This window comes from Mercenaria mercenaria, chromosome 9 (genome assembly GCF_021730395.1).
Source record: "Mercenaria mercenaria strain notata chromosome 9, MADL_Memer_1, whole genome shotgun sequence".
Taxonomy (NCBI): Eukaryota; Metazoa; Mollusca; class Bivalvia; order Venerida; family Veneridae; genus Mercenaria; species Mercenaria mercenaria.
The window spans coordinates 85,396,551-85,461,871 of NC_069369.1; the positions used below are offsets into that span (position 1 = coordinate 85,396,551).

At 35.4% G+C, this 65,321-nt stretch overlaps 2 protein-coding genes across 2 annotated transcripts in view; both read left to right on the forward strand.

The window, feature by feature from the left end:
- Positions 1 to 8,014: 8,014 nt before the first annotated feature.
- LOC123548160 (homeobox protein mls-2-like) lies at positions 8,015 to 26,522 on the forward strand. The gene is made up of 3 exons (XM_045335390.2): positions 8,015 to 9,123; positions 13,865 to 14,079; positions 25,688 to 26,522. Exons 1-3 carry the CDS (start codon positions 8,721 to 8,723, stop codon positions 26,285 to 26,287), a joined length of 1,218 nt encoding a protein of 405 aa, XP_045191325.2. The 5' UTR covers positions 8,015 to 8,720; the 3' UTR covers positions 26,288 to 26,522.
- Positions 26,523 to 53,930: 27,408 nt separating this feature from the next.
- Positions 53,931 to 65,321, forward strand: part of LOC128559623 (RING finger protein 37-like) — a 16,686-nt gene continuing 5,295 nt past the window's right edge. Inside the window, 2 exon segments of the mRNA XM_053551932.1 lie at positions 53,931 to 53,997; positions 65,171 to 65,203. The gene's annotated coding sequence lies outside the window, so the exon portion shown is untranslated.

Below are 65,321 nucleotides of genomic sequence, written 5' to 3' on the forward strand. Positions count from 1 at the left end.
ATCTTTGCACACAATGGGAAAACCTATATTAATACTGATACTTTCTAAAACACTATTCTTGGAAAAATGGAATAATAAACAACACGAGGTTTTCTGACATGCTCTTTATGCTCCTTTCTCTATAGTCAATACTTGAGGTATAAAATAACTCTTATCACATATCGTAATCCAACAAGGTTCTAAAAATAAAAAATAAACGTTCTTTTCGGATAACAATATACAAAGGGCAGTGAAGTTAAACATGTGTTTCATCCTCAACAACGAATAACAGTTACAACAATATCTAAACATTACATCTACATATACCTGCTCCATGTCTAACTGATCCTTTACACGAAACTTCTGCAACGAAAAGGGATTTTTTTTCTCCATGAGAATGGCTATTTTTTATTCTAACACGACCAGCAAATAACCTACATACATGTAGAGCAAAATCTATTTCGGGTTATTCTGCAATAAACCACTCGCGTGCAATGACGTCATCCGATCCAGGTGCGTAGCACGGTCGTAAAAAGTAGTTACCATTTTTTCTTACACGGTTGATACTAGTATGTCGTGTTAGAATCGAAATAACAAGTTCCCAAGTGTGATTGATTGCATAGAATAACCCGAGTTTTTCGTTCTTATGCGAAACAATATATCACTCAGGCTTACGGCCTTCGTGATATATTCTTACGCATAAGAACTCAAAACACGGGTTATTCTACGATAAACCACGTTTGGGAACTTATTATTTCTTAAATAATCTGCGATTATAATTGATCATAAAGATGGACACATACAGATGTTGAAAAAAAAAACAGCACAGACATGACAGATAACAAGACTAAGATAATCATTAATCTAGTTATCGTAGCAACTTGAAACTGTGTCTCTTATATATATGTCGCAAGGAGTTTATACCTTTTTAAGGTTTGAAACTAATCAAAACCCCTATTAGCAGTAACGTGTAGCAATGCTCCTAAACTTGCCTGTCAACAATTTCTGACGAAATGTGTCTGATAAAAGAGAAATTTAATGTTGACTCTGTTTTTACAGATCCAAACTATTCAAAGATATGTAGCCGTATCAGAAAACAAGTTATAACTATGAAAGGAGATAATTTAATGGTATATTAGAACCAAATTTCATATTTAAGGAAAATGAACAATTACTTCATATAGTTTATGTAAACATGATGAACTTAACAAGTTTATGTGTATTGACAATACTGTGCATTAGGTTTAAAATAGTACACGGTGCCCCATGTGGTTCTGGGACGATCTGTGTATGAAAAGAATTGGAACCACTGCCTTACCCTTGCATGATCGTAATAGGCGACTAATAGGGTCTTAACACTTGGTTTTGCTGTAACTCTGTGATTCCAGCAGCTATACAAATTTTGATTCCATACCTCATGTTTTTATTTCGATGTAAATGAGATGTGAAATCAAAATTTGTAGTCTTGTTTGGCGCCATATAACCTATACTGTGTTGGTGCGCAGTAAAACCCAAATAAATAAATAACTAAATAAGTACACACTGTATAGATAAACAAAGTATAAATGTGTACTACCATTAAAAACTGGCTGGTTTTTTATCAATCAATTGTTACTGCATATGAATATAGCTCTATAATATTCAAACTTAATATATATTTAGTAAAGTTAAATACATTATATCAGGATTTTATACATTTGAAGTAAACATCTTAAGATAAGATATTTAAGTGGAAGATGCCACTGGATAGTATGAAAAACGACTGTCTGGCATATGTGAAGGAGTGTGACCAGTCTAGAGTTACTTAACAGCAAAACAATTAAAGATGGTGCTTTCAAATTGATACAGTATCGAATTTTAAACCTAATTGAAATGTATGCAAGCAAACAAGCTTTCAAAAATGCAATAGTGTGACAAAGCAGACATTTTGCCAAGAAACTTACACTTAACGTATGATGGACAAAAACATTGACGTCATTGGGCCATTTGGCTGTCCTTGGCAAATATTTAAACCAAAACTCTTTCTTGCCGACATTTCTATAATATTAGCAGGTAAAGTTTAAAATATAAAAAATCATTAAACTCGTAAATAAGAGTTGAATTAGTTTTAGGCTACAAGTGCAAAAACATAAGTTATACATTTTTAATAAGTTATACCTTCACTTGATGGTGAAGGGGTATGTAAAAAGCAGATATATGTTGAACAAAGTACACCAACGATTTTGATTCAGACAATTTTTATTTCATAATTCATTTGCAATTTGAATGATACCTTACTTAATATAGATTTATCCCTGCCCTTAAATGGAAGAGGAGTTTCAGTAACATAGTCGATTCCGTGGGAGTACTTATACCAATACCTGTTTTTCGCATGTTAACTGAAAACTTCCGACATTCATCAGTGTTGCAGACGAAGTGTTATCTTCTGTCTAATCATCTAGAGAATCGGGGATCGAACTCGCGACCTCGATATTTCCTTTCTACTGAGTTTTCAGTTACTATACAATTTGCTTCCATTCCGTAATTTATTCTATGCAGCTCCAACACGGTGGCGATCTCCACAGGAACATCGTAATTAGCATATCACGTGGTCACCAATGGCACGCGGGAAACGAGAAGATGTTCTAGCGTTTATCTCCGCAATTAGTGGCAATAATTAATTTGCCAACGTAATTGGTGGCAATTTACAGCTATCATTAGACGATAATTCTTGAAGTAAATGATACGAGGCAACACGGAATCACAACGGTAGCAGCTGGAGAGATATCAAGGGAGATGTTAATATTTTACTCCAAGATACTTTAATCGTTGAATTGCAGAAGTTTTCTGTTAATATCACTGCAATACAGCCATCATAAACTTGCAATCGTTTGTTTAAATGTGTATACTTAATCGAAGTCTTAATTCTCTGATTGTAAGGGCACTTAAAACACTCATTTTACAACAGCAAATAATAAACATGTGATCTATTATAATACCAGCTATGTATTAGCAATTTGTTCTCTTTTATCATTATCGTTTCTATGTTTTTTATGCATGATGATTTTGATTGCTGGAACTTAATGGAGCAATTATGGAATATGTAAAATAATCTGATTTGAGTGGGTTGTTGCATTTCTTAATCAAATCTTGGATTTTTCATATATGATTTTGTATTACGTTAAATCGCAATTTATAAAGCTAATAGTAGGAAATAATTTTTCCTCACGTATATCAGAAAGATCGTCACATGCGCAAATTTATTTCTGGCATCCCCAAGGAACCAAAAATTTGTGTTTTTCTTTGTCATGTTCGCAATGTTATATTCTGTCTGGCGATTTGGCTGGCAGAAAGACTCGCCCTCCTTGTGAAATAATTTACTGATACAAATTTAATTATTGAGATAAGGCTCTACACTGACGATTAACGTGACACGAGTCCCTGTGGAGATAATAGCACGGTTTGGAAAGATGAAAATTTATTTTGGATTAATTTTCCCAGTTGATGATTGACTAAACTCGAGCTCTCTGGCTAGAGATTAATTCCAGAGGTAAAAAGTTTGTAAAACACCGTGATTAGAACAACAGGGTCTAGGATAAATGCCAGGAGTGAAACATCAGCATTAATCATTAATTAATGACAATTGAACTGAATCCCAAATCTCTTCCTTCTCAAAGATTTTAACAAATGGATTACAGGAACAAACTGCGTATCCATCATTTAATTCTGATAGTTTCTTTTGTTTTAAATTCGTGACATTTGATTAACAGAAGAACGCACCCCAGACTTGTGTAAAAATTGAAATTTTGACAAATTGTTAGTTAAAAGAAAACAATAAGATATAGGGAGAACGTATTCATGGAAACATACAGCTTGTAAAATATTCTCTGCGTCAGTGACGCAGTAAGCATGTAAGTGTAAATATTTCAGTAATACTCTATCTCATACTCATTAAATATAAAATTTTGACTTTATTAATCATTATGATTTTAGATATTTTAGGGGGAGTAAACGTTTTGATTTTTGGGATGTTCATCTGAAGGCATGTCGGATGTTCCCCCAGAGTTCTCATTGTGTTTTGTGCGTTTCGCCTACTTCCATGTCAACTCTAGTAATATGTAATTCAAAGTCTGTCATTTATATGCACATGGTTCTATTCTAACTGTTTATTATAAGTATTATTTATTAGTGTTAATTTTTATGCTTTCGTGAAATATTTTGTTCATTATATAACTTTCTTATTTAATTTAACCTTGTGATAGATACTTGTAGTTTAATCTAAGTCTCTCAATATTTCATATGACCTACATATTTTAAATATGATAAGATAAGATATGATAGGTTTATTAAAGTATCACTTTGTATGATATACAAACATATAAACATTAAAATAACATCACATATAAAACCATGCAAACCTTTCTAGCCAGAAATATGAGAGACTAAAATCTATTCACAAATATCTTAAGAATTTCCTTCTATTTACAGACTAAATTTAGTAAGCAAAAAAACATTTAAGTAAATTCTATTAAAACTGTAGGACCAAGGTAGTACTTCTACATAAGTATTTACACATTTGTAATTATTCAATGATATAAAAAATTTCTCCTTACTAAAATAGGGTTTGACAAATAATAAAGCGACTTCTGGACTTTTCAGCAAAAAAAAAGCTGCTTTCTCCGAATCAATTAAACTTGTGTAATTTATATTGATTCTACAAGTTTCTAACAGTAAATCTGTTCTAATAGTATTGTACCATGAACAATATAATAAAACATGAAGTTCACCCTCAACTTTAGTGGAACACTTAAAACAATATGACTATGATTAACACATGATTTTGTCTTCCCTTTTAGCTGCTTTATCTTTGTAGATCTCTATTCTAAAATAAAGCTTTTTGCATCTAAAGTAAAGCTTTTTTCTCTCAAATTACGGCTGAAAAAGAGTGTCCCTCTTTCCAGACACGTTAAATTGGGAGTTGTCTACAGAACCGTTTGATTAATTTCAGATACATGTATGTAAATATGAAAAGTAAACTAAAATCTGTGAAATGGTCACATATTAATGATGAGTAATATAGAAATCGGGGAAACGAGCAATGAGAGAGATTAGGGATTGAAGAATTTGCCAAAACTGCCGCTATAATATAAATCATACTGACAACTGCTCTACAGGCTGGACAACTTTTTTTTCCATCTCTGTATTAACATGTCATCAACTGTACTAACTCTATTACTTGTATGACCTGAACATTTAGAAGGAAACTAGTGTTCTAATCAATTAAATTACGATCGAGCTGCTGCCATTTAAAGCACGTGCCTGGAAGATGTCTGCCTCACATCTCGTGTGAGATCGCGCGTGAAATCGCGATAAAAGAAGAGATAACATGATGTCAAGACTTTCTGTTTTGCGTGAAACTCGTGTTTTGAAATGGTGATATGGCTATTAAATAAATGTTTTAATCGTTTTAAGAATCAAAGACCACCATGACGTTTCAATAGAAAACCGTTTAAAATTCCAATGTGTTCTGGAACTCCCAGCTGGCTGGAATTCCACACAACACTGACTACGTCATTGACGCATTTTTCGCACGAAACTGGTATTGCTAGCTGGCAGTACAAAATGCGTTTTTCTTCAGAAAAAATTCTGTTCTAACGAAAGTCAAATTTAAATCATTATGAGCAGTTAGTTAATAAAAGCTGTGTCCACCATAAATACGCAAAAAGTATAGCATAACCTTTGATAGTAAATTCAATAGCAATTTATTTTCTTAAACTATGTAGAAAATATAATTATATTTGCGAAACATTGTAACCAAATACAAAACTTCATATTAAAAAGTAAAGACATTAAAACAAGTTGTGTATTATTGGTGTTGCATTCATGAATAATTCTGTAAGTTTGCACATCCTCAAGTTTTAATAGAAAACGGGTATCCATGTGCTAGAAAAAATCAAATCTGATGCTACTCTTGCCTCTTCAACTTTCACTCTTTTTTTTTAAAGGCCTTAAAGTGTTCAATTATCTCAGTGACATTTTAAACGGTTTAACAACGCGTGATAAATTACCTATCAACTTGCTTAAGATGTCATTTATTTATCTTAAAGGTGCCCAAATTGGCTGATAGGGATATAATGGGTCAATATTTTTCATAAGCGGTATAAATTTCAGATAAAGCCATAATCCATTAGAGGCAATATGTTCGTCTTGTTTGTTCATGGATGATATTCACGAATTATTCTAATAGCCCCCGAGTTTTAATAGCTGATAAGCATCGTTGAAAGACATTTTAAAACCCGGAGATATCGCTACGTGCGGAACACTTAATCCGTAAAATGTGTAACCAATTACTAACGTAGAAAATACTTAATGACTCTTTTGCTCATATCGAGAATTGTCTTGCTGTCAGTCTCGTTTGGAAATCATGCCAATTTTATTGAGAAATCAAGTGTTTTCCAAACACAAGGTGAGACCACCAAATTCCATAACGCGAAATCAATTACCCTTTAAAGCTCTATAAAAGTCATCTGACAGAAAGACAGCTTCTCCGCAACTCTGTATATCTGACGTACTACAACTTTTCATCATGGGGCTTATTTTCTTGGAATTGGTTCTTGTTTTTTTTCCTATCAACACATGCAGATGATGTCTTGTGAATTGACGGTCGTAATTAAAAACACAATATGATTAAATGCTTGCCACGCGCGGTATGTATGCATTAATTGATATGGAATGGCCAGTTATCTTGCTGATGATGAAATTGAACACACGTTTTGTATTAAATAGTAATTCTAGTCTAGTTAACCTATAAATAAGCACAGTCATGATTTGCAATTTGTTCCAAAAAAAAATAACGATACGTTTAGAACGATGCAGTCACATGATACATTTAGAAATGCTCGGTAAAACATTAAAGAGCACCGTTAGAGCATTTTTACCAAATTTTATGGTAGCGCTAAATACAAAAACAAAGAATGTCAAGTTAAAGTGAATTTTGATTTTATATATATCATATAAAAACAAGTCTTGTTGTCAATAAAATGCACGTGAAAAATGGTTGTCGCGAAACATGTTTCGATTTTCACCAGAGAGACATAATTATTGTTACTATATATTTCCAAATTTTCATTTTGCACGGATATTATTTAAAGACAACTATTTTGTATGCACTGGAAATTTACTTCGAATAAAATCTGAGGTTAATTCTCGAGAAAAAAATAAACATTCGAAACACCTTACTTTTCATAATTTCCCAACTATAAGAAGACCCTTACTGTTCATTTTTTTTTCTTTCCTTTTTTGAAGAACCGAATATTTACTTTCTAATGCCCTTATATGTGCCATCAGATTGTTTCAGCATAGTTTTATCACCGCCGTGGAATAATTCGCGTTATCTCTAATGTTCCAAAATTGACCAATTGATTTCGTTATTAACGCTATCCGTCATATACAAACTGACACATTGAATTGCAAATATTTGCTGCCTTTTTCCCTAGCGATTACGATAATAAAATCATTTGACACGATGTCTTCCTGATAATGAACAGTTAATTTTGATTTTACAAAGATGGACTGAAATTAAATTATGTTTTTTTTCTTTGTTTGTTTTAATATGTGAAATAAAGTTCGCGAACCGCTTTAACTCCGGAACCTCCGGAACCTCCGTTCTATACTCTATAACGCCTACAAGATTTCCGATATAAAATGAAAAAGAAAGGTCTTTTTCAGGTTTATTTAATGGACATCATTATTAACTGATGAGTAGACCTACGATTTAATTCGTGTGCTTTTTCTATCGATATTCCAAGGAATATTTGCTTCTATCATACGCACCATGTATTATAAAGATATTTAGATATGTAGTCATCAACTGTACACAGTCATACTATAGCGTGTAATATTATAAAGATATGTCTAATAATAAAACAAAAACAAAGTAAAACGAATCCGCATTGATTGTTGTGTACGAAGTATATTTACAGGAGTTACGTTTAATCATATTAATAGAGAGAGATAACAAATGATAGATCTGTTTGTGCGGCGTCGATCATACCTACACGTTTATAGCACCGCTCACACCTATCAGAATAAAAAGTGGGCGGAGCTCGTACACTTGATTGCCAGCAAACGGCGTGGAGAACATTTGAGAACTATCAATATACTGCTGGCAATTCTCGCTCATTTGTAAACTAATTGATTTATAGAAATTCCTCTGAGCTCCTTAATTTCACTTATTGCTTTGGCTATCATTAAATCGATCTTGATACAGGGGTGATATTGCGGTGGGGAATTGCCCCGGCTTTAGCAGTTTAACGCCAATAGAATTGTCGCAAACAAGTGTTCTAGTCTTTCACAGAAAACGAAATGAGAGAAAACTGCTACCAGCAATTTATTTTCATGTTAGACAGTAGGGAGAAATCTTCTTAATTGCATGCAAGGACACTGCCTTTCCTAAATGGATAAAGATGTTTGATTAGTAGGCAGATGTGCTTAATTGGTGATTTTCGGAGAGCGTGGACATCGAAAAGGACTTAAGAAACGATTGAATGGAGTGTGAGTTATTCTCGTGGACGAATTAATAACGAACTTTGATTTGTGAATGGCTTAGATAGATATTACAAAGACTTTTTTCTGCCTTTCATCAAAGCAACACTTTGAATTAAATATTTTATATAATTTTTTTGGGGAAAAAAACGCATTAAGCATTTTTTCTGATTGATTTGAGACTTATTTTAAAAAGTGACAGAAGTATAAACAAAATAATGGAAGGACTTATTCCGTATAGCAGAGGATTCTTTTATCCCCTGCCTGTGTCGCTGACCACTGTCCAGCTTAATACCTGGCATCATCATGTGTATGACAAACCCGTGAAGAACCCGACACCGTTTTTTATCTCTAACATTTTGAATCTTGAGCCTGAAAGACGGATGAAAACAGACTCTTCGGTACCAAGTGATAGATCAAACACGAGTTCCAATGAGAGAAGTTTTATGTTTTCAAACTCTGGATTTAATAGTCGTATGTTCAGTGCGCAGACTCGCTACCCGAATGTTGTAGTTCGTGCCGGAAGTCCGACTCGTCTCGGAGAGGACCATGAAGGAACAAGAGTTCGAACCCAATCACCTTGTACATTTCCAAGAGACGGTGTCGAGTCGCCGCAGGAAGGTAAATATTTCCTCATTTGTATACATCAGCCGACATTATTTTAATGCAAGTCTTTCACTTCACTGTCTCTGTTACGTACTAAGTATAGACGTTTTAAATGATACGTTAATGGATCATATGTTAGAGTGGCAACAGTCAGATATGTTATCCCATTTAAATAAAGTTATCATTATTTTTAACATGTGACTCTATATAATATTATGTCGCGGACATTTCTACCCGGACTTTAGGTAAGTTTGAGCTGACATTTATTATAGGTTTTGCATGACAAGTGGTGGGAAAATATTTTTGGTCAAAAATTATATCCGGTAAACATACTAAACATGGAATATACATTTTTTCTAACAGTTGCGCAAAATAGTTTAAGACGATCTAAATTCGACAGAGAGTTCGTCTATCTGAACTAAAACATAGATATTTGTTTCTTTATAGATATTTATTTTACATTGTAGAAAGTACAAGCATACATCTAAAATGCAGGAACGCCTCCATGAGAAATAATGCAGACAGCTTCATAAAAAAAAAGAATGTAAATTTCGACTTACATCATTATGGGAATATCAGTTTATTGTAATCACGGAAAGTAAAAATAACATTAATCCAAACATTTTCAGGCCAAATTATTTTAATATGAGAACAATAAGTTTTACATCAATCACCAAAGATTAATGTCAGTTAAATTCTTATCTACAGAAAATAAAATTGACGCCTGCAGAGCAAGTCACGAGCAAAAATGTATATTTTAAGCTATTTGCATAACTAATTTCTACTCATGTTTTTTTAATTAGACCCTCACTAATATAGATTTAAGATAAGAATTTTTTTTTATCTTTATTTTCGCAGAATTTTTATTTCAAGGTTTGTGTACCTGAGTTTAAATGTTATTTTGATACAGGCAGATCAGTAGAATAAAATACACTAACCGTGGTTAAATTGTTATGAAGCTAGTTACGTTTTGGGGCATAATTGGTTAAGACTGTGAGGTATCAAATTTTCAGCTCTTACGCTACTAAGATCAAACTCTCTATTCTCCTTCCTTCTTCTGTTTTTGATAGAACAAGCAGTGAAATTTGAGCGTGATGACTTATTTTGAATATTTAAACAGTAATGACAATGATGTCTCTATACGTCCGACGGACGTGACAGCTATTTACTAAAAATAGGCTGTACGCGCGATTTTGATTTAATAAACTATGAACAAATTAATTTCGATGGAGCAAAGATTTTACCTTATTATTAGAAATGACATGAAACTTTCTAAAGATGTAGTTGTATGTAGTATCTTTTAAATCAGAGAATTAATTTTTTAAAAATCGTGTTAGGGTGCTTGCGTCTCAATCTGTCCCAACAGACTACATGTAATTATACAAGTAATATAAAAGGTTTGATTTTAGAAACACATAAAAGTAGCACATAGGGTTCGATGCTATACATTATTGTTCTATCTATATTGTTTAAAAGAATGGATCGAGCCAATATTTGGTACCGTGTGTGTGTTATAAAGAATGATGATTGTCTCTTGAAAACAAAATATCATCTTTTGACTGAGTAAATAACATCACTTTAAGAATTGTTCTGAAAAATTGAGAGTGTTTGATCTTTCTAGAAAATTTCGCCGATATTTTTGTTGAAATGGAATTTGATTTATCAACATTTACATGAGTTTTCCTTCTTTTTTTTCTCACGTGAGATATCCCATGAAAGTTTTGGATACGATGAATGCCGGATATATGGCTAAAAAGAAGTGCTCGGCAGTAGGAAGGGTGTGCTAACTACCTTTAGATAAGGATATTATATTTAGCGAGATACATGTATAATGATGCAACTTACTTCCTGGCTTTATTTGACATGTACTTTCATATAACCTTTTTGTTGCTATCTTTGACAATCATATGCTTTGGCTAAAAAAACGAGAAAAAAAACAGTTCGGCAAAGATTTTAAGAAATTGATAATGTCACAAACTAAGCATAATCTAAGAATATTCAATGAAAATTATCTACCTTGTGTTAAAGTAATGCTATACTTAGAATATGTCACATGTGAATATACTGTATGCCTAATTCACATGGGTTTATATTTATGTCACTTTTAAGTATAAGTCTCAAATCTGAAAAAAAATGCTTAATGCACTTACTCAAAACTATTTTTAATTCAATGTGCTATGATGAGAGGCAGGAAAAAGTCTGTAATGTTTTTATCTAAACCATTCACAAATCAATGTTCTCTATTAATTTGGCCACAAGAATAATTCACAACTCATTCAATCGTTCCTTAAGTCCTTTCCGATGTCCACGCTCTCCGAAAATCACCAATTAAGCACATCTGCCTACTAATCAAACATCTTTATTAATTCAGGAAAGGCAGTGTCTTTAAGAAGTTTTCCGCTTCCAGACATACCCTTTAGATATTTTAAATTCCTCCTCTCGTAAAATTAAATTTTACTAGTAGCATAGCAGTAAAAGGCGATATGTATACCAGTATGTAAGAAGTTCATTTTTATAACAATGTATAATAAAAACACATTTATAAGTATCTGTTTGGTAAAAAAAGCATTTCTAGCGTTATTTTTCTTATGTCAACTTTACCCTCTATTTTGTTGTTTTTCCGTAAGTACATACATACACTATAAATAACCGCGTTACGGCCCAAATATACGTTACAGTACTGCATACAATATAAAACATACGCAGTCAAAGTGACGGTAACGTACTGATGTTTGTATGAAGAGAGACTGGACTTCTTCTATACAACTTTATATTTCTAAACAACTTTATACATTGTTCAGCAACACTGTGTCGGATAGTTTCCTTACGTTTATTAACAGCAGTTATCAGATTATACTTAAACGAAATTTTTAAACACGTTGAATACGTCAACTGCTGACATTCTATCTAACACTGCATGATATATCCAATGTTAAGAATAGAGTAAATAATCATTTGCAGTGTGCCTTCTAGCCACTGTAACCAGATAACACCTCAGCCGATTACTGACATTTTTATTAAATACACATTTTATGACGTCGACGTCAGAACGCCCAGACGTTCCACCAGCAATGTATTGGCACATTTGAACAGGTTGACTTTCAATTGCAAAATTGTTGATATTTATAGTAATATTACAATCTGATGATACTTAGTGCAGTCAATCTTTACACTTTAAACTACTTCATATCCTGCCATCCCCGAACACCCAGTTATCAAAATGCGACGGTAGGATAGTAGGATAATAGAATTGTAAGATTATATGATAACAAAATTAGGACTGTAGAAAAACGATGGTAGAATGACAGGGTGATATATTGCCATCCTACTGTTCTACTATCGCAGTCCTACCACCCTGCCATCCTACTATCCTACCATAGCCACCCTACCATCCTATCATTGCCCTCCCGTACTATCCTACCATCCACCCTACCATCCTATCATTGCCTTCCCGTACTATCCTAATATCGCCATACCACTATCTTCTCCAGCATCCTACCATTGCGCTTTCATAATTAGGCGATGGGCGATAGTAGGCTCTGAACAACAAAGTGTTCCGTTATGAACCCATTTCAACGAACATATATCTTTTCATGAACAGAGAGGTTGATATTTATTGCCCTTGTAATCCACACAGATACGACAACATCCCAGAAACCGACAACGTTTCCCATTGCACTGAATGTTTCTTAATACCTATTCAAATACAGCATATTGTAAATAGCCTTTGTCGTTTTATTATAAGTATTATCTTAGTATTAGATTTTATGAATTAAATTAATTAAACTCTTAATTTGCATTATGACATAAGTGGAAACAAAATGACTCTGTTGTGATTCTATTCAGACTTGCAGCAGGCTCTCAGATCCGGGTTTATCTACTTTTTTAATTACTTTCTTTTAACGTAATATCAGGTATTATTTCATAGCTGCTTTAGGATTAGTAACTGCTGTTGAAACTCAGTATCACGAATGGCATTCGTAACTATTCCCATCTGTTCAGCTCAAAATTTGCCCCCGCTATCTCGGGAAAATATTTGCCGTTCCTCACATACAAATAGTTAAATAGTTGTATTATAAGATTCTTTCATTGGTTGTAGGTGCAGTTGGGAATTTCCGGCCTCGAGGGTAACTGTTTAGGCGGTAACGAGGTTCCTACCGAGTTACCGCCTAAACAGTTACCCGAGAGCCGGATATTTCCTTCTGCACCTATCACCAGTGACAGAACCTTTTTCTTGCATACCAATATCAAGATATAATAATAAAAATAAAGTCAGTCGAACGGCTTTCTTTTTAGAACTATTTCTTATAGCAGCGTATTTAAACAAAGCGCGGGAAACCAACGTCCGTAAACAGGAAAGACGTCATGACGTTTCAAAGACAAATAACAATGTTTAGTTCCGGTTTTGTTTTATCAGTTGCAGCGTAACGTTATGAATTTTTGATAAAATAACGTTGTCGTTATGTGTTTTGAATCGAGGAATATACTATCAGGAACAAATCAAGGTACTGGATTTTTATTCCGTTTTTCTAAATAAAATATAAATAACTACATAAATCTTCTACATATATGTAGTTCGTAATACGTCATTTAAAGCACGAGAGTCATCTTACACCCCGGGGTGTAAGATGGATTTTTCCAGCACCGGTAAAAATACCGGAAATCCCCGTCTGGTATGCAAGAATATGATATCATCCAGTCACAGTTTTATTATATTGAATCGATCATATAAAAACATGATTTTTACATATTTTAGAGCCGGACAGAGGTATAAGGTCAACAGAGAAACATAAATTATCATCTGATGACGACACAAGTGACGTCAGTGCTCCTCAAAAGAAGAAAAAGGCGCGGACTACGTTTACAGGACGACAAATATTCGAGCTAGAGAAGCAGTTTGAACAGAAGAAATATTTATCGTCTGCTGAGAGAGCGGAAATGGCGTCTTTACTAAACGTTACCGAAACACAGGTAACTATTTTCTGTTTAGTTTTAAATTAAGATATTTCGGCCTAGACTATATTTGCTGATCGCAGAACTAAATTTTGCAAAGAAGCGGTCTGAAAATGATTTCAGTAAACTTCAAGGTTTGCACGCATAAAAACATTAATATAAATGGATGAGTTTGATACACTGTTCCTGTTTATATACATAGAGCTATAACATGAAATAATAATATTTATAAAGAATTATATTCTTATATGTAAAATTGTTTTGCAGAAATAGACTTTTATGTCGATATTCAATTCCCTGTTCAGCATTTATTAAGAAGGAAAAGTAATGAAAATTCAAAAACTAAAAGAATTACCCCGAGGAGTAGCTTATACAGACAATGAACAGAAATACTGATTTCTGAAACTGAATAGAAGTACAAAATTGTCTGGTGCAATATATGCTTTATAAGCAGAAGCCGTGACGTCTTGCACATAATTATTCTGATCTCCATTAGTAAATGTATCAGATACATGACGTTTTAACTGTACATTTCATCTAAGCTGAATTAAATAAAGTTGACTTAAAGGAGTTCATCACAATATTTTGTGCGCAGCTCAATCGCGCAGCAAGCGATATCTACTGTAAAGTTCAGAATGCGCCGCCGAAAGTGCATAATTGTCGAATATGCAGCGCACTCGCGCAAAATATATCGTATGTACTGACAATATAGGTCGTGCATCCATATTTTACCTTTAAAAGGGATGGTGTTTTATTGGAGGAGTAGTTGTAGGAAGTGCTCGAATCGAATACACTGTGGACAGCCAATTTGAAAGTAAACTATTTCGTCCAGTAATGATGCAGCCGACTCCAAATCAAATAAAATTCCAGAAAATCTTAACGTAGGTATATCTCCTTCAAGTTCAAATGTGACTTCCTAAAAATGTTGTTATACTTTTTGTGTCCCATCCCGCATTTCACGTAATAAGACCAGAGTTATGGCCCTTGATAGTCAAATTGTACATAAAGTGTCTAAACATTTGTGTCGCGTGTACCTCAAAATTATATGTGCCAAGAGTCATGAAACCACACAAGAATTAAATTCAACATGCGAAGTTGTGCACCAGTGCTTTTATTTGAGGTTTCACTCAATAAAAACAGATTTATGTCCCTTGACGTGGTCAAATATATACGTAAATGGGATGTGAAAGCTTATGTAGCACGTATCTCAAAAAGTATTTGACCTAGAGGCATGCAACCTTAAAGGAGCATTATTCCGCATGTGAGTAAGACTACTGGTTAAGGAACTGATAATAACATTGTGCAATTTGTTTTGTAAGAAAAAAAATGTTCATAATTTTTAGGTGGGTGGTGGTAATGAAAAAATACTTTTGTGGGTAGAGTGAATATTTTCTAATTTTTCTTGAAAACAAGCACGGGTCGATATTATTTTTTTGGTTTAGATTTTTTTGTCTTAGTTCTAGCTTACATAATATAAAATATGGAAAAATTCGTCGCTAGATTTTTCATATCATTAAGAAATACTTCGTGTTTTTCTCAGTTTCAGATACTTTCGACATCTGTCAAGAGTATTTTTTCTGAGTTAATATATCTATATGTTGACATTTTATGCATAGTTATAGTGGTGTTATAAATTCGGATGCATAAACAGTAACATCAGAGTGAAACTTCGAATAAATAATTGTTTGCAGTAGTTTTATTATGACATGTATGTACTGTTTCTTCGGACAAAAATACCGATTTGGTGTTCTTAATATACTTTGAGTATTGAAAAAAGAAGCACGGGTACCTATTATTTTTATTTTTTATTTTAACTTGTCATACATCAATCTATAAATATGCAGAGTTACAAAAAATTCTGTCCGCTAGAAATAATTGTGAAAAACATCTTTAAGAAAACATTGTCTTTGAAAACAAAGCAGAGTAGAGACAGAATGGTTAAAATCATGCAACCGAAATATTTAGTTTAAACAATATTACATGTAAAAAAAAAAAAACATACAAACTTTTTACACCTTTTAAAAGATATTTCTACTGTACATTCTTGTTTCCGATTCTAAATTAAGTTTTTCATACTGAAACAATATGTAGTAGTTTTTGTTTGTGATTTGAAATAATATAATGTTGACTTGTAAAACAATAAAATTAATGACTGACTTTATGATGAAACACGCTATATTTTTTTTTAATTCAGAAGTAGTTCTTCTCTCATACTGTCTTCATCCGCGACGTTCGTCACTTTACTCTCAGCTTTTCAGTTTGTTGCTCTTTCTATCAAATAACCTTACGTCAATAATAACGTCTGTCATTTTCATCCAGTTGCATTTTTTAGAGCTCAAATATGATGTTCTAGCCCCCCCCCCCCCCCCCCCCCCCCGCCCCCACTCCCTCCAGGAGTTCTGAATTTTTACACTTTCGATTCTGGTTCAAGGACTGTAATTTCAAAATGAATTTGGGCATAACATGTATATAATATAGAGACGGCTTGCCACCAGCGAAAATCTGTCGTTTCCGAGAAAAAAGTCTAATACAGTTTTGAGATTTTGTTACATAGAACGTAGCTATATAATAACAGCTCCCTATGTCGGAATTTGGAACGAAGGTTTGCACATGTTAAGGAATCTTTGTATTTGTTAAACTCTTGGCAGAAGCATCGTACTCTGGCTTGGAAACAAAATTGTTTATAAATCCTAGGGATACTTGACTACCACAGTTCCTAAATGAACAAATTTCATCTTTAATGATTATATTTTGTACCTTTTTCCAAAAGCAATACCAAAAGTATCAAAAATAAATGTGTATTCTGTTATTCTTTGCTTTTCGTTTCATTTCTAAATTAACTTCTTCTGAACCAACAGCACAGAACTTGTAAGAGTCGTATTGCGCGCCATTCAATGAGTGCAGTTCTGATAGGAAATCACCGCTACTGCCGACTTGTAGTAAGTGATTTACCAATATGTCTAGACAATTGATTGCTAATTGTTGCGTTAATTAGCACGTGATCTTGTTTCACTACAATGACGGAAATGAACGTGTAATTGTTTTTGCACCATATATCTATAACTAATGACCTAGGGTAAATGAAAACATGCTCCGTTCCTTGATGACAGAACTATTTTAAGGCTGCGCACTGGTCCTCAATGATGATACATAATTGGAAAAGGAATATATGAATGAAAAACTGTATGAACAATTGTGCAGATAATAAAATTTAATAAATTACAACATGGCAGCCGATTAGCTGGATTACAAACGGGCTCGAACATCTCTGAAGCCACTATAAGACTCTCTGAAAACGGTTATTTGTATTATCATTAAATTCTTAAAACTGTGTTATGAGTGATAGTGCATACAAAATATGTAAACAACTTGTCAACGTCTTTACTTGAGCTTATACATTCTGAAATTTCTAGGATCACTTAAATACTTTTGCTAAACATAAACAAAGGTAAATTGCTACGCCGATGCGAAATTTTCACAGTCAGGGTGACAGAGGATGAATATCCGTGGCATTACGTATTCTTTTATGGTGTTTCGGCATTCTTCGTACAATGAACAATAATGCAGCTCATACGAGCATCTGGCTTTCCGTTATACCGAAAATGGCCGAAACCGCGTCCGGAGAATATGTAATCGAGAATATGTAATTCGGCTTAAGATTACAGCTATATTACTATACGTTCTATATAGACATTGTACAATATTGCAATTTTGCCTGCATTCCACACAACCCGCCCTCTCCCCGAAATACCTGCACTAAACAGAACTATTCATGAAAAATGAAAAATGTCTAACAATAATAAACATGGAGTTGACTTTCTATTTTTCCACCATCTTGAAACAAATCACATGCGTATCAAAGATACTCAAATACCCAAACAGGCAAAACTAAGCCTATCAGAAAGTCGTGCGAATTCTGGCATTTTCATTCTGTCATATTGTATGCCATTTATTACAGGTACTAAATTTCATCAATATTCACAATCAGTCAGGTAAAGGACCTGTTTTAAGCGTAAAAACTTCCTTATTGTGATCAACCAAGGGCAATAAGAGTGCTGTTGTGCCATTTCATATTTTCATTACGGATACACTACATGGACCTTAAAAATGATACGATTTACTCCTGCCTATTTTTTACAAGGATACAAGGATGCAAGGATACTGTGTATTCATACATTTAACAGTCTATCAAAGCCAAAAATAGAATTTTAACACGGTTTGAATTGACTTTAACCAAAAAGGTGAACTGCAAATCATAACTGAAAACTAGACAGTGTTGCAAATGATTTGTTACAATATTATATTGATTAAGTCTTGAATTCCGATCTACAAATTACCTTTACAACGAAAAGGATTTTACAATTTTGTCTTACAAAGGCCATGAGCACGGTGTATACCCATATCGGATCCATCTCAGTAGAAAATGAGAAAACGGATCCTTCTGTGTTCGCGCACAGGACACTGTCTGTGCTAAACAATGAACTCCAACGTCAGTCAGCTCGGAAAATCAAACTTTTCGTCCTAAACACATTTTTGTGCATAAAAACGTATGGCCCACGGAATGGCGTAGCTATATACCATTGTTTTTTTTTATTGTTACATTTGTTTTATCAGTTGACACAAGTCCAAACGAAGATGGAATGTAGCCGGAGGTACTGGCTTGGATGAATATCGTTTTATGTTTATGAAACTTATATACGACGACTTTCCTTGAATACAGCAAATATCTAGTACCTTAGATGTGAAGCCGTTGATCCTATCTTATTTGTAAGTACACAATATGTGGATATTTTCATCATATTTCCTTAAAAACGCTAGAGTTTCAATTTCGTTAATGCACGGGATCCCTCCCAGTCGGCTCAATTTTGCCTCACAGGATCCCTCTTGACTCTCTTTACACACGACACGGGAACCCTCTCGGACGCAGTTATTTTTCTAACGGCACAGGTGCCATCTCAATTTAACTTCAATGTTAGAGTTATGAAATGGTGTTCGTATTTAAAAGCAAAACAATAATTATAGGTTATTACCTATGCACAAGTTTTGCAGCGGAAATAGATAGTACGACTATAGGAGCGCAATATTCTTCCGCTAAAGAACGATCGAGTGCATATTTACCGATGTAAGGATGATAACCTTTTTATTACATACACATACAATGTAATGTAACTGCGCCATAATTGTTTTGAATAGGCTGAATAAGATTGACAATACTGAACTAAATAAAAAAGTTAATGCCACGACACACATTCAATTACGCCACGCATCCGATATTAAAGTCAGGCGTCAGTGTATGTACCGATGTTTTCGGTACAGACTTGTGTGCCCGGGCGGACGGGGGTTTGTTATGATACGTACAGATGTGTCGCTGAACCTTTTCAGATCAGCTATGCATGAATGGCCACTCTTTGTATCAAATCAAATTATACAAATTCGCGTTTAAAAGTTATTTGTGTATCACTAAGATATCTACGGAAGAGCATTAGTGCCAGGTGCGTTTTTTTTTTCTTTAACTCGAAATTTCGAGTTAGTAACTCGTAATTTCGAATTTCGAGTTACTATCTTGCCCTTTTATCAGCAAAATTTGAACGTCCGGCCGTTAGTCAAATGCCAAAAATGTAATGGACGACTTTTGACTCTTCCTAGTGGAATCATCTATATACACATCCGTATATTGTACCGAACATGTAGGGACTTGAACGTATACTACAATACATCAATGTATGACCTACTACAGCATCTAAAGCTACTCCAGATTTCAAACTGTATCCAGGATATATACACTCATTTACATGTATAATATATTCATGTGTTAGGGGCTCGAACTAGGTCGAAAACCTTCCAGACATGGTCAAAATAGCGAAATATTCTAAGTTTGAATACTTCCGGGTCACCTTCTATGACCTCTCCTCAAAATCCTGTCAAGGTACCCAATCTTGGTTAGACTCATAATTACACTTTCATTTAGGTATGTCTATATTTCATTGACATGTGGGCTCAAACTAGGTCGGAAGCCTTCCAGACTTAAGCATGGTTTAGGCACCTGAGGTCTTCCTCCAACATAAAAGCTGAGAAGTCGCCTGTGTCGGTGCGACGTTACACCAAACAGAATCAATAAATAAAGAAATATTGTTTAAATAGAGATATTGTCTATGAGCAAACGCTGCCATATGACCCTGTAGGGCTACCCAATGACTGCACCAGGTACCTAATCTTGGCCAGGACCTATACATCAGCGTAAACAATTGTAGCTAGTGACTCGAATAACTCGAAATTTCGGCTTAGTAACTCGAAATCCCAAAATAGTAACTCGAAATCCCAACATAGTAACTCGAAATTTCGACTTAATACCTCGAAATTTCGACTTAGTAACTCGAAATTTCAGCTTGAATGTTATGTGAAATTGCTGATTTATTTTCAATTTAAAAGCATATTAAGGGAAGTTAAAACACCATGATCTGTACCCTTAGAAACAGATGTTGTTTTCAATAAGGATACCATCTCAAAATTATAACACTGAAGTTGAGGGTGCCGGTGCCGATAGAAACTTTTGTCGAAGAGGGTTCCCGTGCCTGGTGCAGAGAGTCAAGAGGGATCCTGTGAGGCAAAATTTCCCCCAACTGAGAGGGATCCCGTGCATCAACGAAATCGAAAGAAGGACATTTTTAAGGAAACATGATGAAAATATACACATAATGTGTGTTTACAAGTAAGATGGGATCAACGACTTCACATCTAAGGTACCAGATATTTGCTATATTTAAGAAAGTCGTATTTAAGTTCCATAAACATCGCACAATGTTCATCCAAGCCAGTACCCTCCGTCTGCATTACATCTTCGTTCCGATTAAACAAATGTAACGATAAAATAGCTACGTCATTCCGTGGGCCATATGTTTTTATGCACAAAAATGTGTTTAGGACGAAAAAATTGATTTTCCGAGCTGACTGACATTAGAGTTCATTTTTTAGCACAGAGGGTGTCCTGTGCGCGAACAGAGAGGGATCCGTTTTTTCAATTTCCACAGAGAGGGATCCGATATGGGTATACACCGTCATGAGTCATTTTCAGAAAAATAATCCTTGAATATAATGACATTTTAATGTGGTTATACGTGTTTGCTTTTAAGGCGGTCGATGTAATTTCCACATGAAATTATGAGATTTGTTTTGCTTTTCTTATATCCTGTATGAGATTCATTTAAAGGGACTAACCCACACATTTTAGAAGAAAAATCATTTCTCGCAAAAATCCATAAAAAGTGAGTAATGACTAGTGATAAAACCTATTTGCATAGTTTATTAGCAGGATATTCTTATAAATAACCAAATGTTTTCTGCAGAAAGTAGTAAACCGTTGCAACGCTTCTGAAATAATGCAGAAAGTTTACATTCTTCTTGCATTTTAACCATTATCTTACTTTTATTTTCACCCACTTTATCATTTTTCAGTGTCATATACAGTCTGTGCCAAAATTGATGAAAATGAGCATGTTGAAAAAATTCACCCAAACTGTGGGCGTGTAGCTTTAAAGAACAAAAATGTCCGTCATATAGATCATTAGAAGTTATTGTCTTTTATTAAATCTTGCAATGAGTGTACTCAAAATGCTGTGAAATGCTTCTTTATATCAATATGATTTCTAGTTTTAGCATTTAGATCTGACAGAAACCGGCTTATTTCAACAAACTGAACTAAAACGTTACCTGCCCGCTTAGCTTAATAGGGAGAGAGCCCATCTACGGATCGCGGGGTCGTGAGTTCGATCCCCGGACGGGGCATTTGTTCTCCGTGACGATTTGATAAAAGACATTGCGTCTTAAATCATTCGTCCTCCACCTCTGATTCATGTGGGGAAGTTTGCAGTTACTTGCGGAGAACAGGTAACTACTGGTATAGAATCCGGGAACATTGGTTAGGTTAATTGTTCCGACGTTATATAACTGAAATACTGTTGAAAAACGGCGTTAAACCAGATGAACCAAAAGGCAAGTTTTAAAATTGTTTGTGGCTTCAACAAAACCAAGATAGGAAGAATGGATGACATACTTATTCTACAAACTTGAACATATTCAGATCATGTCATTCCTAAGGCAACTCTTAACATGGTTGGGCAGCCAGGAAAGAAAATATCAAAAATGAATTAAGCGCTCAATAAGTATAAAAACAAATCCAATACTTGACTAAAACCAGATTCTCCACCTTTGATAAGCCATATATGTGATATATCATTTTTTAAAATGTACGCTTTTTAAAATGTACACAATAATTCGTATACAAGTAAAATGCAAATCATTTATTCGTATAGAAGGGATGACATGGAACACGGTTCTAAATTCTACATTCTTTTTGGAACTAACATGTCGAGGGCTGAGCGCGAAACTATTGTATCTTGTTCTTTATTTATATACAGTAACAATAGTTCCGCGCTCAGCCCACGATGTGTACTTTTAAGTGAATTCTTTTCAGCTGAGTTCAATCCCAGCTCCACTGAGCAGTTAGCGTTCCCAGAAAATTGTCCACCATGTCACATTGCATCCATCATTTTAGTAAAAGCAGCTTGAAATGTGTTGATCTCTTATATTATGGGCAAATATCTCAAAACAAGTATATGGACCTATACATTTTATTTCATCATATCATTGATGTTTACTTACGACTGCGAGTCCTTTTAATTAAATAAATTTACATTCTATTCGCGATATGTAATAAAATTGTGAGTTTTTAATAAATCTTGCATGATGTCCGAATTTACTATAAGTATTCATGTAATGGCGTAACTGTATTTAACCGGATAAGCTTGAATCAAAAAAATAATTATATTAATTAATGCCAAAGTGTTAGAAAATGCATTAAAAAGGCAAAGTTACTATATCTTTAATAAGATCAAATATTATATTTAATAATTCTACAAGTTAAAATACCAAAGAATGTCGAATTTTTCAGACTAGTCAGGAACTCGTCTATCGTCTTTGCCGAATGTTCTAAGTATATCATGAAGTTCTGAAAAATCAGGGTTTAATCAGATTCAACATTGTACAAAATATATTTGATCTGAACGGCGTTCCGAAATACCACGGCGTTTCGAAGTACCGCTTTAAAGAAAGTACTGCTCCAACTGCGCGGAGGAATTTCCATAACGTTCTTAACATGACATTCTGTCCATCATACACAGGATTTCTTCTTTTCTTTATAGCAACTATTATATGTCCCCTGAGATAATTATTTCCTATCAAATTATAGTAGATAACGTGGAAAGTGCCTCGTATTCTAACATAATAGGCTTCGTACGGATATTTTATCCAATTAAATAGATCTAAGTTTTCCCGCGGGCTCACTTTACAGTTACAGTGAAGATTTTGTTTATTTTATGAAGCGATTACTGGAGTGGGTATCATTTCTGTGAGTGTCTGTATGGAATGGTGAAATATCATGAGATTTTAAAGGGAATAGTCTGAGTTTAATTGCATGTAAGATCTTACTAATTCCTGGGAGAATTTTCAGTACATGAAGATGCCTAAAACATCAATATTTGAAAGGTTGTATACTAAACTAATTGAATCATTACTGATGATAGGGAACATTTCGACTTTTTAGCTCACCTGTCATGAAGTGACAAGGTGAGCTATTGTGACCGCTTGATGTCCGTCGTCAGTCGTGCGTCGTCCGTCAACAATTTCTAAAAGAATCTTCTTCTTGATTAGCACTGGGCAGAATTACACCAAACTTCACAGGAATGATCCTTGGGCGGCTGCCTTTCAAAATTTTTCAAAGAATTGAATTCCTTGCAGAACTCTGGTTGCCATGGCAACCGAAAGGAAAAACTTTAAAAATCTTCCTGTCCAAAACCACAGGGCCTAAGGCTTTGATATCTGGTGTGTAGCATCATCTAATGGTCCTCTACTAAAATTGTTCAAATTATCCCCCTAGGGTCAAATATGGCCCCGCCCCAGGGGTCACATGGTTTATATAGACTTATATAGAGAAAACTTTGAAAATCTTCTTGTACAAAACCTTGGACACGGCCTAGGGCTTTGATACTTGGTATGTAGCATTATCTAGTGGGCCTCTATCAAGATTGTTCAAATTATCCCCCTAGGGTCAAATATGGCCCCGCCCCGGGGGTCCAAAGTTTTACATAGACATAGGAAAAAATGTTTAAAAATCTTCTTGTCTGAAACCACAACACTTAGACCTTTGATATTTGGTTTGTAGCATTGTCTTATGGTTCTCAACCAAAATTGTTCAAATTATACCCCTGGGGTGAAAAGAGGCCCTGCCCTGGGGTTCTCGTCTCAAGTTTTATATAGACTTGTATAGGAAAAAACTTTAAAACATTTCTTGTCTAAAAGAGGCCTCGCCCTGGGGTCACTTAGTTATTATGTGAGTTATATAGGAAAAAATACTTAAAAAATCATTTTATCCTATTTCCAAGACTGTTTAATTATAATTACCTGATGACCCCAAGTAATATGATGTCACTTGACTGTGACCTTGACCTACTGATCTACTTTCTTGTTTTTTAAGATACAGCCTTGAAATTGTAATGACATACACAGTTTTGCACACCAATCGTAAAACTGAACTTCATTGACCATGAATGTGACCTACTGACTTTCTTAATACATTATCATCAGTTTGACATTTGAAACATGTAGCTCATATTACTCAGGTGAGCGATCCAGGGTCATCATGACCCTCTTGTTTAGATTTCATATCTATATACGCATGGATAATTATAAATATAAAAACTAAGAGATATACGCAAACACAAAAGGTGCCTGACCATTCTGCAATTTGAATTCAATAGAAGATAAAACAAAAACGATACATTCCTATATACATACAGATATATCCCATAATTCACTATACATATCTTTAGATCAAATCACTCTGTCATCACGCCACTTTGTATTAAACAAACTCAAACTGGCATTGACCTTACAAAATGCGTCCAGAAATAATCGAAATTTTGTCTTCTAATCACATATTTTTCAGTTATTATTCTCCACGTAGGATACATGTTGTATGTGTACTTATATTTGATAAATTGTTGTAAAAGATAAAGCGAGTGACACTAATGTTTGTGTTTGATTATTTTTTTGTCATTTTGAAGGCTGATATGTAAAGCGACACGTATATGGATTTATGTCAATGTTGTCGAAATTTTGTAAGTGCCACTAATCTCAAGTACAAATTATTCAACTTGTTCCGGAGATACATAGTTATAAAACCTATGGGTCAGTCTAAAATCTGTCGAAAGGGGCATCTACTGTATTTGTCATGCAATCATACCGATATGAAATAGAAATAATTCGGCTATAATCAATATATATCTATCAGTACATACTGATTAACATTGTAACTTGTAACAACCTTGAAAGAGAAGAGCTGTATGTATATCTGGTGTTCTTTTAAAACAGAAATATGAATCAACGCACTTTGGTTTTGCTGATTCTGCTCTAATTAACTTAAGTCTGTGGACTATGGCGAAATTCGATTCTTCTATCTCACCATTTCTTCCTATATTGGTGGAAATGTATTGTTTTATAAACAGTTCCTACAAGTAGAGTATAGCATGTTCCTCAGAATTGTTGTAACCAGAATTGTACATTTATTTTCCAGGTGAAGATATGGTTTCAAAATAGACGTACAAAATGGAAGAAACACGAGAATATTACAGCTACAGAAATCCCAGAGCACAAACTACAAGCTGCTAAAAATCCCGATGTTGCGAAGGCAATCCAGAACGCCGCTAAACTTAGAAAAGCCAAGGAACGTTTAGAAGTTTCAACATCATCCACTACTAGCAAGAAAGACAACTCATGTAACCAACCACTAGATTTCTCAATGGAAAACTTAGATAAAATGAAGAATACACGAGACGATGTAACAGATTGTATTTTAGAAAACGATGAGAGGAAGGATGGTGGTAGTATAAAAGCTGAAGAAAGTATAGAACTCGAAACCGAAGCCTGCACTGAACAAGACTCAATACATAGTTATGACGCTATTATCGATACGAGTGAAGATGAACAACACGTTGACAATAATCGAGGCATTAATGATGAAAAAATAGAGAAAACAAAAACGGCACTTACTCAAAAGTATGTAAATGTTGAAGAAACCGAAGATGACGACAGCCTTGAGGACATGGGGCTTGGACAGAATGTTTCAGTTGGAAAAGCTGAAGTCCAGTACGCAGACATTTCCAATATTGCGTGAATTTGAGTTTACAACAAAGTTTCATGTAAAGATGTTGTTTTTCAAATACAGTTTTAAGTTATAAAAGGAATTATTTGAAACTACCCGTGTTCATACAATGAAAGATAAATGCTAGTTTTAAATGTTCCCAAATAGCCTAAGTATTAATTTCAGATTGAGACTTTAAAATTCAGACACGTATTCTTACCATTTAACATGTAGAAAAAAGTTTCAGCAAATATACATTGTAAATTCAGACCGAGTTGCTAGTTGAATACAAACATCAATGTTTAGAATGTTCCTTTTTGGTTACGTGCGTGCAAAGCATTATAACGAAATGTATTTATGCGAGAGCATGAAAAGCAAGAGAATGGCAAGGTATGTTTGTGCTTTTGTTGGTATTTCATTATTTATTCTATATACTGTTAAAAATAAATGCATTAATTTTGTGAAAGTCTTCAGGTCTGCAAAACACATTGTTATACGTCCGAAGGGACGTATTATGTTATGATGCCGGTGTCCATCTGTCTGTTCGTCCGTCCGGATCCGTTAGCAATTGCGTGTCCGCTCTGTAACTTTTGAACCCCTTGAAGGATTTCAAAGAAACTTGACACAAATGTTCATCACGTCAAGACGACGTGCAGAGTGCATGGTATGGATGGCTCCCTTCATGGTCAAGGTCACACTTAGGGGTCAAAGATCATATGACTTTTTTCCTGTCCGCTCTGAAACTCTTGAACTGCTTAAAGGAGTTTTAAGAAACTTGGCACACATGTTCACCACATCGAGACGACGTGCAGATGGCTCGCTTTAAGGTAAAGGTCACACTTAGGGGTCAAAGGTCATATGACTTTGTTTCGTGTCCGCTCTGTAACTCTTGAACTGCTTAAAGGATTTTAAAGAAACTTGGCACAAATGTTCACCACATCGAGACGACGTGCAGAGTGCATGTTTCGGGTGGCTCGCTTCAAGGTCAGGGTCACACTTAGGGGTCAAAGGTCATCGTATATTGCACCGCATTGTGGTGCTCTTGTTATTCTGGTCAAAGTTCTTATTTACATTGAATTGACCAAAATTGTCCGCATTGAATTAGCCAGAATTAATCCGCTTAAACTTGCCACATTGCAAACTATATTTAGAAATAGTGGTTTCTAGGTTGTCCAGATTTCATACATAACATTTGAAAGTTTTGATAACCGTTTGAGAATGTTTGAAGAATACGGTTTGCAGGAAAAAGAACACATCACTGGATATTGATGGAAATATCCGGCTCTCGGATGACTGTTTTGACGGTTATGTTTAGAGTCTCCATAGTGCCTCACAGTTACCCTCGAGCTGGACACTTTTAACCCATCGTTTCAGCCAGTGAAAGATTGTTATAATATTCCACAGCTGAAAAAATCTTGACTGTACACCATTCAAAAGAAATATTTAGTTGAAATAAGAACCTTTGTGACCATGTGGGAAAACAAGGATAATTCCATAAGGTCGCTGACCCCGAATCATTCTGACCCCTAAAGTTTGTTGGTTCAAGCCCTTCCAGATCACTAGCAGGTGGTTAGTGGATCTACCTATGTGCAAGCTCGTGCCTGAAATAATGCCTTCCTTAAAGCTTGAAGTCGCCATATGACCAGAACTGACTGTGTCGCTGTATGACCAGAACTGACTGTGTCGCCATATGACCAGAACTGACTGTGTCGCTATATGACCAGAACTGACTGTGTCGCTATATGACAAGAACTGACTGTGTCACTGTATGACCAGAACTGACTGTGGCGCTATATGACCAGAACTGACTGTGTCGCCGTATGACCAGAACTGATTGTGTCGCCGTATGACCAGAACTGACTGTGCCGCCGTATGACCAGAACTGACTGTGTCGCGATATGACCAGAACTGACTGTGTCGCTATATGACCAGAACTGACTGTGTCGCTACATGACCAGAACTGACTGTGTCGCTACATGACCAGTACTGACTGTGTCGCTATATGACCAGAACTGATTGTGTCGCTACATGACCAGAACTGACTGTGTCGCGATATGACCAGAACTGACTGTGTCGCTATATGACCAGAACTGACTGTGTCGCTATATGACCAGAACTGACTGTGTCGCCATATGACCAGAACTGACTGTGTCGCGATATGACCAGAACTGACTGTGTCGCTATATGACCAGAACTGACTGTGTCGCTACATGACCAGTACTGACTGTGTCGCCATATGACCAGAACTGACTGTGTCGGTCACACGTAAAACCAAACCAACCAAAACAAATATTAAAGAAACAGAAAGTATGCTCAGCAAAAACTTTGTATAACGCCGTTCACTGTTCGTTTCGCCTTTTGTCCAACATTAAATACTTATTTTTTATAGTGGGAACAGATTAAGCTTTCTACTTCTGGTTTCTTCTATGTATTGTGGAGCATATCTTTAGTACTTAATTTTTTTAGTTCGAACTCCAAAATGTGATAAAAAAATACAATTTAACTTGAGTATCAGGCAAAAATGTATGTTTCAAACATGTATAACGTGACGAAATATAAATATGCAGCCAACTGCAAACAAAATGATCGCGTCTTTCTTATATTGTATGTGACGGTAAAATGTGACGTTACCTTATGACTGTACCACTAGTCTGGCTACCGACTAGATAATCTTTTTTTTTTTCGAAAAAAAATCTGTAAATAATTCTGACTTCATCAGTCCTGGCTAATGTTTTGAGAAGAAAAGGGACATAATTATACAGAATTTGAATAGCCTCAAGAGTTCTCTCCTATGAACAAAACATTAGGTCTGAACACAGACTACTGTACCACATAAGAACACCGTGACTCTGTTCAACTTGATTCTTGTCGAATTTCTTTTATACTAAATGAGTAGACTGTTTTAACCGAGTCATATCAAAGTCGCATAATGTGGTCATAAATTGCTCATTTAAAGCCTCATTTACAGATCCAATAGCTATCTTTAGTGCCAAACACGATTGACGAGTCGTGTAAATTTCTCCTTTCATGTCTTAATTGCTGTTTTGAATAGAAACTGGCAGAAAACGCAACAGATAATGGTCTTTTGATTCCATCTCATGAAAAACTATATCATTTCGGTAATGGTATTGGACGATTCATAACTTCATAAAAAGTTAAATGCACTATCGACACACGCCATTTTATTCCAAGAAAAATCATGCTATCTTCTGACAATTGGTATTCATCTAGAACATAAAGTTAATGGTGGGTTTTTATCTGATTCAGTTTTGTTGTTTATGCATAATGAGTATGATTTAAAAGATATCTGTACTACTATAATGAAACTTGATATTTAGTTTCCAAAACAATATTTCATAATTTATTCATATTACATTTTTAATATTCGCATGCACAAAACTAAAACAGTATCATTTTAAATATGAAGATATTTAAGTTTTAGGTAAAACTATCGTAATAAATTTACTATAATTATGTTTTACATAAAATTAGCAATGTGTTGAGGGCTGTCACACATAGCCAGGCCCATTTTAAAGAAGAATTACCTACGTTATGTTCATAAATGATCTATAAACCACAAAAACACCCAGAAAAGTAAGAGGACATGTATGTTCTAGGAGAGGTTTTTGTCCAACAGGTCAACACTGTGGAACATCTTTCAAAATGACAACTTAAATGTGGGTATGAACACATGTGAAAAAAGGTTTGTTAACATTTCTATAAATGCAAATGCAAAATAAATCTTGATAATTCTATCAAACTCTGAAGTATGGGTCCACAATAGAATAAAAACAGAAACTGTATTACATAAAACATGAAAATGCCACTTTAATTGGAAAATAAGTTGAGGAGTTCTTTCCATTACCTTACCCGGGAATTCTGCATAATTACGTATTAAGTACTTTTAAACCTTTCAACGTGTACCGCAGAAAACAAATGCAAAACCGTCATTCCTCCCTTATAGCACAATTATTTATAAACACAAAACCTTACGTTTTCAATACTACAATATTTCCTTATATTTAATGATAATATCAGACAATTAATTACAAATTTAATTACCTAGAATGCCTCAAATTATGCTGTGATAGAACTAACAAACCTTAATAAGGGATCAGGTGTGGCAAGAGGAAGGTTTTTTTTCCATATGGCTTAGTAAAGATAGCAGTAAGATCACATAATTATGCATCTGTAGACTGGAATTATAAAGCAGGAATTAAATTGAAGAAAGTTAATCAAATGAGGCGGCGGTGAATAAAGTAATAAAGATTATTCAGCACCAAATGAGTCTAGCATGAATAATGTCTGAAAATCTGGAAGTATTTTGAGGCTTCAGTTCTAAGTGCTATTGAGAGAAGCAGTGAAGTAAGACAAACTACCGTAGGCTTGCGACAAATGATATGTAATGTGGCCGGTTTTTCAGGTACCAGGTTTCAGCCGCAGGCGATTTCTGTATTAACGACATTTTTCCTCAAAACGTTTTCCATGGCACAAAATTGCAAATGAACTGACACCACCTTTCAAAAGCTAACATACATTTGATGTACTACCAATAAATCTGACCTGACTCTAACATACTTAGTCTAAACGACAAACTTAAGGTCACTTTTAAGGCGACTTTTCCAGCTTTTGAGTTGAGGGAATTCTAAGCATGCCATGACATCTAGCATTTGACTTGAGTACAATAGATTTGTATTAAAATATTATTGAAAATATTATTGACTGTTTTTTGTCACGAAACCCGTAATGACCACGATACGAAGCTATATATATATACTTTTTTATATGTCTGTAGACAGAAATACAGATAGAGGAAACCCATTGGATGTTTTTCTTTTTTATTTATTATATACTTGTCCAGGAGTAACTTTTAATATTTTCTAATATATATATATATAGTTATATATATAGTTACATCGCGTCGATCGAAAGCTGCTGGTGGAAATACCTATGGAAAATCAATACAGTAATTGTTAAGTACCAGGCAGCAAAATGAAAGGACGCAAATTTAAAAGATTTTCAGAAAAAGTTGACGTCATTTTCTTTACCATTCCCTGCCATACATGTGACTTTCACTTGAAAAGTAAGATCATCAATAGAGAAGGTTGTTGTACTGCAGGAAATTTTTTCAGGTGCAAAATTTAGAGGGCAAGGAATGCCAGACAATAAGTTGAATTTATATGAAAGCCATGCTCAAGCCTTTCAAAACGCTGAAAGAATTTTTAAAATCGGTCTACTATTAAAAAACGATATAGCTGTTGAAATTTAAGAAAATGGCTGATCATGGAGGCAGCCATTTTAGTGTGTATATGACGTTATCTACACACTGCTGAATTCTTTATTGAACTGAAAGTCGGTATTGTCGCGATTCAAATGATGTCCATAACATAAAGTTAAAGAATTGAAAGTCATTCTAGTGGAGACACCAAAATGTCCGCGGCATGATATAAAGAAGTGAAAAACATAACTACCGCGACTCCCGACATGTCCACGACCACGACGTGATATAAAGAAGTAATAGTCTTTACTACCACGACTCCCGACATGTCCAAGACCACGACATGATATGAAGAAGTGAAAGTCTTTACTACCACGACTCCCGACATGTCCACGACCGCGACATGATATGAAGAAGTGAAAGTCTTTACTACCACGACTCCCGACATGTCCACGACCGCGACATGATATGAAGAAGTGAAAGTCTTTACTACCACGACTCCCGACATGTCCACGACCGCGACATGATATGAAGAAGTGAAAGTCTTTACTACCACGACTCCCGACATGTCCACGACCACGACATGATATAAAGAAGTAATAGTCTTTACTATCAAGACTCCCGACATGTCCACGACCACGAAATGATATGAAGAAGTAAAAGTCTTTACTACCACGACTCCCGACATGTCCACGACCACGACATGGTATAAAGAAGTGAAAGTCTTTACTACCGAGACTCTCGACATGTCCACGACATGATACAAAGAAGTAAAAGTCATCACTACCGAGACTCTCGAAATGTCCACGATATAATATAATGAAGTGAAAGTCTTTACTACCGCGACTCCCGACATGTCCACGACCACGACATGATATGAAGAAAGGAAAGTCATTATTTCTGCGACTCCCAACATGTCCAGGACATGACATAAAGAAAGGAAAGTCATTACTACCACGACTCCCGAGATGTCCACGTCATGATATAAAGAAAAGAAAGTCATTACTTCTGCGACTCCCGACATGTCCACGCCATGATATAAAGAAAGGAAAGTCATTACTACCACGACTCCCCCCTACATGTCCACGACATGATATAAAGAAAGGAAAGTCATTACTACCACGACCCGACATGTCCACGTCATGATATAAAGAAAGGAAAGTCATTACTTCTGCGACTCCCGACATGTCCATGACATGATATAAAGAAAGGAAAGTCATTACTTCTGCGACTCCCGACATGTCCACGACATGATGATAAAGAAGTGAAAGTTATTACTACCGCGGCTCCCGACATGTCCACGACATGATGATAAAGAAGTAAAAGTCATTACTTCTGCGGCTCCCGACATGTCAACGACATGATATAAAGAAGTGAAAGTCATCACTACCGCGACTCCCGACATGTCCACGACATGATATAAAGAAAGGAAAGTCATTACTACCACGACTCCCGACATGTCCACGACATGTTATAAAGAAAGGGAAGTCATTACTTTTTTGACTACCGACATATCCACGACATGATACAAAGAAGAAAAAATCATTACTTCTGCGGCTCCCGACATGTCCACGACATGATATAAAGAAGTGAAAGTCATCACTTCCGCGACTCCCGATATGTCCACGACATGATATAAAGAAAGGAAAGTCATTACTACCGCCTATCACGACATGTCCACGACATGGTATAAAGAAAGGAAAGTCATTACTTTTGTGACTCCCGACATGTCCACGACATGATACAAAGAAGTGAAAGTCATCACTACTGCGACTCCCGACATGTTCACGACATGATATAAAGAAAGGAAAGTCATTACTGCCGCGACTCCCGACATGTCCACGACATGATATAAAGAAAGGAAAGTCATTACTGCTGCGACTCCTGACAGGTCCACGACATGATGATTAAGAAGTGAAAGTTATTACTGCTGCGACTCCCGACAGGTCCACGACATGATATAAAGAAGTGAAAGACTTTACTTCTGCGACTCCCGACAGGTCCACGACATGATATAAAGAAGTGAAAGTCATAATTTCTGCGACTCCCGACAGGTCCACGACATGATATAAAGAAGTGAAAGTCATCATTTCTGCGACTCCCGACAGGTTCACGACATGATATAAAGAAGTGAATGTCATTTCTTCTGCGACTCCCGAAAGGTCCACGACATGATATAAAGAAGTGAAAGTCATTACTATCACTTCTCCCGACATGTCCACGACATGATATAAAGAAAGGAATGTTATTACTACCGCGACTCCCGACATGTCCACGCCATGATATAAAGAAAGGAAAGTCATTACTTCTGCGACTCCCGACATGTCAAGGACATGATAAAAAGAAAGGAAAGTCATTACTACCACTACTCCCGACATGTCCACGATATGATATAAAGAAAGGAAAGTCATTACTTCTGCGACTCCTGACATGTCCACGCCATGATATAAAGAAAGGAAAGTCATTACTACCACGACTCCCTACATGTCCACGACATGATATAAAGACAGAAAAGTCATTACTACCACGACTCCCGACATGTCCACGCCATGATATAAAGAAAGGAAAGTCATTACTTCTGCGACTCCCGACATGTCCACGCCATGATATAAAGAAAGGAAAGTCATTACTACCACGACTCCCTACATGTCCACGACATGATATAAAGAAAGGAAAGTCATTACTACCGCGACTCCCGACATGTCCACGACATGATATAAAGACAGAAAAGTCATTACTTCTGCGACTCCCGACATGTCCACGACATGATGATTAAGAAGTGAAAGTCATTACTATCACGACTCCCGACATGTCCACGACATGATATAAAGAAAAGAAAGTCATTACTTCTGCGATTCACGACATGTCCACGACATGATATAAAGAAAGGAAAGTCATTACTACCGCGACTCCCGACATGTCCATGACATGATATCAAGAAAGGAAAGTCATTACTTCTGCGACTCCCGACATGTCCACGACATGATGATAAAGAAGTGAAAGTTATTACTACCGCGGCTCCCGACAGGTTCATGACATGATGATAAAGAAGTAAAAGTCATTACTTCTGCGACTCCCAAAATGTCAATGACGTAATATAAAGAAGTGAAATTCATAACTGCCGCGATCTCTACATTTTCACGACATCATGTTAAAAAGGTGAAAGTCATTACTGTCGCGACTCCCAAAATGTCCACGATATTATGTTAAAAAAGTGAAAGCCATCATCTCCGTGACTCACACAATGTCCAAGACATAATTTTTGAGGAATTGAAGCTGAATGTAGAGTAGTATCAATCTGGGAATTTCATGAGAAATGTTTGTTGAATTGTAAATTTCAGCCATTTTGGACACCAAAAAGTTCTAAAACTTTATTTTTGACTTTTTTCGTCAACGGATTGTTATAAAGCTTTCAGGATATCTTGATATCTTATGTAGCATTAAAGGAATAGCTTCATTTAATAGTCTTGTAAAATTTCGGCGGCAATATGACATTTTCTCGGTCCAGAATTTTACGCTGGGAAAAATAAAATTTTGGCCCATAAACGTTGACACTTCCAAAGATATCTCAAACATTCAAAATGATGCTTCTACTATCCAGAAGAGCTTTTAAATGATAAATAACTTTTATTTATATCCAGCAAAATTCACGAAAGCCCGCATTACAGAGTTGTTTGATGAATCAACTGTAAACCCGCGTTACAGAGTTGTTTGATGAATCAACTCTAAACCCGCGTTACAGAGTTGTTGATGAATCAACTGTAAACCCGCGTTACAGAGTTGTTGATGAATCAACTGTAAACCCATGTTACAGAGTTGTTGATGACGGCGGGCAGATAATCTAACCAGTGTTCCTGAATTCTGTACCAGTACAAACCTGTTCTCCGCAAGTAACTGCCAACTTCACCACATGAATTATCAGAGGAGGAGGACGAATGATTTCAGACACAATGTCTTTTATCAAATCGTCACGGAGAACATTCGCCCCGCCCGGGGATCGAACTCGCGACCCCGCGATCCGTAGACCAACGCTCTCCCTACTGAGCTAAGCGGGCGGACTATACCTGTGGAAAGGGACCTCCTTACATAGATGTAATGTAAACCAGGAAGTTTTCTTTTTTTAATGAATATGGTTGTCGTCCCTAGTAGTTAACTAGGAAGCTGAACACATTTTTTTTCTTTTGCTAGCCCACTTATTGACTTTTACCGCTCGGATTTATTGATGTTTCCGGCGCATCCAGGCATTACAGGTGATAACGCCAAACAGGACTAAAATTTTTGTTTCACATCTCATTTACATCGAAATGAAAATACGAGGATGGAATCAAAACTTTTATACCTGCTGGTATCACAGAACAAACCAAGCGCTCAGACCCGATAAGTCACCTCCTAGATCATGCAAGGATAAGACAGTGGGTGGTTCCAAATCCGTGTAAGGGAAAAGTATGGGATTTTATCGCTTTGAAAGCCAAAGTAGTAATACCGATATTTAAATCTCCTCTTAAACTTTGTATATTACCCTCACCCCACACACAGACCAAGAGAATCTTAAGGCTCTTTAATTACTGCCGACTGAAAAGATAAATATTAAACCTTAGACAACGTCTTTTTGTCAAATTTATAGCCTTTAACAGGCAAAACTCTCTTGATAACAGTGATAACTGCAGAGCACAATAATTCCGGGCAATTCATCAATTCATTAGTATAGCCATTACTGGAGACAGATTATTGTAACTATCGTTTTGCGTGACATATCATTCCTTAGATCGATGCTAAACGTTTTCTTCGCGGCACATTGAATCTTTCCTGGATAATTAAGACTTGTTAAACGTCGACAAATGCAAGTTTCTATGCAATAAAACCGAGTGATTTATCGTGTTAAAGCCGCTGTTAAAGCGGGCGGCTTCCTCTCCATTGCTTTTAGAATTAGCTAGAATTGCCTTCTATTGACTTAATTATATTATTACTGCTTTAACTGCCTACAAGTTCGTGTAACTATCTTTTATCGCTTCGTAGAAGCATCGGGACAAGTAGTAAAAAACAAAGGAAGTCAGTAAAAAATCATTTCTCTTCCGGGAAAAGTTAGAGGTAATACAAACACAAGTGACGGGGTTCATTGTGAGGGAAGTAAAAGAGGATTTTCTGGTGAAATGCTCCAAGATAAAACTAGACTGTACACGACTTGTTCCATATATAGATTACTACATAACTCCTTATATAAAAGGCTGGCCCATAGTTTGTGCACGTTTACTGGGTTACCACGTCATAGCTTAAACAATAAAACTATAAAAATTAACTTCTGATATCATGAAATAAAACACTTAATGCATTGCTTGCTAGTCAATAGTCAAATTATTAATCCTCGGTTCCTCAGACCTCGAGTAAATGTTTTCACTACTGACCGGCAAGCGGGGGGGGGGGGGGGGGGGGGGGGGGAGACATACGTTTTTGTGACAAAAACACCTTCTAGTTAATTACTGCTTTACATACATGTTTTTTTTTCATTTCGGAAGGCCACAATTGAAATAAGACTCATATTTTTATTTTGTATTATTATTATTATTATTATTAAATAATAATAATTATTATTATTATCATCATTATTATTATTATTATTACTACTACTACCACTACTCCTCGTTTAAATGGGTCAGACTTACAAAATAGAATGGCCCGGTTTATAGGTTGGTCAGGGCTACTGATATGCGATATGTATTGTATTTTGTCATTATTTTTGAGCATGGATCTCCTTTAGTTTGGAACCGTCCATGTTAACAAACTAGTTTGTTTATTTTATGAGGAGTACTATTACTACTATTATTTCATGCTTATCGTAGTTTTCTTTTTTTCCCTTACTTTCACGTGATAGGCAAGTTGGTAGATAGAAATGTAGTGTAGGTAGGGAGACAGAAAGACAGACAGACAGATAGACAGACACATGAATGTATGTGTGATAATTAACGTCGCAGATTATACAAACATAAAAACCGTATTTCTCAAATAAACATGTTTTTACACAGTTTCATGCTATCATATATAGTTTCATATGTTACTAATGAGAGACAACTCTGACAAGTTAATATAACAGTAAAACAACAGTTAGATTTCCTAACATATGTTAAACTGTTCGTCAATCTGACTTCTAAACGAAGCGTAGCGTAATAGGATATGTACTTTAGTCAGATTGACTGTTCGTCAAGTAGTTACAGTTTTCTTCTTTCTTTCAAAGAAGTATACATTTATTTTTATAGCTCTTTGTTTCTATTCATCAACTGTATTTTTATGGATGAATGTTCCAGTCTTGGAGAGCTCGGTAGAAGAAGGTATCTGACCTAAAACTATCTACTTGTGGCGTATAAAAATTGTTAAAACTGCACTGAACAAAATCTACTCGGCGATATATGACCATTTTGTGTCGATTCGCCGTAAAACCCAACTCACTCACTCACTGAACAAAATCTCACTTTCAAAAGATTTTCAAGATATCACAGGAATCTCGTATTCTGTTAGATACTCACGGTGATAGCAACCTATTTGATATTACTAGCATAACAGACTGTACGTGTGAACCACCTTTAAACAAAAAGAAACCCACGAAAGATTGTTATAAACTGGAATTCGTATGTAAAATGCGGATATATCTCAGTAAAGTGAATGGAAATAGGCAAGTTTCAAACTGAACATTCAAAATACTCGGCGCTAAGCCGAAATTCAACATATTTGTCAAGCTGTATTAAGTAACTAACATTTAAAAATGCGATTAGAAAGCAAAAAGAGAGAAAGCAGTGCATTTCTTTTTTTAAAGTTACACTTGTATTTCATGCAAATAACTACGCGGAATAATGTTCTAAAAATTCTGGAGTAGTTCTCTAATAGTTTTGATGAATAAAATAGTGCACATCTCTGCTCTGGTACCCTGACCACAGTAGAATTATGTCCAAATGTTATCACGTAACTGTTCTGTCTGTTTCAGTCAACACACGCTCTAAACAATCTAGAACACAATCCTTTTCACTCCATTGACTCGGGTTATTTTCAGTCAAAGGAATATGGCCTAAGATTAGACATTGTATTTAAAACAAGTTATATTTTACATGTTTCCTGTAACATTTAAAATTTCCAACCCTTTCCTTACATAAGTCCAGCGTAACAAGTTCACCTTAGAAAGTGAATACCATGCCCCTGTTTTAAATCAAACCGAGCTTGCTATTATTTTGCCTGGCTGTCATCTGTGCTTCCAAAGAATCTGTTTAAAGATTTATTTCATAGGAATGATCAATTCTAATCCTTGTCGAACGCATTTTACGTTGTTGTTTTTTGTTTTGTTTTTGTAAAATCCAATACCTTGACAGTTCCTCTTTGTTCCTGAGGCTGATAGTATATTTCTCAATTAAAAAAGACGTTATTTTATCAAAAATTCATAACGTTACGCTGCAACTAATAAAACAAAACCGGAACTAAACATTGTTATTTGTCCTTGAAACGTCATGACGTCTGTCCTGTTTACGGACGTTGGTTCCCCGCGCTTTGTTTTAATACGCTGCTATACAGAACTAGTTCTAAAAAGAAAGCCGTTCGATTGATTTTATTATTATCATTATTATTTATTGAATATGATATGCAGGAAAAAGATTCTATCACTGGTTGTCATTGCAGATGGGAATATCCGGCTCTCGGGTAACTGTTTACCCTTGAGGCAGGAAATTCCCATCTGCACCGACAACCAGTGAAAGAATCTTATATTATTATGCATGTACTAAAATCAGGGCTTTTTCTGTCTTTAGAAGAGGTCAAAATTCAAGGTATGTCCTTGTCTGAAATTGGGTCAATATTTTCCTGCTCTGGCAAAAATATTTCAGTTTTTGTTATTTCAGTCAGGACTTTCTCTATTTCATCTTAAATATGTAATTTACAAGACATAATGTTCAATTCGGTCGTTAGAATGTGAAATGCAGCAATATCATTAAAACATCACCGAATGTCTAATAAAAATCACGCTAATTTTTCAAACACACAGAAGACCACGATTCCTTCCAATTTCAACAGAAAAAGAAGCTATTTAAATATTTTGATCTGAACTGTCCTTTTATAATTTAAACAATTATTTTATATTGTTGCATGTAGATAATGCTGCTTTCCTTAAACAAAGTTTGATGTTATTTGAGATATTGTGCATTTTATTATCTTTTGTGAAAATCTTGTTTGTGAGGTGGCCATATAAATAGAGAATAATAGATTAGTGCCGTAGATGAGAAAGTTTATCTGGCGAGGTGGAGGAGGTTATCGGGCGAGTCGAAAGCGAACCTGATAACGTCCGGAGCCGAGCCAGATAAACTTTCTCCATCTTAGGCACTAACCTATTATTCTATTTATCTTGTCATTACTTCATTTTCCGATATTTGGCAATTTATTTTACAAAAATAAGTGTGCGACAACCGCTTTAATGACATCATATTCGTAATGACGTCACTTATATAATGACGTGATTACCGGCAAAATCGCAATAACTTCTTCGTTTTTTAATAAAAACTCATTATTTGACCACTCATTTTCTTAGTTCGGACATTTCCAACACAATGATGATGGTTTCGTTGCAAAATTTCTTATGACAACAATATCGATCATACGGTCACATGATCAACTGACCGTATATCACTGGTCACATGATCAACTGACGGTATATCAAGAAAGATATACGGCACCCTGATATCGGGTCGAAAATACTGCAAGTGACAGGATAAAAAATTATATTTCTTAACTCACAGATGGTAAAACGTTTTTTCTTTGTATATTTTGTTTCACACAATAGGCCTATATAGCTAAAATATAGAAGAAGTTACCTTTAATAGTTGACTTGCATTATAATGTGCTGATTTTTTTTGTATATGAAAAACATGTATTTTTATTTTTTTTAAAATGTGGAACTTTTGTGATTTTTCTCAGATAACCGCACCCTTTATCCATAAAATATCTGTTTTCTATAGTTTGTGCTTTTAATGTGCACTTTTTTTCATTAAATGTATGTATTCTGAAGGAAATGAAGTCATATCATAAATATAAAGGGTGAAAATCCAGTAAATAATAGTCATTTTTGCAAATATACCCCTGGTACAATTTAACGAATTTTCTGTAATAGGGAGTGGGCATATAAAATCGCTGTATTTCTGTAACTGGTAGTGAAAATTTCCTAATATTTCACATACAATCCTTATTTGCACATATATTATAAAAATGTTATGATACAGAGGATCTGGAGACTAGTCCATTAGGATCCCACTACCTTAAACAGGTTTCAACAATTTTGCAAGAAACACAAATTTACAAGTGCTTCTTCTGAGGTGAAGAGTGAATGGGACATATAGTCATCAAATATTATTCTAATTATTTCCTAATTCGCTACGCTCAAACGTAAATAAATTATTTATCCCATAATCAAAGTAAATCGAGGGAAGAAAGGAGAACAAATACATAAATGCATTTTAGGATTTGTTGTCTGCATTGTCATGTATCCACATTGTTAACACATTTTAAACTTTAACACAACACATCATGCATGAACTATAATACTATTTTGTTGGTTTTTTACAGAGTGAAAACTGCACATATTTATATAATATATACAAAAACTGCATAAATCTTCTTTATAATTATATCCTGTTCAACTGACTTCAAACATATAAAATATCAATTTTCTTTAATTCCTACACGGAAAACTTACATATATGAATATACTTTCCCAGTCAGTGTGCTGCGAGGCGGCTACTCAACCCTAACTAGCTCCGTCGTGGGAGGGGGGAAGTAGAAAGATACCAAGTCTCAAGACCAGCTACCATCTTCCGGCGGTCTGACAACCCCCACAATTTAATGCCGAAAAACATTATCCTCAGTGAAGATATTGTAGTCCATAGAAAACAAGACAAATATCAAACAGGGAATGCCACGCACCAAAAACGCAGCCTCCTCAAAACAAAACCCACAGCACGCACACGCGTGCACCACACACACACACACACACACACACACACAGCCATCACATTAGGACAAAAACGAACAAACAAAGAAACACACACACACACACACACACACACACACACACACACACACACAAAGCCAACACATCAGGACAAAACGAACAAACAAAAGAACACAGTGGGGCACCGCCTTGGAGTTCAATTGCTAGCCAAAAGCAAGTACATTCATTAAATGTATGTCTTCCAAACATATCATTTCATTAAACTTATAATATACGAATACATATAAATTCATTTGAATTCTTACAATGTATTTATATCTTAATGAGACTATGATAAAATCGATTTTGCACTACTGTCTCTGTCTTTCTATCTTACAAGAAAAGGCAATTTTCTATTTTTAAAAGATCTTTAATCAAGTCAAATGATTGTATCATTCGTGGTACGTCAGTCCATTGTAGAACAGTTCTCTATATGCATCATTATAAAACACATATCCATCCCGAGAAATCTAGGCGACAATGTATCCAGAAAAACTCCTCAACTCTTGGAATAATCTGTAAAATATAAACTAAACTGTATTATTATCAACATCGTGTTGAAAACTGTACCGATTATACTTAAATCAGCTCTTACAATTAAGCCGAGCAAGTTAACCAAACACATCATAACATACATAAGGGAAACTTCCATGCAGTGCTATGTGCTGTTTATATTCGAAATAATGTTAAAACTCGTATTACATTTGTTTATGACGTGGTTGTCACACTTTTATGAACATGAAAATATAATTTATTTTTAGTTCCTAATTTCTTTCATTTGATAATTGTTTTCTCCAATATTTGAAAATATGTCAGGAGTTTGATGATTAATTGATATACAAATTCAATTGAAACTATTATTGAATTTCTAGTTCTGATTGCCTCCCTTTATGCATGACTATTGTATAATCTCGTTATAAATATTGAAATAAATGCCACTCCAACCGTGTACAAAATGTACAACATGTATATCGACCGATTTGTTATTATCATTATTATTATTATTATTATTTGTTTTAACTTTTATATCTTTTCAAGACTTGAATATCTTATACCCCTGGTACAATTTAACGAATTTTCTGTAATAGGGAGTGGGCATATAAAATCGCTGTATTTCTGTAACTGGTAGTGAAAATTTTCTAATATTTCACATACAATCCTGTATTTGCACATATATTATAAAAATGTTATGATACAGAGGATCTGGAGACTAGTCCATTAGGATCCCACTACCTTAAACAGATTTCAACAATTTTGCAAGAAACACAAATTTACAAGTGCTTCTTCTGAGGTGAAGAGTGAATGGGACATATAGTCATCAAATATAATTCTAATTATTTCCTAATTCGCTACGCTCAAACGTAAATAAATTATTTATCCCATAATCAAAGTAAATCGAGGGAAGAAAGGAGAACAAATACATAAATGCATTTTAGGATTTGTTGTCTGCATTGTCATGTATCCACATTGTTAACACATTTTAAACTTTAACACACCACATCATGCATGAACTATAATACTATTTTGTTGGTTTTTTACAGAGTGAAAACTGCACATATTTATATAATATATACAAAAACTGCATAAACCTTCTTTATAATTATATCCTGTTCAACTGACTTCAAACATATAAAATATCAATTTTCTTTAATTCCTACACGGAAAACTTACATATATGAATATACTTTCCTAGTCAGTGTGCTGCGAGGCGGCTACTCAACCCTAACTAGCTCCGTCGTGGGAGGGGGGAAGTAGAAAGATACCAAGTCTCAAGACCAGCTACCATCTTCCGGCGGTCTGACAACCCCCACAATTTATTGCCGGAAAACATTATCCTCAGTGAAGATATTGTAGTCCATAGAAAACAAGACAAATATCAAACAGGGAATGCCACGCACCAAAAACGCAGCCTCCTCAAAACAAAACCCACAGCACGCACACGCGTGCACCACACACACACACACACACACACACACACAGCCATCACATTAGGACAAAAACGAACAAACAAAGAAACACACACACACACACAAAGCCAACACATCAGGACAAAACGAACAAACAAAGGAACACAGTGGGGCACCGCCTTGGAGTTCAATTGCTAGCCAAAAGCAAGTACATTCATTAAATGTATGTCTTCCAAACATATCATTTCATTAAACTTATAATATACGAATACATATAAATTCATTTGAATTCTTACAATGTATTTATATCTTAATGAGACTATGATAAAATCGATTTTGCACTACTGTCTCTGTCTTTCTATCTTACAAGAAAAAGCAATTTTCTATTTTTAAAAGATCTTTAATCAAGTCAAATGATTGTATCATTCGTGGTACGTCAGTCCATTGTAGAACAGTTCTCTATATGCATCATTATAAAACACATATCCATCCCGAGAAATCTAGGCGACAATGTATCCAGAAAAACTCCTCAACTCTTGGAATAATCTGTAAAATATAAACTAAACTGTATTATTATCAACATCGTGTTGAAAACTGTACCGATTATACATAAATCAGCTCTTACAATTAAGCCGAGCAAGTTAACCAAACACATCATAAAATACATAAGGGAAACTTCCATGCAGTGCTATGTGCTGTTTATATTCGAAATAATGTTAAAACTCGTATTACATTTGTTTATGACGTGGTTGTCACACTTTTATGAACATGAAAATATAATTTATTTTTAGTTCCTAATTTCTTTCATTTGATAATTGTTTTCTCCAATATTTGAAAATATGTCAGGAGTTTGATGATTAATTGATATACAAATTCAATTGAAACTATTATTGAATTTCTAGTTCTGATTGCCTCCCTTTATGCATGACTATTGTATAATCTCGTTATAAATATTGAAATAAATGCCACTCCAACCGTGTACAAAATGTACAACATGTATATCGACCGATTTGTTATTATCATTATTATTATTATTATTATTTGTTTTAACTTTTATATCTTTTCAAGACTTGAATATCTTATTGAAATTCAAAAAAGCTTCCAATGGGTGGGGGGATGGGATCCAGTTTGTATACATGTATTAATAAACTTTGATAATGTGGCAGTTGAGTCCAATAAGTCCAGGGATGTTCAAAGATAATCCGTCATAGATCTATTGTAAAGCAAATATGGATTTACCTGTATTGGAAAATAAACAGTGTCCGCTTGATGTAGGTCAACTGCCACATTATCAAAGTTTATTAGTAACACACCCTATAAACGACTGTAGCCCCCCTCTTCCTCTTGCGAGTGATCAAAACAATAAACAGACACGCGAAAGGTAAGAATCGTCTTCAAATTCATTATTTTGCTTTACACTGTATGTGTATTAAAGTTTAACGATAAGTCTAACATAAATATGTGTATATGGTGATATAATAGATGAAACTAATAGGTAATGTTTACAAAATGTTGAGTAATCACACTCATTGCATGAAAATTCACTCGACCAAGTCACGAAACTGATAAAGATTACGCCAAATTGATTTGTAATCTAATTATCCATGATGCTTTCTGTAATATGTATGCATACTCCATAAATATATGTAAATAAAATGTTTCGTATTTTTTGCGTTTTTGAATGAAATTGATTTTTTATCTAGTCTGTGTAAAAACATTAACTGTATGCCGACTTGCCAATTTTGATATTTGATCTGAACGCGTATTTGCGAGTGATACTGTATTCCATCTTGCGAGTACAGTAGGCGATTTATGTCCTTTAAAGGCGTAAATGAAATTTTAAATGCAAACAAAATTGTCTCTTTTGATCAGTCGTCATGTTTATAATGTCATTTAATGTCTAACCCCTCGTGCGATACTTGTACTAATCCATTGGGGGTGGGGATGGAGTGTCTGTGACTCGCTATCCTACTTAATTAAATAATTAATTGAATGCTTCAGCGTCGTTTACATGCAAGTATTCGGTGTTGGTTTTACACACACATGTCACAAACTGACATACGGGCCTCAATGTATCTGTAGTGTAAATACAGGTATTGCATCATCTTTTTGTAAATTTTTGAGTTATTGAGGTAAATGTCAGATTTTACGCATAAAATACCTCTCATGTTTTTCTGTATTTCATAAGTTAAATTTCCATGTAAATGTTATTAAATTCGGTTCAGTAACAAGAAAGTTGGTATTTTATAAACTTCAGTAACTTATGTTTTTATCCCCAAAACCACTATAATGGGCCTTAAATTGTAAATTTCAATCCGCGCCAGAGTAGTCAGATCTCCCGGCTATAATGTGATTCCCGTGAAAATGCAAATAATCAGAGTACACGCATAAGCCGTGAGTCCCATGAAATTTAGTATTTGACGGGACATTACCCTACAAATAGACTGGACTAGAAATGCCTAGTGCACACCACTTTCGACATTAGAAGAATTTACATCAAATTGATATTATATTCATGCTAGCTTTTGTATTACGTTTATTTCGCATTACATCGTATTAATTTGTGATTATAAATAATAGCTGCAGTTTATCATTTCCTTATCTATAATTTTTCATCATAAACTTTTCATATCTTTTCCATACTTTAACTTTAGACTTGTTAGTAATTTTAGAAATAATGGAAGTAATAAGTGACGTATTCTAATCATGTGACGTATGAACTTAGTAGCACATAATATTTTGTATAAGTAGCACGTATTATTTATGGGAGCCTATGGAGGTATGGTGTACCCAAAGGAGCAGTTTTATGCCCTTACTTATTTGTTTTGCTATGGTGCTTACCATATGTTATATATTTTAGCTTCTTCCACCAGACAACTTTTGCCTGGTGATGCTGTCACGACCCGGAAGTACAATACCCGAGGTTCATTTGTCTTCACTCGCCTGGATGTGATTTTCCCACCGCAGAGCTTTTGTCCCATCGTTGTGCCGTAATCTGCAAAGACGATGATTTTTGTGATCCACTGAAGTCAGCTCAGGGATGCAATCACCTACCATCATAGGGATCTAAAACGGAGTCAACTTATTCACGGTTTAAAGGGACTTTATTTGAAGATATTTTGTATTTTTGTGCTACTTAATGTTCAAAGTTAACGGAAACATCTGTGTCAACGAACAGTCAGTGTTAGAACTTTACACTTCACAAAAGAGTTACTGAGCTCAGATTTTTTTCTTTCTTTCTTATAATAAGATTTTTGTTTCACTTTTCATTTATTCATTGTAAATAATATTTTTTTGTAAATAAATTTGTAAATATTGTAATGTGTGTAGTTATTGTCCCCGGTACGTCCATCCTGTCACAGCATATACTATCATAAAATACGAATTAGAAACTGAAAGTATAAACAGGGTCCCTACTATTTCATGCAAGAAATAAACCGTCGATTCCCTACGGAAATCACGGTTATCTGACGATTTTAAAATAAATATGAGATGAGACAGGAGGGGACTGTAGGTTGACTCCCGTCTGTCTGTCCGTCTGCAACAAAATGATCCTCTGATTTTTTAAAAAAAAAACTATTTCACCCGCAAGTATCCTGCGAATAAACGTATAAACAGAAAATGATAACGAAAACATTACCGGGAAAGTCGATTAAGTCCTTATTAGTAATTCAGAGTTTACTTCATGGTGAACCAGTCAACATGATTCAAAAGTAGTACAACTATTTTGTCACGAATGGCCTAATGGTTTAACTACCCGAGTCCCCCTTCCTCAATAATAACATAAACATGTTATCGTTATAAATACCGTGCGCGAGTAGTACAGCCGTCGTTATTACTACCTGTCAAGATTTACTGCTATTTCTCAGGTTAGAAATAATTTACATTTGATAGTGATAACACGTCAGGAATCTGTCCTTGCGGATTTGACCTGGTGACCTAGTTTTTGAGCCCTGATTACCCAATATCAAACTCGTCCAAGATTCTATTGATGGTAACATTATGACCAAGTTTCATTAAGATTGGACCAAAAGTGTGACCTCTCAGTGTTAACAGTCAAATTGTTGACGACGGACGAGGACGACGCACACAGGGTGATCACAAAAGCTCACCTTGAGCACTTCTTGAGCAGGTTAGGTTTTCCTCTAATGGCACTTCTGCTTGTAAAATGGGAACTTATTTCATTCGCAGAATGTATTTTCAGTAAAATAAGACAGGTTTCATGTTAAAGTTCGTGAGTTTATGGCAAATACAAAGACAAAACTAAAATAATGCTGTTTACTGTGCGACGCTATCAAGAAAGCGATTCACAAAGGATTAGTAGATTCAGTCTGTCGCCGTTTCACTCCAGATCACCCCATTCACTGTTCATATTTTCACATCTTATTAACACGCCATGTACCCGGATAATCTTAACTCTGTTCAGTGACCCTAACTCAGTGCCAACATGGCGGATGTAAAGCCGATACAACTTTGTTTTCTGTGTAATTACGATGTATAAAGGAATGTTTCTGTTGTTAAATCTATATACATTGATCAAGTGTATATTTATTTCAAAATGTATCATGTTAAATATATCAACCCTTGTGATTTCAGGTGGAAAAACGACGAACAAGGCAACTTTTTCAATGAAAACTTTTACAAAAAATCTTTAAAAATACTTCTATGCTTTTGATGCCTCGACTATTTTGTTGTTTGAAAGCAAAGATATACTGCTTTATAGGCCCGTTTACACTATGTTGTTAACCCACTGCATGCTGACACAATACATATTCAAATGTACTGACAGCGAGAAAAGGGATAAAAAGCTAACTTTGATTTGATAAAAACCGAACTCAGTTTACATGAGGAATGGATAAAAACCTAACTTACACGAAAATGTGTGACGGATAAACACCTAACTGGCTAATATTCTATAGAAATGAATGAGTTCACATGTACATGGTCTGATTATTGTAAACATTATAAGCGGTATTGTCTTCAAACTTTGTCATTAATTTTACAAGATGTTATATGTATGCCCACTACAGTCAAATATATTTTCATAATTTTAATATTATGCAAATAGCAATGTTTGGAATAGTCTGGATAAACCCTAAGAAATAACTCAGTATAAAAGTCAAAATTATTGTATTTACATAAGAAATTATTTAATACCACCGATGTTCGAAGTTCTGTAGTACCCAACCCCCCCCCCCCCCCCCCCCCCCCCCCACACACACACACTGTTTCAGAAGAATTGTGTTTGTTTCAAATCTTGTATATCGTATAGTGTAAGAGATTTTTATAGAGGTGCTAATGGAATATTTTTGATATTGTTTAAATGGGATTAGATTTATGATTAATTATTAAATATGATATTTTTCAGACGGTAAATAGGGAAGAAAAGTGTGTATGTGTTGTGCGGTAGGGGTGATGCATGGATTGACGGGACAGGGGTGTGGGTAACCTTACATTTTTCACTTGTCCGCGAACACTTAAAAATCTACTAGTCCATTGTCAAATTTCATTTGCTCTGATTTGTAATATTAAACCTTCATGAAAGCGCAAATAGACTAGAGATCGAGTTCTTTATTTAGGACAATGAAAAAAAAAGCATATCACAGTAACTGTGGTAAAAAATAAGCTGTTGAAATATTTGCCTTTTAACGTTTATGAAAGTCTGAAATCGCGTAAGCAGTGTTCGGGATCTTTTGAGGTCATGCCCAAAACACTGCCCACGCAATTCTGCAAAGCCAGATGAATTCAGAGAAAGACTCTTAAAACGTTCCGACTTGTTTTAGTCATACTTGCGATCTCTGTGTGCTTTTGATTTTAATTTGGCTGACTACTGGGTCAAATATTTCCTTTGACAGTGACTTATTGTCTTAGCAGTTAGAATTCTACTTACAAACTTGTCATAATGCTTTTTTTTAAGTTGTTTACGTTTCTGATGTCTTTAAATGTCCTTTTAGTTCTCTGTGTGTAACCCTTGTTTTCCTTTTTTAGTTTTAGTTACAGACTGCTATATGCTGATGATGCAAATATTGTTCTTCGGCTACTTTAAGTAGTTCTTATGTTCCCTTTAGCATGTATATGAATTCTTCTTTAATGTTTTTTTTAATGCATGTTGTACAATGTGACTCTTCTTATTTTTGTGTAGTGTCAGATAATTTTTTATGTTGCTTTAAATGTGCTAAATCTATATGTGGTAAATTACCTTTTTCCTTTTATTTGCTAGTACATATTTGCTATTTTGTTTTAATGCGCTGTAACATGTATGATTTGTGATTTGTTACTTATCTACTTAGAGCCAGATGCTTTATTTGCTTTAATGTGCTTTAACATATTTGCATTTTATCACAGCTGTTTTACTTATGTTGAGCTTATTTACATGTGTTTGTCGGAAAATAGCTTTAAGCTAGGGTTATATGTTTATACTTTTCCGACGTTAAATAAATCTTCTTGTATCTAAATCTTCTCTGATATTTTATCATAGTTACCGAGTTACATTGTGCGCGAGACCAAGTCAAAGAACCCATTATCTTTATCACCTCCATACACTTGAAGCAACACACACTCTAAATGATATTTTATGTTTTCTTATTTTATACCTGAAAAAGTATGCTTGTCCACGGACACACAGAATGAAAAATGCACTTGTCCGCCGGCAAAAAAACAAGAGTCGGATAAGTTGGACATAGGAATACCACATCCCTTCAGGGGTGGGTAGATCAAAGAACTTCGATCATCAGCAGTCCATAAAAAAGCACAGACGAACAGCCATTTTCGTTTGGTTAGGTGTTTATCCATTCTAAGTTCATATTTATCCAGCACTGTTTCCTATACCAGTTAGGAATTATCCTCAAATTTAAACCCACCTCATAATCAATACATTTTTTAAGCTATAAAAATCAATTTCAAACTTTGATACTGTTAAACATTGTCAAAGAGATATTTATGGAACTAATACATTTAATAAGTAAGGTCTTATTGCAATTTCTGGTACTTTAAAACAGTTAGAAACATAAAACATGTTCATTTTGAAGACTTTTTTGAGTACATTTTAATGAATTCCGGCCACATAATGTGACACTTCGATTGGAATATTTAGTACACAAGACATTTTATCAATACAGGATATTATGACTATCAAAAGTTTTACGCTAACATTGCATACTCACATAAAAACATGAAAAAAGACAAGGAAATAAACTACATACATCGTCTTTCTGTCAGCCATGTTGGCACTGAACAGAGTTAGGATTATCCGGGTACATGGCGTGATTAATTGTAGTTGCGATTATATACTGGTTTCAATGGTTTGAAATTCTAGAAAGTATAGAATTGTATGCGACACATTGTCTAATTATGGTCTCATGATGGTGAACATTTGTGCCAAGTTACTTCAAAATCCCTTAATGCATAAAGAAGTTACGGCACTGACACAAAAAAAGCAGACCATGTTTCACCTTTAGGTGTTACTTTAAAAAGAAAAAGGAAAATAATAAGATGGACATTAAGAACATATTGCCGATGTTTGTACGTAATCTTTGAGAGAGGTAGGTGTAATAGCATTGAAGTAATTGCACAACCAAATATATGAGGACACATATACAAACAGACCGAACAGACAGACCGCATGTTGACTGCTATATTCCACCCTCCTTCAAACTTTGTTTGCGGGTTATAATTATGAAGAAGTACTACAGGACCATAGGAAACGCCGATATTTTATAAAGAAGTCACTCACAAACAGGCATACAGTCTTTCTACGAAACTCGTAAGGACTTGTACAGTATTTAAGCAAGCACGCATACATCTACATCTACATCTACATCTTTCACCCAACCGTCGATTTCCGACTATCACTGGGCGGCGCTGTCAGAGAAACAGTTGTTAAAGAACTGATATGTTACAATGTTAAAAGAATAAAAGCTAAAAAAGACAGTATGCTACAGTTAAAATGGGACAGAGGCAACAGAATTACATACTGACCACCGCCAGCCTCTCTCTAAAGATACTGAGACTGGGGCTAGATTTAACATGAGTTGGTAGGGAGTTCCAGAGTCGGATGGTCCTAGGGAAGTAGGAGTTTAGAAAAGTACTGAGTGTGAGACATGGGGATTAAGTAATTTAGGTTTCTAGTTGGAATAAGATGAGATTGGTCGACTGCAACTGTCTGGGTCCTTATTTTATAAAACATTACTAATGAATTGTGTAACCTTCTATTTTGGGAGTGTATTCCATTCTAAGGTTTTCAGCATTTGTGTAACACTACTGGTGTAACTGTAGTCATACATGACGTACCTAGCAGCTGACCTTTGGACATTTTCGACTTTGCTAGTGAGGGTTTTTTGCCAAGGATGCCAGACGCTTGAAACAGTACTCAAGTTGAGGGCGGACATAGGTTTTTATAGGCAGCAATTTTGACCTTTTTATTATCAGTTTTGACATTTCGTTGTATGAAGCGAAGAGTGGAAGTTGCTTTGGAAGTGATACTGTCAATGTGTTTGGCCCAGTTTAGATCTTTGGAAATGGTTATGCCTAAGTATTTAGCTGCCTCACAAGTTTTTAACTCTATGTTGTGAAGTTTGTAGGGGTAGACTACAGGATTTTCTTTCTAAAAATTCTAAGGATTTCCCACACTTGTCCGGGTTGAACTCCATGGACCATGTCTTCTCCCAGGTTTCTAAGCTAATCAGGTCTTGTTGCAGAGATATACTATCTGAAATGGAGTTGATGGTAAGGTATAATATGGTGTATCTGCAAACATTCTTGCGTTACATTTGACGGAATCTGGTAAGTCATTGATATATACCAGGAAGAGACATGGCCCAAGAACAGACCCCTGGGGGAAATCCGACAGTACAGGAAGTTCACTGGAAAAATGACCATCAACAGCGACTTTCTGGAGCGGTTGGACAGGAAAGATTTGACCCATTTGGTAATTTGTGGGTTGACACCAAGGCTTTGTAGTTTATAAATTAGTCTAATGTGATCGACCTTGTCAAACGCCTTGGAGAAGTCCATGACAATAACATCTGTTTGTTGACCCTGTTCAGTGTTATTGTAAAGTTCCTGAGTGAATTAATGAGCTGAGTCTCACAACTGTGACCTGATCTAAAGCCGTGCTGGAACTGGCTAAGTAGCTTATGCTTGTCAAAATAGGTCATAAGATTGGAAACAACAATGTGTTCAAGGAGTTTGGAAGCAATGCAAGTTAGGGAAATTGGGCGATAGTTACTAGGTTTAGACTTGGGACCTTTTTTAAATACGGGGGCTACGGTGGCTTTTTTCCAATCACTGGGTACTAGGCCAGATTCGAGAGATAACCTGTATATATGGCAAGTACAGGAGCAATTTCATGGTGGAGTTCTTTTAGGATGCGTGGGGATAATTCATCAGGTCCTGAGGCTTTATGTGGGGATAGGCCATAGAGCAGTTTTTTCCACACCTTCAGTGGTGACCTGAAACTTATCATCATGGAGACTGGGGATGAGAGGACGTTGGAACATATATGCTTCAGACTAAGGGGCTGGGGAGGGGAAAAGACAGATTCAAATTGTTTGTTTAAGATAGTAGCTTTTGGATGGGGTCTGTGTAGGTAAGACCATCTGATTTAAGGGGGCAATGCCGACATTTTCTTTTTTGTTGTGCTTGATTTAAGCTGTAAAACTTTTTTTTTACCAGGTTGTGAGTCATGGTCAAATATGACACTTTCCATATATGACCAGTATTGGGCTCTTATTTGCTTCTGGATAGAAGACTTAAGGGATTTGAATCTTTGTTGGCGGGCTGAGGAGGGAGATTTGTGTAGTTTCTGGTACAGTTTATCACGCTTATGTATAAGCCTGATAATTCTCGGGGTTAACCATGGCAAGTCGGCAATCAGGAAATAACACCGAATCTTCTTTCATTGACGGGTATGAACATATTGGAGAATTTATCAATGATTTTATTTTATTTTACCAAACTAGTATTGTTTCTTCATCCATGAAACAGTGAAATTTACATGTAGGTCATTCTTCAAGCAAGAAAATAAGTACTTTTGACGCCGACAATGTATAATTCTGGACAAAATCAGTGATCAATCAAGTTTTTTGCTATAATTCTACCTGTCATCAGACTAACACATTATATACAGAAACAAATCATGTTCAGCTTCCAATAAAATATAAATATACATACCTTCAAAGCAAATCAGTCACTTTAAAATGTTATTTTTTAACTTTTAGCTGTCAGTTTATTGTTTTGATCACTCGCAAGAGGAAGAGGGGGCTACAGTCGTTTATAGGGTGTGAGTAAGTTGTGTGTGTTGTGTTAAGCAATGCAAACAACCGCGAATGATTTAACTGACTATTCAACTCAGCTATATACCAACTGAAATTTGCACGAAATAATCGTGCAACCAACACTTCAATAACTTTTCAATACAGTAAAATCTCGATTACTTTAAACCTAGAATAAATACATGTAATATTACTATCCTTTTTGGTCTTTTCTAATACTTCGTTGTGTTTTATTTTCCTTTAGGTATAAAACATTTCTTTGGCTCACAATTACTTCGTACTCAAAAGTAAGAATTAAAAGAAGTAAATGTTACTTCTTTCAATAGGTCTGTTAGGTAAAGTTACACAGAAATGTTTTGTAAATTTAAATCAGCGTAAAATTATGTAACATTAACAAGAAATGTGTGTTTTCTTTAATTATGTCAAGTATTTTTAATTTCATGTTTCGTCCTCATTATCGTTCGTTCTTTTGATTATGTGAGACTAATAAGTCTTTGTTTTTTACGAATTCACTATTCAGAGTTTATTCTGGTATATATGTGATGGGGAAATCTATTTTCTAAATGTCAAAACTTTGAAGGACCAAAATAATGGAGGATAAATCACAGTACACTAAAATTATTGGTTTTATCACTTGCACATAATTAGTTCAGGCTACCTAACTGACGCTATTTTTATAGTCTGATGGTCGCGTCCAGATCCGTAACAACATATAAACATCTCTGAGCTGAATTATTTTAGCTAGCACATAATTAGCTTGTATCAGATAGCCTGTTCCCCTATATTCACGCAGTATTAATGACTAGGAGTGCAGTAAGCAAGCAAATAAAAATACATCGTCATTTCGTTTAATAAATAATTTCAAATAATTTATAATGTATCGAAACGTACAAGTTTTGACCCAAAATATAGCTAAAACACTCCTGACAATCACATGTCAATATGTACACTTTCTATCATTTTGATTTTGTTTGTCCTTGGTATTTTTGCATTAAAGATGTTGTTGTAGTTGTAGAATTATTGTTAGGTTACATAACATTATATTTTTTTTATTTTCGGTACACTAATAGGGGTGTAACGATACATCGAAATATCGATGGATTGCGATACTGAGTGTCCCGATAGTATGCATCGATAGAAAAGTCACAATGGCCGATAGTTCCTTCAACAATCGATAGTTTCGATAGTTTTGAAATTTTAGTAAATACAAAAATAATTAATAATTCATAAATCAAGAAACAGAGCCAGCTTTCATTTGCACCTCGTTTGTTTAAATGACCTGTTAATCTTAAATGAGAAAAAGTACTATGGACATGGAGAAAGTAGGCTACTTGTATGATATAGCAAACTGTTTGGTAGGGCCCTTCATTTGGTGCTGGTACACCTTAGTCCGATCCGTCAATTTTCGTCTTTTTCAATGTTTTAGGTTATTAAACATGTTGATATTCGCTACAAAATGGCGGATTAGTTTGAGTATACCTTGCATAGGTCTATTGTTTTACTTATTGTTTCAAAGCCAAGGAAGGCAAGAAATAGAAAAAATGTTAAAAAATATTTAATGTTAGATTTATTTCTGCCCATTTCAGTTATACAAACATCTCAATGTGTATTAACAGCAATTATAAACAGTGTTGTATCTTACACTGTGTAATAATGCCAGTTGGTAGTTTTACTGTATAAAACATGGTGGCCGATAACTATTGCAATAGTATCCCAATAGTAACCTGCAATAGAATAGTATCGCAATAGTTTTTCAGCAATATCAGTAGTATTGCAATAGTCAAAATTGGCCTCAATATGTACCCCTATCAGCCGTTTTACATATAGTTCATTAGTCGATCGTATAGTGGATTTTATTTAGTACATAAAAACATGAGGTACAAAGTTCTTTAAATATGATTTATTCATTCCAAATCCCGAAATTATCCTGAATTAATTAATACATAAAAACTCTCTCTCTAGATGCACATTTAAAATAAATAATTCTATCTTTCTTAAATTAATTTATCCATAGTTCCAAAATAGTCCTTTAAAATAAAATAAGTTTAATAATAATTATTATAATTTAGAATCTTAAATGCCAAAACTGAGAGACACCCATCATCTTACAGCTCTGTTCGAAAGCTGAGGCGCTCCGCAGCTTAAGCGCTGCCTAGCTAAGGTGCTCTTCACATCCTAACCTACTAAGCATTCTAAACCCACATTTCAGTCTGTCAATGAGACAAGAGTTATATAGCAAAACCGTAAAGGATGATGTGTCAACTGCTGACCATTTCTCATGCCACCTTAGTGGAATTAGTATATAATATATTCTAACAAGGTAAATTTAAGGAAAGCTATCCAGTAACATCTTATAATAAGGATAGATATCTGCACGTCGAAAAGATACCATGGTGGAACTTGTCATGCTTTATCTAAACTTGCTGACCCTTAAATTAGTCTCGCCTTTACTATAGTCTAGCTACTTTAAAGAAAATGAATATGATTTCATGTTTAGAAAATAGTTAAAATCAAAATCTTATTAATTACAATAACGATACAGTCATAGTTTTATAAATAGTCACCCCTATACACTAAGGAATACTGTGTCTATATGTAAAAATATTCGTTTAATTATAACAATGTTGGTAAAATTATTTGAAATTTTCTGCACCCAGTATTTGACAGTTTACTCCATTTTGACAGTCTGCACACCTGAAAGAGCTGTCCCTTCCCAGAACCCTGACGTAATTTGGCGGTATGTAAGCACTAAATCTTGTTCGTTTCAGAAATTATGGTACCGAGGCAGGGATCGAATTTAGCGGTCGCTAACTCGCAAAATTCAAGTAAGAACAAAAAACTGCATGTAAATCATGGCACTCGAATATTTTCGCGATCACGTTCGAAAATCAGGGAATTCGCTCAAACTGTCGTTTTCTCTTTTAAAACTCCTTTGGGGCAGTTTATTTACCGATAATCACATGACTGCTTGTAGACGCTTGTCGCTTTATACAATAGTAATTATCGGAAATCTAAGTAAGCGTTTAGGCAATATTTTTTTTCATTTTGGTCTGTAATTTGCAAAGTTCTGTGAAATGGAGAGGAAAATAACATGTTTCTTGGTGCTAAAAGGCCCACGGAGATTTAGCTAGCAAAACTAGGGGCAGTGACCTGAGAAAAACTTAAAACTTCAACGTCCAGCCAAAAGTTCAAAGAATCATTGAGTACTTTGGTTCGTATCGTACTTTCAAAACCAGAAAGTCCCCGGCCTGTCCGGACCGTGAACTTTTATATGAAACCAAACAACAACAAAACAACTTAATAAATTTAGCACGTAAACAGCTTTTAAATAATTGCTAGTGGAACCCATCATTTTGCTAGTGGAAAAATATGGCACTAGCAAAAATTTGCTAGTGGAAAAATATGGCACGAGACGGGAAATAAAGGGAAGCGGGGCATTGTGGGATCGTCGTTCATCCGAATCGGGTCTATCTATAACAGACGACTTAAACAAATCTTGGTTCAACTGGATAGAAATTTAAGTATTTCAACAATTTGAAAGCAAAATCACCAAAATTCTATGCATTCTGGATCAACTGATGAAAATGAAAGTTGGATGTTAGTAAACAATGTTCAGATGGCACTGCAGTGCAAAACGGAAGTACCGTGAAAATACCAATGACGCGACAATACCGCGGACGACTATATATGCGGTAAACGTTATAATTTTGTGTACAGTACATACCAACGAGCTATAAAAATAAATAGATCAGCAACTTAAAAGGCATATAGAGCAAATCTTGCCAACACCACCTGGGAACTGACATAGATCTCGTTTTACTGGTGTGTTTTATATTGTGACGGTCAAACTTTAACGCGGTGGCTGCAAATGTCAGAAATTTTATAAAAAGCCACTCAGCGACAGTAAGCTTGTCTACCAGTGTATGAAACAGACAGCAGAGAAAATTTGTGTTGTGAAAAACTCTAATATGAAATAAGGCAGCTCTAGCCTCAAAGCGAGCTCAAAGAAATCAGGTTATATATCATTTATATGTAACAAAGAAACTATTCACTACTCAAAAGAATTCGCGAGAACCTATTCACTTAATGAAAAGTCTACATTTACAGTCATTATACCTGTAACAGCAAATATCATACTTTGCAAAATTTACGGGAAGCCGGTGTCACGGTGATGTCATTACCTAGTCGCCGCGTTCTCATGGCCTTGGTTAGTAATGACTTATTAGCTCGACTATTCGAAGAATAAGTAGAGCTGTCCTACTCACAAAGGCGTCGGCGTCGGCGTCACACCTTGGTTAAGTTTTTCGTACCAGTCCACTTTTTGGCAGTCTTTTGAGATAAAGCTTCGAAACTTTCAACACTTGATTACCATCACCATGGCCAGTTATAGGCAAGAGCACATAACTCTATCAAGGATTTTGGCTGAATTATTGCCCTTTTTGACTTAGAAATCTTGGTTAAGTTTTTCGTACCAGTTCATATTTTGGCAAAGTCTTTTGAGATAAAGCTTTGAAACTTTCAACACTTGTTTTCCATCATGACCAGTTATAGGCAAATGTACATAACTCCATCAAGAATTTTGGCTGAATTATTGCCCTTTTTGACTTAGAAATCTTGGTTAAGTTTTTCGTACCAGTTCATATTTTGACAAAGTCTTTTGAGATAAAGCTTTGAAACATTCAACACTTGTTAACCATCACCATGTCCAGTTATAGGCAAGAGCACATAACTCCATCAAGGATTTTGGCTGAATTATGGCCCCTTTTGACTTAGAAATCTTGGGAAATATTTCGTACCAGTTCATATTTTGACAAAGTCTTGTAAGATAAAGCTTTGAAACTTTAAACACCTGTTTACCATTGCCATGTCCAGTTATAGGCAAGAGTACATAACTCCATCAAGGGTATTGGCTGAATTATGGCCCCTTTTGACTTAGAAATCTTGGTTAAGTTTTCCGTACCAGTTCATATTTTTTAGCTCGACTATTCGAAGAATAAGTAGAGCTATCCTACTCACCATGGCGTTGGCGTCGGCGTCACACCTTGGTTAAGTTTTTCATACCAGTCCACTTTTTGACAAAGTCTTTTGAGATAAAGCTTCGAAACTTCCAACACTTGATTACCATCACCATGGCCAGTTATAGGCAAGAGCACATAACTCCATCAAGGATTTTGGCTGAATTATTGCCCTTTTTGACTTAGAAATCTTGGTTAAGTTTTTCGTACCAGTTCATATTTTGGCAAAGTCTTTTGAGATTAAGCTTTGAAACTTTCAACACTTGTTTACTATCACCATGACCAGTTATAGGCAAATGTACATAACTCCATCAAGGATTTTGGCTGAATTATGGCCCCTCTCTACTTAAAAATCTTTTATTAAAATAAGTTTTTCGTACCAGTTTATATTTTGTGTAAAGTGTTTGACATATGGCTTTGAAACTTTTATCACTTATTCAGTATGATAGTCTATATCTGTAGGAAAGAGTACATAACTCTATCATCTATTTTGGCTGAATAGCAGCTCTTTTTGGACTTGGAAATCTGTTCTGTTTTTATACAAGTCTATGTTTTGTCAAAACTATTTGACATATAGCTTTTAAACTTTGAACACTTGTTTATCATTATGATTTCCATCTGTAGGCAAGAGTACATAACTCTGACAACTATTTTGGCTGAATTATGGCCCTTTTTGGACTTTGAAATTGGTTCACACATTGCCATTTAGTGCAAGACTTATCGAAATCCACAAATACTGGAACATTGTCTAATCTATTTTTTTCTTTTGTCTGAATATCTATGTTAATATTTTGACCCCATTATTCAATCAGTTCTTCAAATAGTCGAGCGTGCTGTCATCAGACAGCTCCTGTTTTCCATTTCCTGGCCAATGTTTGATCTTTTAAAAGAAAATAATATTTTTTTCAAACAACTGGAAACCTTTCTTGCATGATTTTTGTGTGATGAATAATTTTCAGCAGTCGAATGAAGTTCTGTTTTCACTGCGAAGAGAACTACTTCCTATCCGCCAAATATAGTAAATTCATGACGTCATTTAAATGGGAAACCCCGGCCTCACGTACTGCGTACTCAAGCTGTGTGAACAAAACGGCAAATGAAATTTACCAGATAATATTTAGAATATTTTTTTCAAAATAACTGAATACTGTTTTGACTGATTTAAAGTCATACATTATTTATGTAAGATTGATTAGTCGAAACACATTCTGTATTCGCTGTGGAGTAAACTAATTTGCCGCGGAGAGAAGTACTTCCTGTAAGGGACCTGTCCGCTAGGGTGCGCTTTTTAGCTCACCTGTCACATAGTGACAAGGTGAGCTTTTGTGATCACGCAGCGTCCGTCCGTCCGTCCGTAAACTTTTGCTTGTGACCACTCTAGATGTCACATTTTTTGTGGGATCTTTATGAAAGTTAGTCAGAATGTTCATCTTGATGATATCTAGGTCAAGTTCGAAACTGGGTCCTGTGCCAGCAAAAACTAGATCAGTAGGTCTAAAACTAGAAAAACCTTGTGACCTCTCTAGAGGCCGTAATTTTCAATGGATCTTCATGAAAATTGGTCAGAATGTTCACCTTGATGATATCTAGGTCAAGTTCGAAACTGGGTCACGTGCTGTCAAAAACTAGGTCAGTAGGTGTAAAAATAGAAAAACCTTGTGACCTCTCTAGAGGCCATATTTTTCAATGGATCTTCATGAAAATTGGTCAGAATTTTTATCTTGATAATATATAGGTCAAGTTCAAAACTGGGTCACATGAGCTCAAAAACTAGGTCACTATGTCAAATAATAGAAAAAACGACGTCATACTCAAAAATGGGTCATGTGGGAAGAGGTGAGCGATTCATCATGGTCCTCTTCTTTATATAACTTCAGAGGAAACTTTTAAAATCCATCACCAAGTGTGAAAGTATACTTGCGTTAGGCCTAAAAAAAAATTCTTTGTTTCCGGTAACATGCTCAAAAAAATTAGGGTAGGTAGGTCGGAAAATTTTTTTTTTTGAAATTATTTTTATTAAGGGAGACTTTTCGGAAATTATTTTTGTCAAAAAATGAGTACAAATAAGGCGGTTATGCCTTTAGAGCATCAGTAAGTTGATTTCTAACATCACTGGCCACATTTAAAGCATAAAAAGTGCAGTTTTGTAACTTTTTGTTAAAAAGTTGAAAAAAAATTCTCCAAGGCCATAAAAACATTTAGGGTCGGGCCAGAAATTTAAGGTAGGTCGGGATACCGGAAACAAACATTTTTTTTTTTTACACCTTACCGTAAAGCTCGATTCTCGAGCTCGCTATAATGATAATGGTGTCTTTTTAATGTTATTAGTATTTTCTACACAGGGAAGGAATGAATGTATGATTGGAAGTCAGAGAAATCAGTTATCGTTTGAAAATTGGACCCGATTCGATTTATTACATGCTGGCCATATCACTAGTGTAATACTTTAATAAGCGTCTGTTGATTTGAGTGATCAAGTCAGCAAACGCTTCATTAAGATAATGCACTGACATGAGCTTAAGTGAGATTATGTCCTGTTGCCATTCTTTGTATATTTGGCTTACCTGAGCAATGCTCAGGTGAGTTATTGTGAATGCTCGATGTCCGGCGTCTGTCTGTCGTCTGTCAACATTTAGCTTGTGTATGCGATAGAGGCTGTATTTTTCAATTGATTTTCATGAAATTTGGTCAGAATGATAACCTTGATGAAATCTAGGCCAAGTTTGAAAATGGATCATCTGGGGTCAAGAACTAGGTCACTAGGTCAAATCAAAGAAAAACCTTGTGTATGCGATAGAGGCTGTATTTTTCAATTGATCTTCATGAATTTTTGTCAGAGTGATTACCTTGATGAAATCTAGGCCAAGTTTAAAAATGGGTCATCTTGGATTAAAAACTAGGTTGTTAGGTCAAATCAAAGAAAAACCTTGTGTATGCGATAGAGGCTGTATTTTACAACTGGTCGTCATGAAATTTTGTCAGAATTATTACCTTGATAAAATCTAGGTCAAGTTTTAATATGGATCATCTGGGATCAAAAACTAGGTCACTAGGTCATATCAAAGAAAATACTTGTTTAAACTCAAGAGACCACATTTTTGGTCCGATCCTAATGAAAACTGGCCAGAATATTTGTTTCCATGAAATCACTAGGTCAAACATGTTTAAACTGTTATGGTGTGTATTTCAGGTGAGCGACCTAGGGTCATTTTTATGCCCCCGAAGGGAGGCATATAGTTTTTGAACCGTCTGTCTGTCTGTCGGTCTGTCCGCAATTTTCTTGTCCGGTCCATATCTTTGTCATCGATGGATGGATTTTCAAATAACTTGGCATGAATGTGTACCACAGTAAGACGACGTGCAGTGCGCAAGACCCAGGTCCGTAGCTCAAAGGTCAAGGTCACACTTAGACATTAAAGGATAGTGCATTGATGGGCGTGTCCGGTCCATATCTTTGTCATCGATGGATGGATTTTCAAATAACTTGGCATGAATGTGTACCACAGTAAGACGACGTGCAGTGCGCAAGACCCAGGTCCGTAGCTCAAAGGTCAAGGTCACACTTAGACGTTAAAGGATAGTGCATTGATGGGCGTGTCCGGTCCATATCTTTGTCATCGATGGATGGATTTTCAAATAACTTGGCATTAATGTGTACCACAGTAAGACGACGTGCAGTGCGCAAGACCCAGGTCCGTAGCTCAAAGGTCAAGGTCACACTTAGACGTTAAAGGATAGTGCATTGATGGGCGTGTCCGGTCCATATCTTGGTCATCGATGGATGGATTTTCAAATAACTTGGCATTAATGTGTACCACAGTAAGACGACGTGCAGTGCGCAAGACCCAGGTCCGTAGCTCAAAGGTCAAGGTCACACTTAGACGTTAAAGGATAGTGCATTGATGGGCGTGTCCGGTCCATATCTTTGTCATTCATGCATGGATTTTAAAATAACTATGCATGAATGTGTGACACAGTAAGACGATGTGTCGCGCGCAAGACCCAGCTCCATAGGTCAAAGGTCCTAAACTCTAACATCGGCCATAACTATTCATTCAAAGGGGGCATGTGTCATCCTATGGAGACAGCTCTTGTTTGAACTTGTTTCCAGTTTAATTCTGGAAATAAATCGCCAAAGACTTATTTAGAAAAGGAATTGTTTAATTTGACCATTCATTTTTTAAAGACACTGATTTGACTCACCTTTTTGGGGTTTTATCGTTTGTCCATGTACTGGTAAAATTTGGCAGTGACAGTAGCGCGTGCGAAGCATGGAAGGACATGGGCAGCCAGTACGTTGTTTACATGTGCAACATTCTGTAAAATTTTCAAGAAGGGCCCACCTGAAATGTCAAAAAGACCAGATGATCTAAACTGTGGCAGATTTTTACACGGGTTAGTAAAATAGGATGAAATATGTCCTCTGTACTGGTCAGGTCTGTCTATAGCATGTAAAGCGTCAGCAGCGATTCGGAAAGTGATTCAGCTACTCCTGAGGGTCATATTCTAATCTTTAACCTAGCCTAGTTAAATTTTCAACTCGTCCAGGCTAGGAGAGGTCATATCTTTCGATGTTCAAATGATTTTGAAAAACTGACATCAGCGACTACAGAAGTGTGACATTTGAATCAGTTTTATTTTCTCATTCAGTAAATACAAAATGTCTGTCAGATTCAAAATTCAACATTTCAAAGTAAGGCAGATTATTGATCCCAGAGGGATTCACTAGCAGCAGAGGGGTACAGTAATTGCTGTTAGTAGAATGAACAGAATGATGCTGTTTTTCTCAGTCTAAATGTCCATGCATTTGCTACCTGTTAACTGATTTATATAGTAGTAGCACAACACTACCTAGTCCTAGCTTCTACTCTGTCTACACAGCTGATCATGTATACATGTGTTGACATGCTGCTGTTTGAATTGGTCACAACCAGGGATGCAGACAAGAGAATATCGATGTTTATAAAAACTGCTAGAAAGAAGGATTGTAAAAAGGAATAGGATGTAGCAAACTGGAAAACAATTCAATTTAGGATACTAAACTAAAGGTTATCTTGAGTCATGCTTTTGGAAACGATGTTGAATTCCATGAATCATCATTGCAAGTGCATGGCGCGATTGGTGCCTGAATTTCATGGACGATGTTATTCTTTTAATGGGACAAATTTCATTGAGGAGACCATAAGGAGACATTTATGACCTATGTTCATGAAACTTGGTCTGAATGTTTATCCTGATGATTCCTAGGCCGAGTTGGAAACTGGGTCATGTGGGGTCAAAAACTAGGTCACCAGCTCAAATCAAAGGAAGAGCTTGTTAACACTGTAGAGGCTACATTTATGACCCTGTCTTCATGAAACTTGCTCAGAATGTTTATCTTGATGATTCCTAGGCTAAGATGGAAACTGGGTCATGTGGGGTCAAAAGCTAGGTCACCAGCTCAAATCAAAGGAAAAGCTTGTTAGCACCGTAGAGGCCACATTTATGACCCTGTCTTCATGAAACTTGGTCAGAATGTTCATCTTGATGATTCTAAGGCCAAGTTTAACAGATGAGCGATATATATAGGGTCATCATGACCCTCTTGTTATTCATGTAGATTCCAGAAAAAGCGAATGTTTTTGGTTCTTTTCAACAGTGTTTCATTTAATTACAAATTTTGCCAATGATAACTGGAATCAGCGAAATTTGATGAGTGCAAAATTGTTACACATGACATTTAATTAATTATTCTTCATAAGCATTGGTGGCTGGAATGCAGGAATTTGTATATTTGACCTGAAGTGACTTAAATAAAAACAAACACGATGCAGTTTTTATCACGAAAAGTCTGAAGTATGACCATTTTACAGTCGTTGTACATTTCAGTACATAGTTCCTCAAGGAATTAAATATTGATACTTGTATATCCAAAATCTGGCCAGGCCTGGCTCGAACTTTGCAACAATGGGCTTATCTGGCCAGGCCAGAGATTAGACTTGACCCCCTATTGGGCCTTGGTCAAATGGCAGCATGTCAATACATTTGATAAACTTTAAAAAAGTTGGAAAAGAAAGATATGACTCATATGAGGCTATCTTATAATATGTGGCAGCATTGGCCAAGGTATGTTATTTGCATGACTGAGTCTGTTGTGTATTGAGGGCTATTCAACTCATGCTGGCACCTTCGGCATCATACCTAAGATACAGTTTGTATGCAAGTCCATATCTCAGTAACCATTGCATATATTGTATTGAAACTTTACACAAGGCTTCCTAGTCATCAAATCTACTGGAATGGTCAAGTTAGATAATACTTGCTTGAATTTAATTCAAGTTTTGGCCTTTTCAGACTGTCACTTAGTGCTTTGGTGGTAGTTTTTGTGTCCAACTATCAGGCTGTATATGACAGTTACAGTTACTGTATGTATTGTATTGAAACATCATATAGTTCTTCTTAGTCATCAGACTATGTAACCAAGTTAGATAACTCTTGATTTAATTTATTTCAGGTTATAGCCCTTTTTTGACTTGGAAAATTTGGTGTAAGTTTTTCATGCAACTAACTTTCAAGCTGTTACATTTATTTGACCAATACTTCATACAATGCTTCCCAGATATCGGACCTAATGAAAAACCCAGGTTAGATAACTCATGATTGCA

Coding starts and splice junctions, on each gene's coding strand:
- LOC123548160 (XM_045335390.2), top strand. CDS start 8,721: ATGGAAGGACTTATTCCGTATAGCAGAGGATTCTTTTATCCCCTGCCT. Junction 9,124..13,864: donor TGTCGAGTCGCCGCAGGAAG/GTAAATATTTCC, acceptor TACATATTTTAG/AGCCGGACAGAGGTATAAGG. Junction 14,080..25,687: donor TAAACGTTACCGAAACACAG/GTAACTATTTTC, acceptor TTTATTTTCCAG/GTGAAGATATGGTTTCAAAA.